Source organism: Balaenoptera borealis, assembly GCF_965194805.1.
Source record: "Balaenoptera borealis genome assembly, chromosome: 19".
Taxonomy (NCBI): Eukaryota; Metazoa; Chordata; class Mammalia; order Artiodactyla; family Balaenopteridae; genus Balaenoptera; species Balaenoptera borealis.
Genome location: NC_138878.1, coordinates 17,882 through 89,169, shown reverse-complemented (window position 1 = coordinate 89,169; position 71,288 = coordinate 17,882).

The window sequence follows — 71,288 nt, the reverse complement described above, 5'->3', positions numbered from 1 at the left end:
AGGTCCTGGATCATCTTCACTGTCATTATTCTGTATTCTTTTTCTGGATGGTTGCTTATCTGCAGCTCATTTAGTTGTTTTCTGGGGTTTTATCTTGTCCCTTCATCTGGTACATAATCCTGTGCCTTTTCATTTTGTCTATCTTTCTGTGAATGTGGTTTTTGTTCCACAGGCTGCAGGATTGTAGTTCTTCTTGCTTCTACTGTCTGCCCTCTGGAGGATGAGGCTATCTAAGAGGCTTGTGCAAGCTTCCTGATGGGAGGGACTGGTGGTGGGTAGAGCTGGGTGTTGCTCAGGTGGGCAGAGCTTAGTAAAACTTTAATCCACTTGTCTGCTGCTGCATGGGGCTGGGTTCCCTCCCTGTTGTTTGTTTGGCCTGAGGCAACCCAGCACTGGAGCCTACCTGGCTCTTTGGTGGGACTAATGGCGGACTCTGGGAGGGCTCATGCCAAGGAGTACTTCCCAGAACTTCTGCCAGTGTCCTTGTCCCCACGGTGAGCCACAGCCACCCCCTGCCTCTGCAGGAGGCCCTCTAACACTAGCAGGTAGGTCTGGTTCAGTCTCCTATGGGGTCACTGCTGCTTCCCCTGGGTCCCAATGTGCACACTACTTTGTGTGTGCCCTCCAAGAGTAGAGTCACTGTTTCCCCCAGTCCTGTTGAAGTCCTGCAATCAAATCCCGCTAGCCTTCAAAGTCTGATTCTCTAGGTATTCCTCCTCCCATTGCCAGACCCCCAGGTTGGGAAGCCTGACGTGGGGCTCAGAACCTTCACTCCAGTGGGTGGACTTCTGTGGTATAAGTGTTCTCCAGTTTGTGAGTCACCCACCCAGCAGTTATGGGATTTGATTTGATTGTGATTGCGCCCCTCCTACCGTCTCATTGAAGCTTCTCCTTTGTCTTTGGATGCGGGTATCTTTTTTGGTGAGTTCCAGTGTCTTCCTGTCGATGACTGTTCAGCAGTTAGTTGTGATTCTGGTGTTCTCGCAAGAGGGAGTGAGCACACGTCCTTCTACTCCGCCATCTTGAACCAATCTCCACTGGTGGGTTCTTAATTAGCAATGTGAATGGTAATGTTAAAGGTCCTGAATCAGGATTGAAATACTTACTCCCCACATGGACAGGTGTAAGAACCTGGGGAGGCCACGTGAAGACAGCACCCTTAGGGCTTCTCACTTAACCCCTCAACATTCTGGTGTCCAACCACTGCTTTAGGATTTCTGGGGGCCAATGCTGGCTCTAACGGTTCCATAATCTAGCCTCTGTCTGCCTTTAGTGAGACCCACATCTCCAGGATCTTACAGAGCAGGGTCTGTGTGACTGTTCTGTGGCTTCTCTAACAAGTGACCACAAGCTGGGTGGTTTAAAACAACAGGAATTCATCCTCCCCCAGTCCTGGAGATCAGACATCTGAGATCAAGGTGTTGTAGGACTGAAGTCCCTCCAGAGGCTCCAGGATACGGTTCTCCCTGCCTTTTCCAGATTCTGGGGGCTCCAGGCTTCCCCAGGCTTGCGGCTGTATCCCTCCTGTCTCTGCCTCTGTCTTCACGTGTCTTCTCCTGGGTCTGGGTCTCTCCTCTTTTGTCTCTTACAAGGACGCTGTCATTAGATAGGGGGCCACCGTAACCCAAGATGACCTCACCTCGAGATCCTTAACTACATGTACGAAGACCCTTTTCCCAGATATCGTCCTGTTCACGTGTTCTGGGGGGACACATCTTTTGGGGCCACCATTCAACCCATTTTCTGTGTATAAAATAACCCTCATTTTAGGAGATTACCAAGGTCTCATATAGATTGGCACAGACAACAGCCATGTGGGTGGGGGTCTGGTGATGATGAGGATCCTAGAATCACCAGGAAAGGATCAAGGCCTGGCTTCATCAGAAAGTGAGCTCGTCCACCATGGGGTCCGTGGAAACAGCCACTCCACTCGGTCCATGGAAAGGGACCCAGTGCAAAGTCCAGAAGTGGTTACCTTGCAAAGCTGGCTCTTCTGGGATTTCATCATCAATAGCATCATGTAACCAGTGACTACGGGCTTGGAGGAATCTCTTTCTGATACGTGATGACAGCACTGTCATTTTAGGCACAGCAAGCCTAGAATAGGAATGTTTGAAGGAGAAGAGTTTGGGAGATTGCGAAGCTTGGTTGTCAAGGAAACTGAGCAGGTTTTTCAAGGTTGTCAAAGAAACTTCTCTCTTAAACTGAAGGCAGGGCTGGGAGAGCTGAACTCCAGGGATCTTTTAAAGGGGCTGCTCTGAAGCACCGTCACCTGAGTGGTGGTCTCAGCATGAGCTGGGTTTTGCGAAGTGTGAAGAGATTAAGCCTGACTTTCTGTGACAGCTGGGGAGGGGTTTGTAAAGCACCTTGGCTTTTAGGGCAAAGGTTTGTTGCTGGAGCAAAGTGTCTCCTAAAACTGGGCTGAAGCTCAAGATGTCTCTGTCCCTTTCATGTGAGAGTCCAGGGCAGGTGGGTGGCAGGTCCCAGGCTCTGTCCCCCTTGTTTCTCCTCCCTGCTTCCAGGTGAGGGCTCCAACCAGCAGGGTGGGGTGACCAGGTGGGCATCATGCCCTCCGTCCTAGGATGCAGGCTGGCCAAGCTCCTCACCACCTCCACCCCTTCCCCTTGGTAACATGAGACACTGGGTCCCAGCTGCAAGGGATGGGAAGGCTGGGAGGTGCAGGGTAGCTGTGAACAGGAAAAAGGGAAATGGGTTCTGATGGGCAGCTGGGCGGCTGTCCTGTGAGGGTCGCCCAGACGCTAGCACACAGACTCTGGGTCCTGTGAAGCTTCGATGCTTTGTGGTTCTGGAAATCCTATAGGAGACGGTCCACAGCAGGTGAAGCTAATGCCCTCAGTGGAGGTGGTGAAGCCAAAGATCTCAGTTCAGACTGAAGGTGCCGATGTGGGCATACATACAGGACAAGACCATCTCGTGTGGATGGACTTCAGGCACGTTTAACGTGAATGCAGTCACGTTAATGCCTAGCACCTTCTATCTTGTGCCTCTCCTCAGGGACCCCCTCCTCAGTTCCTGAGGATCCTGTAACTCCCGTACAGGGGGATGGAGAGTGGGCTCTGTCCAGTCTGAGCCCTGAGTTACCCTGCGTGTGAGTCTGCTCAGGACCGCCGTAACAAATACCACAGACTGGGCCGCTTGAATAACAGACCGATCTCCCAGTCCTGGATGCTGTCTGAGATCAAGGTGTGTGCAGGCTGGCTTCTCCTGAGGCCTCTCTACTTGGTACTTAGACAGCCGTCTTCTCCCCAGGTCCTCATGTGGTCTCCCCCTTTGCCTATCTGTGTCCTAATCTCTTCTTGTAGGACATCAATCCTATTGGATTAGGATCCACCCTAGTGACCTCATTTTTACGTTGATCTCCTCTTTAAAAGTCCCATCTCCAAATACAGCCACATCCTGGGGTCCTGGGGGTTAGGGATTCAGCATGTGAATTTGGGGGGACATGGCTGAGCCTATCCCATCCTCCTTAGGAGCCAAGCGTGCCTCGGTCCTTCCTTCCCTCAAGTCACACGAGGTGATGTAGTGGCTCAGGGAGAGGCCACTCGTGCAGAGTCTGTGTCCCAGCTGGGGAGACCTTCTCTGTTCTCTCTGATCAGGCCGTGGCCGTGCCAGCCCCCTCCTGAGGTGAGCGGTTCTGGGGTTTCCTGCCGTGTCGCCTGGCCGGCTGAGGTGCTCATTGTCAGGGAACCCAGGAGCCAGCAGCCTCGTGGGGATCCCGGGGACTCTCAGGGCCTTGGCAGATGTCTCTCCCAGCAGATACCCTAGCGAAAGTGGGGAAACATTTGGGGGATTACAGGTGGGGGAGAGTCACAGTCTCGTTTATGCTTCAGAAAGACCACGTTGGGGTGGGATGTGAGGTGCACCGTGTGGGCAGGGAGTTTTGTCAGGGCCTGATGGAGGAACCAGGCACAAGATCGGGCTTGGGCCAGGGCTGTGGGCGAAGAGGTGAATTAGTGTGGGAACTGGCCACAGACTGTTGTCAAAATCTCGGCTTCCCTGTGCACCGAGGCCAAACAGAAATACGGAGACAGGGATTTTGGAGGAAGAGAGAGATGGCTTTATTCTTCTGCCAGGCAGAAGGGAAGACACAGCCAGCTAGCGCCTCAAGAACTGGGCCCGCCCTCCTTGAGAATCAGGGAAGGTTTTATACGTGTGACTCTCGCAGTCCGGGGTATAGGATGAGGATCAAAGTAGTGAAGGTCTTGCATTCCTCCTTTTCTTTGCATTATTTCAAAACAGTCATAGTTGGCATCAGGCCGCCCGGTAATTGGGGTCCGGCGGTCTGGTAATTGCGTCCGTTTGCCTCTGGTTTATCGGCCGGTGACCTTGTTTCTGAAATGCAAAGACTATAGGGGGTGATTTGTTATGAGGGGCATATAGAATGTAAGTGCTGGACATAATAAGGTTAGGGAGTGAGAGGCAGGGGATGTAACTCACACAGAGTTCGGGGTGATGGGTGCCAGAGGTAAATTACATAGTGTCAGGGAGTGAGGTTCGCTTTGTAAAGTACAAATCTAGTTACTACAAATTAGTGACAAAGTAAAACAAGGAGTGATGAACTCTTTCAGGCCAGGTTATGTTTCTTCTCTAACCTGTTCGCTGTTCCCTTTGTTTTCCTTGTTCTCAGGGGAGGGAAAACTTCATTTCTATTTTTGCTGCAACAAGACTCTGGAGGAGCAGATGACAGTCAGTGGGGCACAAGGAGAGTGGGAGCCTGGGAGACCCCAGTGTTACCGAACCAAACTTGGGTCCGCTTGCCCGAGTGCAGTAAAGCCAGTCTACTGACACCGGGTGTGGTGAAGGGAAGTGCAGCTTTAATTGTAAAAGTGCCAATACAAGGAGAACAGGCGGCTTGTGCTCTGAATCCCCGAACCCCCTGAAGGATTTCAGCACAGCAATGTTGAAGGCCAGGTGAAGGAGGGGGGTCGCAGGGTATGCGATGAGCTGGTGCACAGTTCTCTGGTTGATGGTGAGGTAACAGGCGGTTAACACTCTAAATTCTCAGGCACCAGAAGTTCCGGGGCTGTTCAAGATCATCAGGTAGTTAATTTTTTCCGTTTGGTGGTGGTTTCAGCATCTGTAAAACAACTCAGGAAGCGTGTGTCAGATGCTGTTATCCAGGTACTTCAGAGAGGAGCTACAGCAGAGGATATGGGGGGGGGGGGTCTGTCCTGGGAAGGCCCCGTAGGGTCCTGCTCGGTTACATCCGGTGCCTGGGCTCAGCAACCTGGGAAGGTGGGGCTGCTCCCGGGTGTGGGGAGCTGCAGGATCCCGGTCCCCTGAGGGCCCTGTTAGCCCCCAAGGTGAGATGGGGGTGCAGTGACTGGACAGAGGCGTCTGGCCTGGGAGAGGGGTCCGGGCTGGAAATGTCACGGGAATCATCGCAGGGAGGGAGAGGAAAGGCCAATGGGGGCAGGTAAGTCACAGCAGACTATGTGCAGGTGACTGCGGTCCTGTTGGAAGCAACTCAGAGCCAGAAAGGAGTGGCCGTCAGGGGCTCAGCTCCATTCTCTTGTTCCTTTGTAAAACCGCTGTGTCAGAGCTTGAGACACTGCCAGGAGACGTCTGGGCCCAGTGGTGCCATGGCTTCATCAAAGGGGCCCAGGGGGAGCACAGAACCACTGCAGACACTGCCCATGTCCTCACTGGGAATGAATCCCATCGGGGCTCCTGGGCTAACAGACTTGAGGGAACCTCTGTCCTCAGGACTGGTCCTCCTCTTTCCTCTCACCTGCTGGTCAGAGGCCCAGGAAGCCCCAACCTGGCTCCACCCCCAGGGCCTGGATTCTGGGACAGCTTAGGGGTAAGCAAGACCCTCATGCTCCTTTATCTGCTTGGGGGCGAGAATGTCTTAAACGCTTCAATTGACTGATGATGGAGGGCTGAGTGTTTCCAGCAGGTATGGGTGGAAAGATGGGGCGTGAAGTTCCTATGTCTGCAGGGTCTTCCCAGCGTGAAGATCTGTGTGTTTCCCCCGGCCAGTCAACATCCTCCCAGGAAGCCCAGATCCAGGATTATGAGGGCAGAGGCTCTCCCCTTGCTTATCTGTAACTTCCCGCTCCCACAGCAAGGAGCCTGGCTCCCACCATCTGCCGTTTATGTATGCATTGCTCCTTTCCAGGTTACATGTGCAGAGGTTTCAGAATTGTTAGCTACTACACCCTGGAAAGAACTTCGTAAAATAAAGCCCACTGTATATGTACGGTCCAGTTTGCCTTTAGTCTACAGATTCCATTCATTTCCAAAGGTAACTTAGGTCAGCACCTTTTATCCCTTCCCCTACAGTGAGTTGTTTCCATATATTTCTAATACATTTAGACTCTGTCACATTATGTATTCCATCCTGCAACACTCCTACATCCCAAATAACTAAATTTGAATAGATTATGATTGGTCCCTTGGGCTACACACATCTGTGGGCTTAGACAAATGCACAGTGACAGGTATCCATCCTAGAGTGTCACATGGAACGCTTCAAACCCCCCACCGCATGATCTGCTTATCATCTGTGTAGCTTTGCCTTTCCCAGAGTGTCACCAATGGGGTCATACTGTGTGCAGCCTCCTCAGCCTGGATGCTTTCACGTAGCAGTACATACTGAGGATTTATCCATGTCTTTCCATGGGCTGATGGTGCATTCCTTCCTGCTGAGTAGTAGTCCACTGCATGTGTATGGGTGGAAAAACAATTTCCCCTCTACTTTTCTAGGTTCTTGGTTGAGGCCCCCCTGCCCCTGAAATAAAAGACAGATTACCAGGAGAAAAGCAGAAGTTTAATTACATGTATACCTTCTGAATACAGGGGGGATAGCAAGGAAAACTGAGTCGCTCCCTGAAATGACCAAAACCATCCCCTTAAATACCGTCTTCAGCTAAAAACAGAAGAAAGATGCTGGGGAAGGGGGGAAGGCCAGTTTTGGCAGGTTATCCTGCAAAGCACAGTAAACAAGCGTATGAGTGTTTGCACATTTAAGTCAGGACTTCTCCAGTGAAAAGAGTTACTTAAGATTTAATTATCCTTCTATTTTTGGTGCAAAGAGGGACATACCCTTATAAATGGAGACTTCTCTATTGTAAATGTCCTTCATAAAACGGCAATCTCAGTTTTCTGAGACTTTTTTTTTGAATAAATTTATTATTTTATTTTTGGCTGCATTGGGTCTTCGTTGCTGCATGCAGGCTTTTCTCTGGTTGTGGCGAGCAGGGGCTACTCTTCATTGCGGTGCGCAGGCTTCTCATTGTGGTGGCCTTTCTTGTCATGGAGCACAGGCTCTAGGTGTGCAGGCTTCAGTAGTTGTGGCACACGGGCTCAGTAGTTGTGGCACACGGGCTCAGTAGTTGTGGCTCGCGGGCTCTAGAGCGCAGGCTCAGTAGTTGTGGCGCACGGGCTTAGTTGCTCTGCGGCATGTGTGATCTTCCCGGACCAGGGCTTGAACCCGTGTTCCCTGCATTGGCAGGCGGACTCTTAACCACTGAGCCGCCAGGGAGGCCTTTTTTTTTTTTTTTTAAAGCAGACCAATAATCCTTATGCCAGAGAGACATATTTTGGGGTGGCATATTCTACTCGCCTTGACATGGATGTACCCCAATTTGCTTATGCATTCATCTTTTGAAGGATATCCTGATTTCTTCAAGTTTTTAGCCATTATGAAAGTGCTGTTGTTCATAATTGCATCCTCGTTTGCATTTGGACATAGGTTTTCAAAGCAGTTGCCTAAATGCTGGAAGCATGATTGTTGGATCCCAACGTGAGACTTGTTTAGCTTTGGAAAAAACTGCCAAATTGTCTTACAAAGTGGCTGCACATGCCTCCCCCCAGCTATGAGGGAGAGCTCCTTTTGTTCCTCACCCTCTAGCCATTGGTATTGTCATATTTTTTGAGCTTAGCAGTGCTAATAGGTGTGCTGTGATATCTCACGATTTTAATTTGTAATTCCCTAATGGTATATGATGTTGAGCTTGTTCCTGTATGACTTTTACTCTCTGTATATCTTTTTTGGTGGGATGTCTGTTCAGATCATGCTGTTCACGTTCACGCTGAGAGGAGCCCTGTCTCCTCAGGACCCGCTGGGGCTTTGGCTTCTGGGACACGCGGGGCTGAGTCCACGCTGATGGCCGGGCTTCGGGACAAGCCGGGGTCGAGTCCACACGAATGGAAGCCGGGTCTCCTCAGGACCCCCTGGGGCTTCAGCTTTGGGACACTGTGGGGTCCAGTTCATGCTGAGAGGAGCCTGGTCTCCTCAGGACCTGCCGGGAGGTGACGCCGCTGAGGGAAAAGGTGAGGAAAAGTGGGCAGAAGCTTCCTGTACGTGGCTGACCGCTGAGGGTGTCAGTCTTCAGAGGAGGGGCTTGATGTGGAAAACTGGGTTTTTGGCCCCTTTTGTGTGTGGTGTAGACAGAGTTCAGTGTTGTTCTTTGGCGTGTGGCGTCCGGTTTTCCCAGCACCGTTTATTGAGGGGACTGTCCTTTCCCTGGTGTATGTTCTTGGCTCCTTTCTTGTGAATTAACTGATCACATACCTGTAGGTTGATTCCTGGGCTCTCTGCTCTGTTCCTCTGGTCTGTGTGCCTGTTTTTGTGCCAATTCCACACTTTTTTGGGACTGTAGCTTCGTAATGAAGTGTGAAGTCAGGGAGCGAGATGCCTCCAGCCCGTTCTCCTTCCTCAGGGTCGCTTTAGCTCTTCTGGGTCCTTTGTGGTTCCAAACACATCTTAAGATTGTTTGTTCTGTTTCTATGGAAAATGTCATTGCACTTTTGGTAGGGATTGCATTGAATGTGTACATTAATTTGGCTAGGATGCATATTTTTTTTAAATTAAAAAAAAATTTTGGGCCACACCGTGTGGCATGCAGGATGCGGGATCTTATTTCCCCAACCAGGGATCGAACCTGTGCCCCCTGCAGTGGGAGCACAGAGTCCCAACCCCTGGACGGCCAGGGAAGTCCCACCTTAGAATGCATATTTTCACACTATTCTTTTTACCCATGAGCACGGGGTATCTTTCCATTTATTTTTGTCTGTTCAGTTTCCTTTATCAGTGTCTTCCAGTTTTCAGTGTGCAGGTCCTTCACGTCCTTGGTTAAATTTACTCCTGCTTATCTTTTTGGATGCAATTGTAAGTGGGATTTTTTTTTAAAAATTCTTTTTCTGATGGTTCATTATCAGTGTATAGAATCACAAATGATTTTTGTGCATTGATTTTTCTTTTTTTGTATCCTGCAGCTTTACTGAATTCATTTTTTAGTTGTAACAGTTTTTTGGTGGTTGAATGTGGAAAACTAGAATTCAGAAATCCCACTGTTTCAGCTACATCCAGGTCACCCACAGCACCCAGGACATAGTGGCTCCCAATGTAATCTTCCCACGGTGCCTCTCATAGTATGTGGACTCCTACGAGGGTGATTGGCATCCCCACTGCGGGTGAGCTGGATCTGGGTAGGGCTTGGCCTCTGTAACAGAGTTTGATGTCTGTATTTCTGGCGTGGTACGACATGGTTGTTTGATAAGTACTTTATTTTCTAGTAAATTTCCAGTGTATAAAAAACTTTAAATAGCAGTATCAAGTTTTCCACATTCACAGAATACTCCAGTTTGTTTTACCCTGTGAGAGTGGGAGGGCCACTCTCCCAGGGAACCAGCACATAACCCCAAAGTGAGGAATAATTATGGTTTCCACATTATAATCCTATCCACAGACCTGCTTCAACTTTCACCAGCTGCCCCAGCTTTGTGGAAATGTATTTTCCTTCGAATACAGTTTTCTTTTCCTGGAACCATCACTGGGGCTTTTCCTCACTTTAAAAACCTTGCTGGATTTAAAGTGTACAAGATGAGCATGATCTGGGTGGTTTTTCTGTATGGCTTCTTTCACTTAGGATGTTTTCAGTGTTTATCCACATTGTAACATTGATCATTATTTCATTCATTTTTTTCCATCGTGATTAAAAACACATAACATTTACCATTTAAACCATTTTTTTAAAGCTTTTTTAAAAAATTTATTTTATTTTTTATTTTTTGGCTGTGTCGGGTCTTTGTTGCTGTGTGCAGGCTTTCTCTAGTTGCGGCGAGAGGGGGCTACTCTTCATTGCCATGTGCAGGCTTCTCTTGTTGTGGAGCACGGGCTCTAGGAGCATGGGCTTCAGTAGTTGTGGCACGAGGGCTCAGTAGCTGTGGCTCGTGGGCTTAGTTGCTCTGCGGCATGCGGGATCTTCCAGGACCAGCGCTTGAACCCATGTCCCCTGCATTGGCAGGCGGATTCTTAACCACTGTGCCATGAGGGAAGCCCCATTTAAACCATTTTTAAGTATACAGTTCAGTGGCATTAACTACATTCACATTGTTGTAAAAATATCCTCACCATCCATCTCCAGAACTTTATTTTCCCCATGTGAAACCGTAGCCATTAAACACTAACTCACCTCAACCCCTGGCAACCTTATTCTACTTTGTCTTTGAATTTGACTTATCTGGATACCTCATACTAGTGGAATCATAGAACGTTTGTCCTTTTTGTGTCTGGCTTGTTTCACTTAGCATAATGATGTCAAGGTTCATCCACATTGTAGCAAGTGTGAGAATTACCTTAGTTTTAAAGGTTGAATCATATCCCATTGTGTATATAATACACTGTACTTATCCATTCATCTGTTGAAGGATGTGTTGTGTTGCTTCCACCTTTTGGCTATTGTGAATAATGTTGCTATGAATATGGGGTACAAATATCTGTTCTAGTCCTTGCTTTCTAATATTTTGGGTGTACACCCTGGAGTGGAATCAAGGGATCATACATTTTCCATGTTTTTGAGGAGCCACCATACAGTTTTCCACAGTGACTGTATAATTTTACTTTATTCCTTTATATGACAGAATAATGCAGCTTATGGATCTACCTTATTTTGCTTATCCATTTACCTGCTGATGGACATTTAAATCTTTTCTACCTTGAGCTATTGTGAACAGTGCTGCTATGAATAATTGGTGTACAAGTTTTTGTTTGAACACCTGTTTTCCATTTTTTGGGTATATATCTAGGAGTGGAGTTGTTGAACCACATGGTAATTATATTTTATATTTTTGAGTAAATGCTAAAGTTTTGTACACATAGACTGCACCATTGTACATCTCCATAAGTAACTTTTAAGGGTTTCAATTTCTCTACACTGTTGCCAACATTTGTTATTTTTATTTATATATTTTAAAATTTATTTTAAAATTTATTTTTATTCTAGTGTGTGTGAAGGGGCATCACACTGTGGCTTTAATTTGCATTTTCATCATGACTACTGATGTTTGACATCTTTTCATGTCCTTGTTGACCATTTGTATGTCTTGCCTGGAGAGCAGTCCATGCAAGCCATTTGTCTGTTTCATAAATTTTATTGTTGGTCTTTTTGTTGATGAGTTGTAAAAGCCCTGGGTATATTCTAGGTAAAGAGTCTTATCAGATATATAATGTGCCAATATTGTCTTCCATTCTGTGGGCTGTCTTTTTACTTTCTGGATAACCTCTTTTGATGCACAAAGGTTTGTAATTTTGAGGAAATCCAATTTATCTATTTTTTTCTTTCATTTCTTATGCTTTACTGTCAAATCTAAGAAACCATTGCTAAATTCATGGTCAGGAAGATTTAATTCCTTGGTTTATTTGAGAGTTCATACAGTCATCCCTCGGTACCCACTAGGCCAGGCTTTAGGCCTGGGGTTGAGTCAGTGTGAGGGTTCAGGGGTCACAGTTTAGGGTTATGGGTCATTGTTGGAGAGTCATGGTTCGAGAGTTATGGTAGAGGGTTGTGGTTAAAGGGTCAGGGGCGAGGGTCTGGGGCTAGGGTTGTTAGGGGGTTAAGGTTAGAGGTTAGGGTTCTTAGGGTAAAGGTTAGAGTTAGGTTTAAGCACAGTTGACCCTCATTGCCCTCCCCTCTCCTTCTCTCTGAAGCCTCCAGAATGGATAGGACTTGCCCAGGGTCAAACAGGAGTCAGGGAGCTGAGGTCAGTAGCTGTTTTTCTGGCCTCCCTTCCCCCAGTCCTGGGCTCTGAGAGAAGAATGAAATGTCTGTTCTTGTCTCGGACTGTTTCTCATCCAACTCAACCTCTGTCAAGGATTAGGGAGGGTGTCAGAAGTCATGCATTGTTTCCTTCTGCCTTCCTACCTGGGAAGGGTGACGCTGGCCCTACTCTGCCTGGGCAGCCCCAGGTTCCAGCACAGCCCAGACAGGAGGGCACTCAGTGGGCATGTGTGGATTTATACAGGACTGGGTGCAGTGACCTGCCAGCCCCCAGATGCTGCCTTCTTAAGGGCTGGTGGGGCCCTCCTGGCACTGGAGGCATCCTTTGTCCCATCTGAGTGGGCATGAATAGATGATCAAGTCTCAGGCAGGACAGCCCTTGACCTCTGACTATCCAGGTAGGCATCTGTGGTCCTCTAGCTCAGTCTAGCCTGGGCATTGTCAGGCCCTCATGTACAGTTACGGAGCTGACCGTGATGCTGGGCAATTCAAGAGCTACCTGGTCAGTGTAGACATTCCTTTGAGAAGTTTCAACTACCAACATGCATGTGGTTGAGAAAAAGGCCTCCTGCTCACAGCCTCATAGGCTGCCAAGAGAAGTAATAATCCTCTAAACATTGGAGTGCGTCCCTGACACAACAACCATACAGCAGACCACGGCCCTGCAATCCTTTGTCCTTTCAGTCGTTAGAAACTTTTGACATTCATAGTCATTAAGAATCAAAGATATGGGGGCAACTGGACCTCCCAATGGAAGGTTCACACTGACACTGCATTGTCTTGGAGAGCCACATGCATCCATGTGGCCTCTGGAAAGCCTGCCAATTATGGGTTCCATGGCTTGGAATAATTCTTGAGCCTCCCATTACTTCATTGCACAAGAGTTTCCTTACCACCCTAGCATTTGGTTTCTTCCTCTTAGTAAAGGAGAGAGAAGAAACTGGAAAAGGAGCAGTTTTGTTTTTCAGGGATGGGCAATTAATATGGCCAGGGAGATGGCATAGCTCAAGGGCTCCCACCTCTCAGGGGCAGGAATGAGGTCTGTGTGTCTTCTGAGGGCACATGGGCTGTTCTGGGCCCGCCTCTGAGATGTGAGGACCTGATGCCCAAGGAAAGAGACTTGAGTTTACCACCACCAACGATCCTGACTTTTCAGTAAGTGAAAGAACTTCTTGCAGTCTTGGGAGGGCAGTAAGAGCACTGGATGTGTAGCTGCAGCCCCTGAACCTGAGTGAACCCCTTTCTTCCTTTTGTGTCAGATTCTGTGCTGTGCAGTGAGCTGTCATTGACTTAGAATCTGCTGCTTTCTGCCAGCCAACATCTGTTCTCAGGCCCAAGTGCCTCAGTTTTCCTTTGGGAATTACATCTCACCTGCTTCCAGTCCAAACGGTTGCAGAAGGATGAGCCCATGTTCCACCCAGCTCGAAGATGGGTTTACAGCCCACATCTAGCCAGTCCCATTTTCCATCTTCTGGTGATGGGCCAAGGATGAGAATGCAACCCAAGCCAGATCAAAGGCATTTAAAACCATGACTTCCTTGGAATCCAAGAAAAGGAGAAACTCTTTCTCGGAAAATGGATGGTGAGTGGTTGTCAGCCTAGAATTGCTGTTGGCCCAAGGGCAGTGAGAGAGCCTGTGCCTGTGAATGGGGTCCCCCAAAGGCACTGAGCAGGACAAAGTTTTGGAGAGAAGCAAGGTCACACTGAGACAGTGTGAGCCACTGGACCTGCCAGGTCCAAACCCATTCTTCAACTTGCCACTTGCAAGTATTAATTTATTTCTACCCTTAAAACAAATACTAATTTATTTTACTTCAGTAAGTGTGTCCAGTCGCTGGGAAAAGAAAAAGTCCTGGTTGATACATCTGAAACAATAATCCCTGATCCTTCCTCAGGTGTCCTCACTGGGTAGGCGTGGCTGGGGGAGATGAAGACACTGGGTGGGGTCAGATACTAGGGGAGCTGCCAAACATCTCTGTCCCTGTTCCTTCCCTGTCCCAGGAGAGGGAAACCCTGGAACAGTGATAGGATAACCAGTATGGGGAAGAGGTTCCTCAGTGATTAATTGGTCTTTTTGTATTTTCCTTAATTTAGGGTGCATTTTGGTAATGTGTTTTTACAAAGAAATCCCCCTTTTCCTCTAGATTTCCAGTTTGTCACAGTAGGTTTCTCTTATTTGAGGTTTAATCTTTCCTGTCTAATTTTCTACAGAATCATGACAAATAATGAACAAATATTGATACTTTATTATTAAGTGAAGCCCCTATTCATGTTCCCTTTGTTATACCTTTCCTTGTTCCAGGATCTCAAAGGACATGGGGCCATCATGTCTGTTTAGTCTCTTCTGGGCTTTGACAGTTGCTCAGACTCTCCTTGTTTCCATGACCTTGACAGTGTGGAGGAGGACTGGTCAGGTATTTTATAGACTGCTGGGCACTGGGATTTGCTTGGTGGTTTTGTCATGGTTAGACTTGGCTTTGAAAAAGCAGACCACAGAGGTGAAGTGCTTCCTCTTCACTATATATCAAGAGGACAGGCTCTTAAGGAAACTTCTCACTTATATTCTTAACTTTGGTCACCTAGCTGAAGTAGTGTGTGTCAAGTTTTCCCACAGTGAGGTTAATTTTTCCCATGTCCATCCTGTGTGCCTTATTTAGGAGGAAGTCATAATGCAGAACCCACACTTGAGGAGAGAGGGGTTAGCTTCACGTCCTTGATGGACAGCTGAGTGGCTATATACATTGCTTAGAAGCTTTCTGCATAGGAGATTTCTATTTAACACCGTTCATCAAAAACTATGTAATTTATTTTACCAGTTTGGACACGTGAATAATTACTGTAAACTTTTGGTTATAATCCAGCACTACATTATTAGACTGCTTACTTAATTCTTGCTCTGGCTGTTGAGAGCTTTTTCCATTTGCTCCTGTTTCCATTTTACATAATTTTCCTTTTGTGGGTTTTTAAAATTTTTGGTACTTCTTTACTTTCTGATATTTTAAGATTATCCTGCTTCATAGATTTACTGTCTCAGTCCTAGCATCAGCCCTTTCTTCAAAGAGCCCTTGTTCCTTTTATTAGAGAATGGTATTAAAAACTTACACATGGGAGCTAAATATGCTCAGCTGACAGTGCATGGAAATATGTGCATGTATCCCAGCCTATGCATATACCCATAATTATAAAGATTTCCATGTGGAACTATGTGTATCTCTATTAGGCTAAAGATAGTTTACACTGATGTCTCCAACTGGATCTGTTATGACATTGTTATGATATTGTAACCTTCTCCCTTTGTTTGACTGTAACATCCCACTCCAGTGGTAAGAAACCTGGCTTCCACCATTTTTCATTTATTAAATTCAGTGCTTGTTCCATTCGATTACTGATATAGTAGTTTCGGTACCGTTAGCTACTACCCCTCATGGAAAGAACATAGAGTCCACTGTGTATGTATGGCACATTTTGTCTTTGGCCTACAGAGTCTGTACATTTCCAGAGTTAACTTAGGTCAGCCCATTTGTCCCACTACCAACAGTGAGTTTTTTCATACATTTCTGAATCAGTTAGATTCTTTGTTACGTTCTGTATTCCAGTCTTTGACACTCCCATATCCTAAGTAGCTAAGTTTGAATAGATTGTAAATTACTTGTTGGGTTGTAAAAATCTGTGGGTGTAGACAAATGCATAGTGACAGGTATTCACCACTAAAGTATCATATGGACTATTTCAACCACATATTCCGTAAACTGTTTACCATTGTCAGTTTTGCCTTTTCTAGAATGTCATATAAATGAGGTCATACAGTGTGTAGCACTCCAGACTGGATTCTTTCACTTAGCAATGCAAGTGTTAGATGCATCTATGTTTTTTTTTTTTTTTTTTTGCACGGGTTGATGGTCCATTCCTTTATATCTCTGAATACTATTGCATTGCATGTATATGAGAGGAAAAATAGTTTTCCCTCTACACTTCTATGTTCTTTATTGAGATCCCCCTTGTAATGAAAAAGAGACAAACTGGAGAAAACAATCAGAAGTTTAATATATACCATGCGTACCTCCTGTATACTTGAAAGATACCCAGGAAAACTGAGTCACTCCCTGAAATGGCCCAAGCCATTACCTTAAATGCTATCTTCTGCTGAGAACAAAAGAAAGATGTTAGGGAATGGAGGAAGCCATTTAAGGGATGTTATTAGTCAAAGCCCAGTAAACAAGGGTATGGTTGTTACACAGATTTACATCCAGGCCTATTTCATTGACAAGCTTTTTTTTTTTAAAACATTTATTTATTTGGCTGTGCCGGGTCTCAGTTGCAGCCTGTGGAATCTTTAGTTGCGGCATGCGGGCTCTTTTTTTTTTTTTTTTTAAACATCTTTATTGAAGTATAATTGCCTTACAATGGTGTGTTAGCTTCTGCTTTATAACAAAGTGAATCAGTTATACATATGCAATATGTTCCCATTTCTCTTCCCTCTTGCATCTCCCTCCCTCCCACCCCTCTAGGTGGTCACAAAGCACCAAGCTGATCTCCCTGTGCTATGCAGCTGCTTCCCACTAGCTATCTGTTTTACATTTGGTAGTGTATATATGTCCATGACACTCTCTTACCCTGTCACATCTCACCCCACCCCCTCCCCATATCCTCAAGTCCATTCTCTGGTAGGTCTGTGTCTTTATTCCCGTCTTGCCACTAGGTTCTTCGTGGCCTTTTTTTTTTTTTTTTTTCCTTAGATTCCGTATATATGTGTTAGCATACTGTATTTGTTTTTCTCTTTCTGACTTACTTCACTCTGTATGACAGACTCTAACTCCATCCACCTCATTACAAATACCTCCATTTCATTTCTTTTTATGGCTGAGTAATATTCCATTGTATATATGTGCCACATCTTCTTTATCCATTCATCTGTCGATGGACATTTAGGTTGCTTCCATGTCCTGGCTATTGTAAATAGAGCTGCAATGAACATTTTGGTACATGACTCTTTTTGACCTATGGTTTTCTCAGGGTATATGCCCAGTAGTGGGATTGCTGGGTCGTATGGTAGTTCTATTTGTAGTTTTTTAAGGAACCTCCATACTGTTCTCCATAGTGGCTGTATCAATTTACATTCCCACCAACAGTGCAAGAGTGTTCCCTTTCCTCCACACCCTCTCCAGCATTTATTGTTTGTAGATTTTTTGATGATGGCCATTCTGACCGGTGTGAGATGATATCTCATTGTAGTTTTGATTTGCATTTCTCTAATGATTAATGATGTTGAGCATTCTTTCATGTGTCTGTAGGCCATCTGTATATCTTCTTTGGAGAAATGTCTATTTAGGTCTTCTGCCCATTTTTGGATTGGGTTGTTCGTTTTTTTGTTATTGAGCTGCATGAGCTGCTTGTAAATCTTGGAGATTAATCCTTTGTCAGTTGCTTCATTTGCCAATATTTTCTCCCATTCTGATGGTTGTCTTTTGGTCTTGTTTATGGTTTCCTTTGTTGTGCAAAAGCTTTTAAGTTTCATTAGGTCCCATTTGTTTATTTGTGTTCTTATTTCCATTTCTCTGGGAGCTGGGTCAAAAAGAATCTTGCTGTGATGTATGTCATAGAGTGTTCTGCCTATGTTTTCCTCTAAGAGTTTGATAGTGTCTGGTCTTACACTTAGGTCTTTAATCCATTTTGAGTTTATTTTTGTGCATGGTGTCAGGGAGTGTTCTAATTTCATACTTTTACATGTAGCTGTCCAATTTTCCCAGCACCACTTATTGAAGAGGCTGTCTTTTCTCCACTGTATATGCTTGCCTCCTTTATCAAAGATAAGGTGACCATATGTGTGTGGGTTTATCTCTGGGCTTTCTATCCTGTTCCATTGATCTATATTTCTGTTTTTGTGCCAGTACCAAACTGTCTTGATTACTGAAGCTTTGTAATATAGTCTGAAGTCAGGGAGCCTGATTCCCCCAGCTCCATTTTTCGTTCTCAAGATTGCTTTGGCTATTCGGGGTCTTTTGTGTTTCCATACAAATTGTGAAATTTTTTGTTCTAGTTCTGTGAAAAATGCCAGTGGTAGTTTGATAGGGATTGCATTGAATCTGTAGATTGCTTTGGGTAGTAGAGTCATTTTCACAATGTTGATTCTTCCAATCCAGGAACATGGTATATCTCTCCATCTATTTGTATCATCTTTAATTTCTTTCATCAGTGTCTTATAATTTTCTGTATACAGGTCTTTTGTCTCCTTAGGTAGGTTTATTCCTAGCGGGCTCTTAATTGCAGCATGCGGGATCTAGTTCCCTGACCAGGGATTGAACCCTGGTCCCCTGCATTGGGAGCATGGAGTCTTAACCACTGGACCAGCAGGGAAGTCCCAACAAGCTTTTCTTGATATTTAGTCATCATTCAATTCCTGGTCCAGAGAGGGACATACCCTTATAAATGGAGAGATCCTTAATAAATGTAAATTTACCTCCTAAAAGGGCATTTTCTACTTGGTTTTGAAAGATTCTCCTGGGTCTGCTGTTTCTTAAATTATTCAGTCCAAAATAATCCTTTTGTCAAATGGGCATATTTTGGGGTGGTGTATTCTTCTCCCCTTGACATGTATGTGCCCTAATTTGCTTATGAATTCATCTACAGAAGGACATCCTGATATCTTTAAGTTTTTAGCCATTATGAATAGAGCTGCTGTGCATTACTTGATGCTAGTTTTGGCTTGAACACAGTTTTTCAAAGCAGTTGTCTAAATACAAGAGGTACACTTCTTGGATCCTAAGGTGAGACTTTTTAGATTTGGAAAAAACTGCCAAACTGTCTTCCAAAGTTGGTTGTACATGCATTCCACCAGCATCTTGAGTATATTCTTGTATGCTTATTTACTGCCTGTTTATCTTCTTGGGCCAGGTGTGTGTTTCAATCTTTACCAAATTTTAATGGCGTTGTTGGCATAATTTGAGTACAAATCCTTTATCAGATATGTGTTTTGGAAGTAGTTTCTTGCAGTTTGTGGTTTGTCTTCCGGTTTTCTGAATAAGGTCACCAGACCCAAAGTCATGTAAATTATCTTTTTTTTTTCTAGGACTTTTATAGTTTGGTAATTTAAATTTGTCTATGGGCAATTTTGAGTGAATTTTGGTTTAAGTTGTAAAGTTTGTGTCTACATTCATTTCATTACATATGGTTTGTAATTAATTGCTCCTTAACCATCTTTTGAGAAGATACAGTGAGATACTTGGCTCCATTTCAGTTTGGATTTCCAAACTTAGTATATACAGCAGAACTGCCTTCCGGATGAGGCCTCTGGGTTTGTGAGTGCGGCGCTCCCGGCACTTCTCTGACGTCCCACAGGGGGCGCCGAACCCACCTGTCTGACCCTGGGGGCACAGGTGCACCCTGCCCACAGACTTTGCTCCATGACAAGCAGACAGGAGCTTTGTCTCCTGTCAGGGCTGAGGCTTCTGGACCATGAGGCATTGTCCACACTGACAGCAGCTGGGTTTTCTCAGGAGCCACTGGTGAGGAGACTCCACAAGAGGAAAAAATGAGCAAGTGTGGAGAATCTTCCTGTGCAGCTGACTGCTGGGTGGGTGGGGTGCATCTTCAGGGGCCTCAGGAGAGAAAGGGTTTAATGTGGAATACTGTGCACTTTAGTTAGTTTTATGTGCCATGTAGATGGTGACCAGTGTCGTTCTTTGGAGTCTGGTGTCTAGTTTTCCTGGCACTGTTTGTTGATGGCTTTGGGTAGAATAAACATTTTAATAATTGTAATTTTTCTGATGCATGAGCATGGAATATTGTTTTCTATTGTGTGCTCAGTTTCTTTATCAATGCTTTATAGTTTTCTGAGTATAGGTCTTTCATGTCCTTGGTTAAATTTATTGCTAAATAGTTTGTTCTTTTTGATGGAATTGTAAATGGGATTGTTTTCTTAATTTTTCTTGCTGGTGGTTCATTATTAGTGTATAGAAACAAAACTGATTTGTGTATATTGATTCCATATTTTGCAACTTTACTGAATTTATTTTTTAACATATTTTTTGAAGTAATGTGAAAAATTGCAATACTAAAATCTCAGTTTCTACTGCACCCCAGGTAATCCACAGGACCCACGACATGGTAGCTACTAATATACTCTTCCCACGGTGCCTCTTAATACCATGCGGACTCCTACAAGGGAAATAAGTATCACAACTTTGGTTGAACTTGGTCTGGGTGAGTCTTGGCCTCTATAACAAAATTTGATGTCTGTCTTATCCGATTTTCTGGCATGATACTGACATGGTTGTCTAGAAAAGTAATTTACTTTCCAGTAATTTAAAATGTACAGAAAAGTTGCAATAATGGCAAAAAGTACTCACATTTGCCACTTCACACAAAATGCTCTGTGTGTTTTGCCCAAGGAACCAGCACATAACCCCTAAATGAGGAAATCCTGATGTCCACATTATAATTTAATACTCAGCCCCACTTCAACTTTCACCTGCTGTCCCAATTGTATGAAAATGTCTTTTTCCATCCTGATCCAGTTTTCTTTTTCTGGAACCATTACTGAGTTTCCCCCTCATTTGCACAACCTTGATGGATTTGAAGCAGACAAGATGAGTATGGGATCTAGGTGGGCTTTTCTGTATGGCTTTTTTCACTAAGAATGTTTTTAATGTTCATTTTTGTAACAGATATCAGCGCTACACTTTTTTTTTCTCTGTCATTAGAAATACAAAACATGACTTTAGTATTTAATTCACTTTACGTATACAGTTTTGTGGTATTAACTACCTTCATATAGTTGCACAAACAAGTTAACTAACATGTGTACCTCCTGTGTGCATGGCAGATACCCAGGAAATTGAGTAACACCCTGAAACGGCCCAAGACATCACCTTAAATACCGTCTTTATCTAAAACGAAAAAAAAGGAAGGCTATAGTTGTTTCTGTCTGCATTCATTTGATTGTATATGGTTTCCAATTGATGTTGTATAACTAGTTGTGGAGAAGTCATGGGATAGGTGGCTTCATTTCAGTTTGAATTTCCAAATTTAGTGGATTCTGCAGGCTGGATACAAGGTATACAAACTTCATATTGGATCAGGACATCCCATGGTGTAACTGATATTCATGGTTTGTTCAACAATTAAAGTTCTGTGTGATATGAGTTCATCCCGGAGTAATCCAGGTTAGTTTCTGTTATACATTTGTCCCAGGATGAAAGGACAAGAGAAATAAGGCCTAATTTATAAAAGTGCCTTCAAACTAATTGATACTGAAGTATAGTTGACCTACAATGTGGTGTTAATTTCTACTGTACAGCAAAGTGATTCATATATACATACATACATATATACATATTTTTCATATTCTTTTCCATTATGGTCTATTACAGGTTATTGAATACAGTTCCCTGTGCTGTACAGTAAGACCTTGTTTATCCATCCTATATATAATAATTTGCATCTACTAATCCCAAACTCCCAATCTATCCCTCTCCCCTGTCTTCCCCTTGACAACCACAAGTCTGTTTTCTATATTTGAGAGTCTGTTTTTGTTCTGTAGATAGGTTCATTTGGGTCTCATTTTATAATCCACATATAAGTGATATCATATGGTATTTGTTGTTCTCTGTCTGACTTACTTCACTTTGTATGATAATCTCTAGGTCCATCCATGTAGCTGCAGATGGCATTATTTCATTCTGTTTTATGGCTGAGTAATATTCCATTGTATATATGTATCACATCTTCTATATCCATTCATCTGTTGAGGGACATTCAGGTTGCTTCCATGTCTTGGCTATTGTGAATAGTGCTGCTGTGAATGCTGGGGTGCGTGTATCTTTTCAAATTATAGTTTTGTCTGGATGTGTGCCCAGGAGTGGGATTGCTGGTTCATACGGTAATTCTAGTTTTAGTTTTTGAGGAACCTCCATACTGTTTTCCATAGTGGCTGCATCAATTTACATTCCCACCAGTAGTGTAGGAGGGTTCCCTTTTCTCCACACCCCCTCGAGCATTTATTTCTAGACATTTTAATGATGGCCATTCTGACCACTATGAGGTGATAACTCACTGTAGTTTTGATTTGCATTCTCTAATAATTAGCGACGTGGAGCATCTTTTCATGTGCCTATTGGCCAGCTGTATGTCTTTGCAGAAATGTCTATTTAGACCTTCTGCCTATTTTTTGATTTTTTTTCTTTTTTGAGTTGTATGAGCTGTTTGTATATTTTAGAATGAGGCCCTTGTTGGTCACATCGTTTGCGCGTTATTTTCTCCCAAATAGTTAGCACAGGTTCTGGAACGACTGGATACCCACATGCAGAAGAATAAACTTGGACCCTTACCTCCCCTCACCCCGTATACAAAAATCAACGCAAAATGGACCAAAGGCCTAGATGCAAGAACCAAAATTATAAAACTCGTAGAAGAAAACATGAGAGTAAATCTTCATGACCTTGGATTTAGTCATGATTTCTTAGACCTGCTACCAAAAGCACAAGCAACAAAAGACAAAATAGATGAATTGGACTTCCTCAAAATGAAAAACAGTTGTGTATAAAAGGAGCAAGGAATAAGATAATCCACCATCCAAAATGGCACAAGATATTTGCAAACCATGTATCTGATAAAGGACTGTAGCCCACCAGTCAAGCCCCCGGTGGTCCAGTGGAGTGTCTGTGTGGTCCCTCCCGTCCTTGGTGATCAGGGGATCTCAGGCCCCACAGCACCTGAGGGGTGGACACTGGTCATCCTCAGCACCCTCAAGGAGTGAGCGCTGGATGGTCTTGAGCCCAGATGCACTCCCATTACTGCCCTCAAAGGCTGACGGCTTCAGCATGCCTCCAGAAGGACACAGAGTATTTGCAAGTCTTTGAGAACCAAGAGAACCGTCTTCACTTTTCTGAAAAGGGCATCTTATTATTTCACAGCATGACCATTTTCAACCTGGCTCTCAGGGGTGCCCTCCCACCTTCTTTATTTCTCTGAGAGTGGCCATGGTGGTTTGGCTGTCCCCAATCCCCACACCAGGTGACAAGGCCGGTGGGGCCAGATCCTGGTAGTCCTTAGCTTCATTGGAGACTAACCCAGACTCTCAGCATCCTGCTTCTCCCCATCACCAATCCTCATCTCCTCCCCTCTCTCTTTTCCTCTTGCTTTTCAGTCTCAGATTTACCTGATGGTCACCACTCACAGTTCCCGCAGAGCCCAGAGATTTCTCCTTGAAGGAAAGGTTCTGGAAAATCAGAGGGATAAATAAAGAATGCAGCTGATTCCCGCCTTGTGCTGACGCCCAAGAGGGTGAGGAGAGTGAGTGTTTTCTCATTAGAATTTTAAATCCTCCAAGTAATAGATCATTTGGCGGGGGGGGCATCCGATATCTTCCTGCTCATTCTAATAATGTCATTCCTGTATTTTAATGTGGTAAATAATTTAAATCATAAATGTGCTGAGGGGGAGATCCATTTAAAAAATGTTAGAGGTAACTCCAAGGGATTTACAACAAACAAGGACACAGAACCCTGTGTCCAGACACTGGCTGAGAGATTCCTACCCTGAGCCGCAGTCCCCTGGAGGGCGGAGTGGCCATGACTCTCCTCCCGCAGGTGAGCCTACACAGGCACATCCCACGTGGGACCACTGCATCACAGAATCTTAGAGTGGCCAATGGCAGGCAGCTGGCTAGAGATGCGGACAAAAGAAAACTGCCCAGCAGCCTGGGACAACCCCGGGGTGAGGCCTTAGGAAGGGCCAGTGTCAGAGCGTCAGAGATAACTTGAAGAGAGTTCAGGCTGTTAGGGACATCATCAGAGATGTACTTAGGGACATATTCAGGGCCTTAGTTATGGACAGGATCAGGGCATTATTTAGTGACAGCTTAGACTATAAGGGACAGCGTCAGGGCCTAAGTTAGGGACAGTGTCAGTGCTTCAGTTAGAGATAACGTGAGAGCCTTAGTTAGACACAGTTCAGGCTGTTACTTAGGGATATCTTCAGGGCCTTCAAGCCAGCATCATGGCCATAATTAGAACCAGTGTCAGGGCGTTAGTCAGGGCCAAAACTAGGGTGTTAGTTAGGGAAAGAGTCAGGTCATTAGTTACAGACAGTGTCAGGGTTTTAGGTAGGGACAGCGGCAAGTCCTTAGTTAAGAAGAGTGTCGGGGCCTCACTTAGGGGCAACGTCAGGATGTTAGTTAGGGAGAGTCAGGACATTAGAATGTCAGGTTCTGAGATAGAAACAGCATCAGGGCCTTAGTTAGGGACAGCGTCAGAGACTTACCTAGGGACATATTCGGGCCTTAGTTATGGACAGGATCAGGGTGATACAGAGGAATACCTAAGGGTAATAGGGACATCTTCAGGGCCTCAATTAGGGATAGCATCAGGGTGTTAGTTAGGGAAAGAGTCAGGCCATTATTATAGATAGTGTCAGTGCCTTAGGTAGAGAGAGCATCAGGGCCTTAGTTAAGGACACCGTCAGAGACATACTTAGGGACATATTCAGGGCCTTAGTTATGAACAGGATCAGGGCGTTATTGAGAGATACATGAGGCTATTAGGGACAGCATCAGGGTGTTAGGGAAAGAGTCGGCCGTTATTATAGACAGTATCAGTGCCTCAGGTAGAGACGTCATCACAGCCAGCCTTAGTTAGGAAGAGGTCAGGGCCTTGGTGAGGGACAGGGTCAGGCCAACAGTGAGGGAAATCTAAGGCTATTAGGGACATCGTCAAGGCCTTAGATTGGGTCAGCATCAGGGCTGTAGTGTCGACCAGTGTCAGGGCATTAATGAGGGACAAAATTAGGGTGTTAGTTAGGGAAAGAGTCAGGTCATTAGTTACAGACAGTTTTAGGGCTTTAGTTAGGAAGAGCATCAGGGCCTCAGTTAGGTTCAGCATCAGGACACTAGTTAGGGCCAGCAACAGGGCCTTAGGGACAGCGTTGTCAGGCCCTCAGAGATAACGTGAGGGCCTTAGTAAGAGACAGTTTAGGCCGTTAGGGACACTTCAGAGACTTTCTTAGGGATATATTCAGGGCCTTAGTAATAGAATCAGGGTGTTATTTTGTCACCGCTTAGGCACTAAGGGGCAGCATCAAAGCCTAAGTTAGGAAGGGTGTCAGCATCTTGGGGATAGTGTTAGGGACTTTGTAAGTTATAGCTTAGGCCATTAGCTAGGGACAGTGTCGGGGGCTTATTAAGGGCAGTGTCAGAGACTTAATGAGGGACATCTTCAGGGGCTTAGTTATGGACAGGATCAGGTCCATACTTGGGACCAGTGTCAGGCCGTTATTTAGGGGCAGTGTCAGGGCCTTCTGTAGAGACAGCGTCAAGGCCCTTAGTTAGGAAGAGGGTCAGGGCCTTAGGACAGGGTCAGAGACGTACTTAGGCACATCTTCAGGACCTTAGTAATGGACAGGATCAGGACCACAGTGAGGGACATCTAAGTCTATTAGGGGCATCGTCAGGGCCTTAGATAGGTTCAGCATCAGGGCCGTAGTTAGGACCAGTGTCAGGGTGTTATTTAGGGGCAAAATTAGGATGTTAGTTAAGGAAAAAGTCAGGAAATCAGTTACAGACAGTGTCAGCTTCTCAGGTAGAGACTTCAGGGTCTTAGTGAGAGCATCAACATCTCAGGTAGGAACTGCATCAGGCCATTACTTAAAGACAGTGTCAAGGCCTTAATTAGGGAGAGTGTCAGGGCCTCAGAGAAAACTTGAGGACCTTAGTAAGAGACACTTCAGGCTATTCATTAGGGACATCATCAGGGCGTTAGTTATGGACAGGGTCAGGGTATTAGTGAAAGACAGCTCAGGCAATTAGGCACGCCGTCAGGGCCTTGGTTAGGGGCAGCGTCAGGGAGTAGTTGGGGAAAGAGTGAGGCCGTTAGGTAAAGACAGACTCAGGGCCTTAGTTAGAGACAGTGTCAAGTTCTTTGTTAGGGACACTGTCATGGCCTCAGTTAAAGATAACTTGAGGGTCTTAGTTAGAGATTGTGTCAGGGACTTAGTTATGGACATCTTTAGGGCCTCAGAGGTAATTTGAGGGCCTTAGTAAGAGACATTTTGGGTCATTAGTGACATTGTCTGGACCTTAGTGCCGTCTTCAGTACATCATTTATGGGCCGCATCAGGGCATTAATGAGGGACAGCTCATGTTATTAGGGACCGTGTCAGGGCCTTAGTTAGGGACTGTGTCAGGGCCTTTGTTAGGGAAAGAATGAGGCCATTAATTAAAGACAGACTCAGAGCCTTAGATAGAGACAGCCTCAATCCTTAGTGAGGGAGAGTGTCAGGGCCTCAGTTAAAGATAAGTTGAGGGCCTTTGTTAAGGACAGCCTCCAGGCCTCAATTAGGGACAGGGTCATGGCCTCGGGACTAATTTCAGGGCCTTAGTTAGGGACAGCATCAGGGATTTAGTTAGCATAAGAGGCAAGACATTAGCTAGGGACAGGGTTAGGTTAAGGTCTAGGGATAGTGTCAGGAAATGAGCTAGGGATAGTGTCAAGACCTTAGTTACTGAGAGTATCAGGGCCTTATTTAGAACCAGTGTCAGGGCTTCAGGTAGGGCCAGCATCAGAGGCTGACTTAGGGAGAGCGACAGGTACTGAGTGAGGCCTAGCGTCAGGGCCTTAGCTGGGGACCCTGTCAGGTCATGACTTAGTAGCAGCATCAGGGCCTTGGCTGGATAAGCATTAGGGTATCTTTAGATATGATCAGGGCCTGAGTTAGTCACAGTGTCAAGGCCTCAGTTAGGGATAGTTTGAGGGCCTGAGTTAGGGACAGCGACAGGGCTTTCTTAGGGACGGTGTCAGGACCTTGGTTAGAGATGGGTCAGGATATTAGCTCAGGATAGTGTCAGGGTTTTAGTTATTGCCGGCAGTAGGGCCTATATTAGCGATAGATTCCGGGCCTTAGTTAGGGACAGTGTCAGGGCCTTAGTTAGGACTAGTCAGGGCCTTAGTTATCGAGAGCATTAGGGTTTCAGTTAGGATAAGAAGCAGGACATTAGCTCCAGACACAGTCAGGTTCAAGGCCAGGGAAAGTGTCAGGAAATGAGCTAGGGATAGCGTGAAGGCCTTAGTTATTGAGAGCATCAGGGCCTTAGTTAGGACCAGCGTCAGGGCCTTAATCAGGACCAGTGTCAGGGCTTCACGTACGGACAGCGTCAGAGCCTAACTAAGGGACAGCAACAGGGCCTAAGTGAGGCCTATCTTTAGGGCCTGAGTTAGGGACAGTGTCAGGGCATGACTTAGGAGCAGTATAAGGGCCTCTGTAGGATCAGCATTAGGGTATTCGTTAAAGACATCAGGGCCTCTGTTAGGAACAGCCTCAGGGCCTCACTTAGGGACAGCATCAGGGCTTACTTTGGGCCAGTTTCAGGACCTTGGTAAGACATGGGTGAGGATATTAGCTCAGGATAATGTCAGGAGTTTAGATATTGACGGCAGCAGGGCCTTAGTTAGAGACAGTGCCAGGGCCTGAGTTAGGACTAACATCAGAGCCTTTGTTAGGTACAGTGTCAGAGACTGAGTGAGGAGTAGTGTCAGGACCTTAGGGACAGTGTCAGGGACTGAGTTAGGTGTAGTGTCAGGGCCTTAGTTAGGCACAGCGTCAGGGATTTAGTTAGCATAGGAGGCTCGACATTACCTAAAGACAAGGTTAGGTTAAGGTCTAGGGATCGTGTCAGGAAATGACCTAGGGATAGTGTCAAGACCTTAGTTACTTAGGGCATCAGGGCCTAATTTAGGACCAGTGTCAGGGCTTCAGGTAGGGATAGCGTCAGAGCCTGACGTAGGGAGAGCGACAGGGCCTGAGTGAGGCCTAGCGTCAGGACCTTACCTAGGGACAGTGTCAGGGCATGACTTAGGAGCAGCATAAGGGCCTCTGTAGGATCAGCTTTCGGGTCTTCGTTAAAGACATTCTCAGGGCCTCTTTTAGGGACAGCCTCAGGGCCTCACTTAGGGACAGCGTCAGGGCTTACTTTGGGACAGTTTCAGGACCTTCGTAAGACATGGGTGAGGATATTATCTCAGGATAATGTCAGGACTTTAGATATTGACGGCAGCAGGGCCTTAGTTAGACACAGTGTCAGGGCCTGCGTTAGGACTAGCATCAGAGCCTCTGTTAGGTACCGTGTCAGGGCCTGAGTTAGGAATAGTGTTAGGGCATTAGTTAGGGACAATTCTGGGCCAGATTTAGGACGAGCATCTAGGCCTTAGTTAGGGACAGTGTCACGGCCTTGGGACTAAATTCAGGGCCTGAGTTAGGCACAGCATATGGGCTTCAGTTAGCATAAGAGGCAGGACATTTGCTAGGGACAGGGTTAAGGTAAAGTTTAGGGATCGTGTCAGGAAATGACCTAGGGATAGTGTCAAGAGCTTAGTTACAGTATCAGGGCCTTATTTAGCACCAGTGTCAGGGCTTCAGGTAGGGACAGCGTCAGTGCCTGACTCTGGGAGAGCGACAGGGCCTGAGTGAGGCCTAGCGTCAGGCCCTTAGCTGGGGACACTGTCAGGGCATGATGTAGGAGCAGCATCAGGGCCTTTGTTGCATCAGCATTAGGGTCTTAGTTACAGACATGATCAGGGCCTGAGTTAGTCACAGCGTCAAGGCCTCAGTTAGGCATAGCTTCAGGGCCTGAGTTAGGCACAGCCTCAGTCAGGTCTTCACTTAGGAACAGCAACAGGGCTTTCTTAGGGACGGTGTCAGGACCTTGGTTAGAAATGGGTCAGGATATTAGCTCAGGATAGTGTCCGGATTTTAGTTATTGCCGGCAGCAGGGCCTATATTAGGGACAGTTTCCGGGCCTTAGTTAGAGACAGTGTCAGGGCCTTAGTTAGGACTAGTCTGGGCCTTAGTTAGGGAGAGCATTAGGGCTTCAGTGAGGATAAGGGGCAGGACATTAGCTCGGGACAGAGTCAGGTTCCAGGCCAGTGGTAGTGTCAGGATGTGAGCTAGGGATAGCGTGAAGACCTTAGTTATTGAGAGCATCAGGGCCTTAGTTAGGACCAGCGTCAAGGTTTTATGTAGGGACAGCGTCAAAGCCTAACTAAGGTACGGCAACAGGGCCTAAGTGAGGCCTATCTTTAGGGCCTGAGTTAGGGACAGTGTCAGGGCATGACTTAGGAGCAGTATAAGGGCTTCTGTAGGATCAGCATTAGGGTCTTCGTTAAAGACATTCTCAGGGCCTCTGTTAGGGACCGCCTCAGGACCTCACTTAGGGACAGCGTCAGGGCTTACTTCGGGACAGTTTCAGGACCTTGGTAAGACATGGGTCAGGATATTAGCTCAGGATAATGTCAGGACTTTAGATATTGACTGCAGCAGGGCCTTGGAGACAGTGTCTCAGCATGACTTAGGACTAGCATCAGAGCCTTTGTTAGGCACAGTGTCAGGGACTGAGTCAGGTGTAGTGTCAGGGCCTTAGTTAGGGACAGTGTCAGGGCCTGAGTTAGGATGAGCCTCCAGGCCTCAGTTAGGGCCAGGGTCACGGCCTCGGGACTAATTTTAGGGCCTTAGTTAGGAACAGCATCAGGGATTTATTTAGCATAAGAAGCTCAACATTAGTTAAAGACAAGGTTAGGTTAAGGTCTAGGGATTGTGTCAGGACATGACCTAGGTACAGTGTCAAGACCTTAGTTACTTAGGGCATCAGGGCCTAATTTAGGACCAGTGTCAGGGCTTCAGGTAGGGACAGCGTCAGAGCCTGACTTAGGGAGAGCGACAGGGCTTGAGTGAGGACTAGCATCAGGGCCTTAGCTAGGGACAGTGTCAGGGCATGACTTAGGAGCAGCATAAGGGCCTCGGTAGGATCAGCCTCAGGGGCTTTGTTAAAGACATTATCAGGGCCTCTGTTAGGGACAGCCTCAGGGCCTCACTTAGGGACAGCGTCAGGGCTTACTTAGGGATAGTTTCAGGACCTTGGTAAGAGATGGGTCCGGAAATTAACTCAGGATAATGTCAGGACGTTAGATATTGACGGCAGCAGGGCCTTAGTTAGGGACAGTGTCAAGGCCTTAGTTAGTACTAGCATCTGGGCCTCTGTTAGGTACAGTGTCAGGGCCTGAGTTAGGAATAGTGTTAGGGCCTTAGTTAGGGACAGTGTCACGGCCTTGGGACTAAATTCAGGGCCTGAGGTAGTCACAGCATAAGGGCTTTAGTTAGCATAAGAGGCAGGACATTTGCTAGGGACAGGGTTAGGGTAAAGTTTAGGGATCGTGTCAGGAAATGACCTAGGGATAGTGTCAAGAGCTTAGTTACAGTATCAGGGCCTTATTTAGGACCAGTGTCAGGGCTTCAGGTAGGGACAGCGTCAGTGCCTGACTCTGGGAGAGCGACAGGGCCTGAGTGAGGCCTAGCGTCAGGCCCTTAGCTGGGGACACTGTCAGGGCATGATGTAGGAGCAGCATCAGGGCCTTTGTTGCATCAGCATTAGGGTCTCAGTTACAGACATGATCAGGGCCTGAGTTAGTCACAGCGTCAAGGCCTCAGTTAGGCATAGCTTCAGGGCCTGAGTTAGGCACAGCCTCAGGTCTTCACTTAGGAACAGCAACAGGGCTTTCTTAGGGACGGTGTCAGGACCTTGGTTAGAAATGGGTCAGGATATTAGCTCAGGATAGTGTCCGGATTTTAGTTATTGCCGGCAGCAGGGCCTATATTAGGGACAGATTCCGGACCTTAGTTAGAGATAGTGTCAGGGCCTTAGTTAGGACTAGTCTGGGCCTTAGTTAGGGAGAGCATTAGGGCTTCAGTGAGGATAAGGGGCAGGACATTAGCTCGGGACAGAGTCAGATTCGAGGCCAGTGGTAGTGTCAGGATATGAGCTAGGGATAGCGTGAAGACCTTAGTTATTGAGAGTATCAGGGCCTTAGTTAGGACCAGCGTCAGGGCCTTCATCAGGACCAGTGTCAAGGTTTTATGTAGGGACAGCGTCAGAGCCTAACTAAGGTAAGGCAACAGGGCCTAAGTGAGGCCTATCTTTAGGGCCTGAGTGAGTGACAGTGTCAGGGCATGACCTAGGAGCAGCATAAGGGCCTCTGTAGGATCAGCCTTAGGGTCTTCGTTAAAGACATTCTCAGGGCCTCTGTTAGGGACAGCCTCAGGGTCTCACTTAGGGACAGCACCAGGGGCTTAGTTTGGGACAGTTTCAGACCTTGGTAAGATCAGGGTCAGGGTATTAGCTCAGGATAATGTCAGGTCTTAAATTTTGATGGCAGCAGGGCCTTAGTTAGAGACAGTGTCAGGGCCTGAGTTAGGATTTGCATCAGAGCCTTTGTTAGGTACAGTGTCAGGGACTGAGTTAGGAGTAGTGTAAGGGCTTTAGTTAGGCTTGAGACTCCAGGACCTTCCCTGAGTTCCAAAGGGCAGATTCGAATAGTTGCTAATCAGGGAAGGGAGGGGATGCAGAGACAAGGGAGGAAGAGTCAAGAAACAATAGTGCAGCCTTGGGGCAGGATCCTGGTTTTGCCTCAAGGGATACACTTAAGAGTATCTTTGGGCGCTTTACCAACCTAAAACCCCCACAAAATAGAAGATTTTCGTGTTCTTCATTCCAGAGAAGCTCATCAAGAGACCATCTGAGGCCAGATTAAAGTGAGTTAAGGCCCTGTGCACACACTAATCCTTAGGATCAACTGTGCCCTTAAACCATTTCTGTAAAACTCCTCACCAGATCCTCCTGCATTGGGACACACGGTTTTTGAGGGCACGAGTTTTCTGTGTCCCCCTTTGGGTGCCAAAGCAGTAAAGCTATTCTTTTCTACTTCCTCCAAACCTCTCTCTCTGAGATTCGATTTGGCACTGGTGCACGGAGGTTGAGTTTTCGACATCAAATTTAGTACCCAGTGTGGGACTGACTTGGTGATGGCCCCTGTGGGTCCCCTGACTTGATTGGACACTGAGATTTTCTCCACGCCAGCCTCTTTCGAGAGAGTGTAGGGTTGGAGAATTCCTTTAGAGGCCAGACCACGTGGGACCATTGCCTGGAAAGGCCGAGCCCCAGTCATCCCAGCAGTTAGAACTGTGGGGCAGGAGTCGATGGTGGAAGAGGGACCACCCTAGCAGCTGCCGTGGCCATCTTTGCCTGAGGACATTCCTCTCTTCCTCCTGCCTGGACTGCCCCGAATGTCCTACTCCAAGGGATTATTTTGGGGAACCAGAAAAATAGCATTTGGGATGTTGCAGCACCTCAGCCAGCATGTGGTAACTCCCCTGGCAGGCACTCTGAGGTCCTTTTAGCCCTGTACATTTGGGGGAACCTTGGTTCCCATTTGGGTGACTTTTCATTCCAGGAAATCTCATTTGGAAGGTGCACCACTTGGACAGAGGTCACAGGCTAAGTTGAGACTTGGAAGCTGATTTGAGTCTTGTGCTGTTTGGTTTTTGGTTTCTGTTTGGTTTCTGGTTCCTTTGGTTTGAGGCTTCCATTGGTGGTTAGGATTTTGTTTTGTTCTTAGCCCGCATTTGAGTGTTCTATGGTTCAGACATAAGAAGTGCTTCTTCTTCAGTTCCATCTGATAGCCAGTGGGCAAAATCCTGGCAGACTGGTCAACCTATAGTTGTAAACCTAACACTAAGAAAAGAATGAAATTCTATTGTAATTTTGTCTGGCCAGTGTATGGATACATTCTTGAAAAATGTGGAAAGGTGGTCTTTGAATGGTAGCCTAAATGACTATACTATCCTTCAGCTAGTTATTTTGTCACAGGAAGAGAAAGACAGAAGAAGTTCTGTATGTTCAAGCATTTATGAAGCTACATAATAAAGAAAGTGAGCAGCTAGGTAACAGGCTGATGGTACAAAGAGAAAAGAAAGTCACTTTGTACTAGAGCTGGTTGTGTCTGAATGTGGAAAAAAATAAGGGGCAACATAAGATGGATACAGAAGTGATGAACATTTGTGAAAAGGGAACACTGAGGAAAGAGTTGTGCATGACCGGGATTTTCTAAGATGGATTTTGTTGGAAGTGGGTTAGGGCAAGCCTGGATTTGGTTTCTCCCTCCAAAGTTTTCTTGGAATGCTGTTTTTGATTGTGGACAGCTTGTGAGTTTCTTTGCCTGTGTCTGTGATCTGTATTTTTGTTTGAAATCTCTTTAATTTGGTTCAGTGAATGAGTGTTGTTTGGCCAATTCTAACGGTTCTTTTGATCTCCAGCTAACTTGGAGATGCTTTAGAAGGCCCTTGAGCCATCTCAGAGAGAAATGTTTGATTAGTATGTTAAATTACATGGAATTCCTAAAAATCTAGTATGTCCTGGTAAAATTTTATCAGTCATAATTCTAGTTATTTTTAAATGTTGTATGTCACAGCAATAATGGTTTCTTTTGTCATTTACATTGTGATCAAATGTTTAACCATGACCTTTTAAGTCTTTATGTGATTTATAGATAGTTACTGTTGTGCTCTAACACTTTGCAAAACTGCTCCATCTTCAAGAAGATCTATGTGAAGGACCTTTTGGCAAGCACAGGTCTCTGATAAATTTCATATCATAATGCCAAACTGGGTAAGAAATGAAAAATCTTAATGGAGAATCGGATGGCTTCATAAAAAGTTAACAAAAGGATTGGTTACTGAGTGAACTGGTGAATATGGTTATAATGTTTTTGTTTTTTTGTTACTGGCTTTGATCTGTGTTTCCCAGACACAGGGAAGTCCTTCACCTGAAGCTACTTAGGACTTGGAGCAATTGGGTAAATGACACCTCTGTACTGAAGTGTGTATTTATGAAAGTTACTGTGTTGGCTTCATTTTGCCCTGATGTTTAAGAGGAAAGGAAAATTACCTAGTGAAGTTATCAGAGTGTAATTACTCATGATGTATCACTGTTTGCTTTAGGTCTACTGCTAAAAGCACATGTACAATGCTTGTGTGACAATTGGGTATGAATAATAAAATGTATGGCCTATATAAAGCGTTTTCTCATTAACATACCTCTGAGCATGTTCACGATACCTGATCAGTATTCCCCCAATGTGGATTAACTAGGCAAATATAAAGGAGGCCTAGTGCTGAGGGCCATGATCTGCACCTGGGCCAAACAGCTGAATCATTCTGGCACTGACGGATTGACATTTTGATCATCAATGCTTTCTATTTATTGAAAGACTTGTAATCAAAAGGGAAAAAAACTCTTCACGTATTGAGGTGTGAGGAAGTCACTCTGGCTTCTACATGGTTTAACTTAAATTTTACTGACCAAAGTGGCCTGTTTTTTGGCCTTTTGAATTGTACATCTGCTTTGGCATTGAGGAGGGGAATGCATTTGACAGTCAAAAAGTAACTATGGTTCAGACATCCAAGATAAACCTAAGTGACCATTGTAGATGTGATTTAGATGCATTCCTGTATTTTTTTTTTTGTTTTTAAGTTTTTTTTTTTGGATGTGGACCATTTTTTAAGTCTATTGAATTTGTTACAATATTGTTTCTGTTTCATGTTTTGGTTTTTAGGCCACAAGGCATGTGGGATCTTAGCTTCCTGCCCAGGGATCAAACCGGCACCCCCTGCGTTGGAAGGCGAAGTCTTAACCACTGAACCACCAGGTAAGTCCCCGTGTTCCTGTATTGTTGAAATTGAATTTCTGAGCTATATCAGACTCAGGATGCCACTAGCCATTCTCAAAACAATGTCTGCTGGTAGCTGCAACTGTACGTTTTCAAGGACTCCTCTCTTAACGATTAAATTTCAAACAATGACGTTAGATCAGATACTAATAGAAAGATGAGACATATGTGTAGTGGTCAATAGCTCCTGTTATGGATACATCAATAATACATCAGAAATTAAAACCTACTTAGGTAGAATTAGACAACTGGCTGCGAAGCCTCTCTGAAGTGCCAGTTCCAGACCAGGTTTCAGACTTATTCTCCTGAATTCCTAAGGGAATGAGATCTATTTTTACTATTAAAATTTCAGTTGTTACCCCTCCTATTTTAACTGGATTGGTTGCACCAAAATGGGGGACCAAGGGACTGAGATCTTAATCATACGAGTCTCAGGTACAGGACTTGGAACTCAAATATTTCTAACTTGGTATCCATTCCCCTAGATTTAGGCAGGACTGCGCCCCATTTACGCGAGAAGTAGCCAGAGCGGTCATCACCCTGTTCCTTGAAGGATGTGGGGAAAGATAAAAGTGAAGTGGGGATTAAAACCGAGTCCCCTTAAAACCGAGTTCCTGTGCCAAGTTTATGATTAATGTCTCAATCTGAAATGATAATTCCTTTTCTTGTCAAAAATCTGTTCTCCTCAAGATTGAGGAGTATCCAGAAGAGGAGGAGTGATACTGAGAGGGACTCTGTGGTCTCCTGGGCACAGAAGCCTTTCTGTGTGCCTCCTAACTTGTTTGTAGGGAATAGACTAGAGACTCCAGGACCTTCCCTGAGTTTCAAAGGGCAAATTCGAACAGTTGCTAATCAGGGAAGTGAGGGGATGCAGAGACAGGGAGGAAGAGTCAAGAAACAATAGTGCAGCCTTGTGGCAGGATCCTGGTTCTGCCTCAAGGGATACACATAACAATATCTTTGAGCTCCTTAAAGAACTAAAACCCCCAACAAGTGGAAGATGTTAGCATTCTTCATTCCAGAGAAGCTCATCAAGAAACTATCTGAGACCAGATTAAAGGAGTGCAGGCCCTGCATTCACACTGATCCTTCTGAGCAACCACACCCTTGAACCATCGCTCTAAAACACCAAATCCTCCCGCATTGGGACACACAGCTGTTGAGGGCACAAGACTGCTGTGTCCTCCATTGGCTGGCAGAGTGATAAAACTAATCTTTTCTATTTTTCCAAAACACTGTTCTCAAGATTTGATTCAGAACCGGTGCAGAGAGGCTGATTATTCAGTATCAGTTAGGTCCAGAGTCAGGCAGTTAGTTAGAAACAGTGTCAGGTCTATAGTTATGGAAAGCCTCAGGGAATTAGGGAGGGAGAGACCAAGATATAACAGACAGCATCAGATCCTGAGCTGGGGAGAGTGTCAGGGCATGACGTAGGACCGGCATCAGGACTGTAGTTAGGATCAGCATCATGGTCTTAGTTAAAGTTATTGCCAGGACCTGAGTTAGGCAAAGTGTCAGGGCCTGAGTTAGGCGAAGTGTCAGGACCTGAGTTAGGCAAAGTGTCAGGGCCTGAGTTAGGGACAGCTTCAGGGCCTGAGTTAGGGACAGCTTCAGGGCCTGAGTTAGGGACAGAGTCATGACCTGAATTAGGGACAATGTCAGGGACTGAGTGAGGCCTAGCGTCAGGATCTTAGCTAGGATCAGCATCAGGGCCTTAGTTAAAGACATTATCAGGGCCTGAGTTAGGTATAGCAACAGGGCTTCAAAGGGACAGCCTCAGGGCCACACTTTGGGACGGCATCAGGACTTTTGTCAGGACAGTGTCAGGACCACGGTAAGAGATGGATCAAGGTACTAGCTTAGGATAGTGTCAGCACATTGGTTATTGACGGCAGCAAGGCTGATGTTAGGGACAGCTTCAGGGCCTTAGTTAGGGACAGCGTCAGAACCTGAGTTAGACCAAACATCAGGGCCTAAGGTAAGACTAGGGTCAGGGCCTTTGTTAGGGACAATGTCAGGGCCAGGGTTAGGCCTAGCATGAGGGCCTGAGTTAGGCTGGGCGTCAGGGCCTTAGTTAGGGACAGCCTCAGGGCCTCACTTAGGGACAGTGTCAGGGCTTACTTAGGGACAGTGTCAGTACATTGGTAAGAGATAGGTCAGGATATTAGCTCAGGATAGAGTCAGGACTTTAGTTATCGACAGCAGCAGGGCCTTAGTTAGGGACAGTGTCAGGAGCTTAGTTAGGACTAGCATCAGAGCCTTTGCTAGGTACAGTGTGAGGGACTGAGTTAGGACAAGCATCCAGGCCGTAGTTAGGGACAGTGTCAGGGCCTTGGGACTAATTTCAGGGCCTTAGTTAGGGAGAGCATCAGGGCTTTAGTTAGCATAAGAGGCAAGACATTAGCTAGGGACAGGGTTAGGTTAAGGTCTAGGAATAGTGTCAGGAAATGAGCTAGGGATAGTGTCAAGACCTTACTTACAGAGAGTATCAGGGCCTTACTTAGGGCTAGTGTCAGGGCTTCAGGTAGGGACAGCGTCAGAGCCTGACTTAGGGAGAGCGATGGAGCCTGAGTAAGACCTAGCGTCAGGGCCTTAGCTAGGGACAGTGTCAGGACATGACTTAGGAAGAGCATCAGGGTCTCAAAGACATTTTGAGGGTCTGAGTTAGGTACTGCATCTGGGCCTGAGTTAGGGACAGACTCAGGGCTTCACTTAGGGACAGTATTAGGGCTTACATAGGGACAGTGTCAGGACCTTGGTAAGAGATGGGTCAGGATGTTAGCTCAGGATGGTGTCAGGCCTTTAGTTATTGCCGGCCACAGGGTCTGTATTAGGGACAGCTTCCGGGCCTTAGTTAGAGACAGTGTCACGGCCTTAGTTAGGACTAGTCAGGGCCTTAGTTAGGCAGAGCAATAGGGCTTCAGTTAGGATGGGAGGCAGGACATTAGCTAGGGACAGGATGAGGTTAAGGTCTAGGGATAGTGTCAGGAAATGACCTAGGGATAGTATCAAGACCTTACTGACAGTATCAGGGCCTTATTTAGGACCAACATCAGGGCTTCGGGTAGGGACAATGTCAGAGCCTGACTTAGGGAGAGCGACAGGGCCTGAGTGAGGCCGAGCGTCAGGGACTTAGCTAGGGACAGTATCGGCATGACTTACGAGTAGCATCAGGGCCTTCGTAGGATCAGCATTAGGTTCTTAGTTAGGATACGAGGCAGGACACTAGCTAGGAACAGAGCCAAGTTACGGGCTAGGGATAGTGTGAAGACCTTAGTTATTGAGAGCATCAGGGCCTTATATAGGAACAGCGTCATGGCCTTATTCAGGACCAGTGTCAGGGCTTGATGTAGGGACAGCTTCAGAGACTGACTAAGGTACAGTGACAGGGAATACCTGAGGACTCTCTCAGTTAGCACCTGAGTTAGGGACTGTGTCAGGGCAGGACTTAGGAGGAGCATAACAGCCTCGTTAGGATCAGCATCAGGGTCTTTGTTAAAGACATTATTAGGGCTTCTGTTAGAGACAACCTCAGGGCTTCACTTAGGGAGAGCGTCAGGGCTTATTTAGGGACAATTTCAGGAACTTGGTAAGAGACGGGTGCAGAAATTAGCTCAGGATAGTGTCAGGACTTTAGATATTGACAGCAGCAGGGCCTTAGTTAGGGACAGTGTCAAGAGCTTAGTTAGGACTAGCATCAGAGCCTTTGCTAGGTACAGTGTGAGGGACTGAGTTAGGAGTAGTGTCAGGGCCTTAGTTAGGGACAGTGTCAGGGCCTTAGTTAGGACTAGTCAGGGCCTTAGTTAGGGAGAGCATTAGGGATTCAGGGAGGATAAGGGGCAGGACATTCGCTCGGGACAGAGTTAGGTTCCAGGCCAGGGATAGTGTCAGGAAATGAGCTAGGGATTGCGTGAAGACCTTAGTTATTGAGAGCATCAGGGACATAGTTAGAACCAGCGTCAGGGGCTTAATCAGGACCAGTGTCAAGGCTAGATGTAGGGATAGCATCAGAGCCTAACTAAGGTACAGCAACAGGGCCTAAGTGAGGCCTATCTTTAGGGCCTGAGTTAGGGACAGTGTCAGGGCATGACTTAGGAGCAGCATAAAGGCCTCTGTAGGATCAGCATTTGGGTCTTCGGAAAAGACATTATCAGGGTCTCTGTTATGGACAGCCTCAGGGCCTCACTTAGGGACAGCGTCAAGGCTCACTTAGGGACAGTTTCAGGACCTTAGTACGAGATGGGTCAGGATATAAGCTCAGGATAGTGTCAGAACTTTAGATATTGACGGCAGCAGGGCCTTTGTTAGGGACAGTGTCAGGACCTGAGCTAGGTGGAGTGTCACGGCCTTAGTTAGGGCTAGCATCAGAGCCTTTGTTAGGTATCATGTCAGGGCCTGAGTTAGGAGTAATGTCAAGAACTTAGTTCGGGACAGTGTCAGGGCCTTAGTTACGCCTAGCATCAGAGCCTTCATTAGGTATCCTGTCAGTGCCTGGGATAGGAGTAGTGTCAGGGCCTTAGTTAGGGCCAGTGTCAGGGCCTGAGTTAGGAGTAATGTCAGGGCCTTAGTTAGGACCAGTGTCAGGGCCTGAGTTAGGTGTAGAGTCAAGGCCTTAGTTATGAGAGTGTCAGGGCCATAGTTAGAACTAGCATCATAGCCTTTGTTATATATTGTATCACGGCCTGAGTTAGGAGTAGTGTCAGAGCCTTAGTAAGGAACAGTGTCAGGGCCTTAGTTAGGACCAGCATCAGAGTCTATGTCAGGAATCGTGTCAGAGCCTCAGTTAGGAGTAGTGTCAGGGCCTTAGTTAGGGACAGTGTCGGGGCCTGAGTTAGGTGTAGTGTCAGGGCCTTTGTTAGGGACAGTGTCAGTGCCTGAGCTAGGTGGAGTGTCAGGGCCTTAGTTAGGGATAGTGTCAGGGCCTTGGGTAGGACTAGCGTCAGAGCCTTTGTTAGGAACAGTGTTAGGGTCTTAGTTAGGATTAGTGTCAGGTCCTTCTGTTAGGTACAGTGTCAGGTCCTGAGTTAGGAATAGGGGTAGGGCCATAGTTAGGGACAGTATCAGGCACTGACTTAGGACGAGTATCTAGACCTTAGTTAGAGACAGTATCACGTCCTTGGGACTAAATTCAGGGCCTGAGTTAGGCACAGCATAAAGGCTTTAGTTAGCATAAGAGGCAGGAGGTTAGCTAGGGACAGGGTCAGGTTAACATGTAGGGATAGTGTCAGGGAATAACCTAGGGATAGTGTCAAGACTTCAGTTACTGAGAGGATCAGGGCCTTCTTTAGAACCAGTGTCAGGGCTTCAGGTAGGGACAGCATCAGAGGCTGACTTAGGGAGACTGACAGGGCCTGAGTGAAGCATAACGTCAGGGCATTAGCTAGGGACATTTTCAGGGCATGACTTAGGAGCAGCATCAGGGCCTTTGTAGAATCAGCATTAGGGTCTTAGTTAAAGACATGATTAGGTCCTGAGTTAGGAGTAGTTTCAAGGCCTTAGTTAAGAACAGTGTCAGGGCCTTAGTTAGGACTAGCATCAGAACCTTTGTTAGCTATTGTGTCAGGGACTGAGTTAGGCACAGGTTCGTGGCCTTTGTTAGGACTACGTTTAGGGTTAGGGTTAGAGTTAGGGTTTTAGGGTTGGGGCTAGGGTTAGGGTTAAGGGTTAGGGGTTAGGGTTTAGGGTTTAGGGTTTAAGGTTAAGGGGAGGGTGAGGGTTAGTGTTAGAGGGTTAGGGTTACATTTCCAGAGCACTCGAACAGCATCAAGACCACATTTCTAGAGAGTCCAACGTGCTCTAGAAATCTTCGTCATGGCCCTCGTCAGAGGTGACATGAGAAAACACTCTGCTTAGAATTCCTCAATGACCGCATACCTGAAGTCACCTTACTCAAGGAGAAAGTCAGCATCCTACCATGTTCTGTCGCTCACGGGAAACCCAACGTGAGCAATTGCCTTCAGGTAAGGCCATGAATTGCCATGCAGAAGCGGAGGCGTGCAGCAGTTTCCATGAGGCCGTAGCCACTGCTCTGCATTATTTTAACGTCAGTACGCTTTGCAGAACACCTAGGAGCCTCACGTGGGCACCCTATTACCTGCAAGGACACTGAGTACCCTCAAGCCCCCATGGGCCTGCTAAGCCACATCCAGGCCCGTAGCCCTTCGGAGCCACTCTGTGTATGCCGAGTGTAGGGCAACAGACTGCACTCTTTCTTGGGACAGCTTGATTTCGCCAGCACTCCCACAGGTCCACGAACAGCGTTCTAGCAGGTCCAACGTGCCGTGCAAGTCTGACTCATTGCCCTAGTCTGAGCTGCACTGGGAAAAACACTCGGCTTCGTATTCCATCTGGGACCCCCTGTCTGAAGTCACCCTGCCTCCAGGAGAATGTCGGCTTGCGTTCCGACTGCAAGTAAAGCCCGGTTCCTCGGGTAACACTGCAGGCTTTTGAAGAGCCACGGGCCAGAGGCCTAGCTGGGGCTTTCCTTGGTTGAGGCATTTCGCTAGATGCAGAACACCCTGCTTCGAGGAGTTGATTCAGGGAAGTAACCACTGGGTAACCTGTGTCTCTTTGGACTTGTTAGAAAGCACAGGGATGTATGCTGCGTGTGCCCGTGGAAATGGGGGCCTGATGGAACTAGGCTTGCTTTCCCATTTTGAAAGCTCCATTCATGCTGCCTTGAAGCTCCTTGAAATTGACTGCTGTTGACAGGCCACTAGCCACTGTAGGCATGGCTCTGGGAAGACAATGAGTTTTGTCTAGCTAAGCCGGGTGCTTCGATGGCCGGGGTGGAGCTCATCCTGCCACGCTCTAGAGCTAAAGGGAAACTCAACGTGAGTACTGGCCTCGAGGTAAGTCCCTGAGTAACCGCGCAGAAAGGGCGGCATGCAGCTGTTTCCATGAGGTATTAGTCGCTGTTCTGCTTTATTTTATTGTATTTTTTTAAATTTTTTATTGTTGTTTTAAGATTGATTGATTGATTGATTGATTGCTATGCTGGGTCTTCGTTTCCGTGCTAGGGCTCTCTCCAGTTGCGGTAAGTGGGGGCCACTCTTCATCGCGGTGCATAGGCCTCTCAGTATCGCGGCCTCTCTTGTTGCGGAGCACAGGCTCCAGAGGCGCAGGCTCAGTAGTTGTGGCTCACGGGCCCAGTTGCTCCGCGGCAGGTGGAATCCTCCCAGACCAGGGCTCGAACCCGTGTCCCCTGCATTGGCAGGCAGATTCTCAACCACCGCGCCATCAGGGAAGCCCCTGTTCTGCTTTATTTTAAAGGAAGTACCCTTTTCAGGACTCCTAGGCCCCTCGGGTGTGCATCATTTTCCCTCCAAGATCAGTGAGTACCTCCAGACCCCTGTGGGCCTGCTGAGCAACATCGAGGCCCAAAGGTCGGTCCCTCGGAGGCCCTCTGTGTATGCCGAGTTATGGGCAACACACTGCTCGTTCCTTAAGGAGAGCTACATTTCCAAAGCACTGGAACAGCCTCAGGAGCACATTTCTAGCCAGTGTGACGTGCCATGGAAGTGTTCGTCACGGCCCCCGTCGGAGCTGCCATGAGAAAACACTCTGCTTAGGAGTCTTCGAGGACCTCGTACCTGAAGTCACTCTGCTCGAGGAGAAAGTCAGCATCCTACCATGCTGTGTCGCTAACGGGACACTCAGCGTGAGCAGTTGTCTCGAGGTAAGGCCCTGAATTGCCATGCAGAAGCGGAGGCGTGCAGCAGTTTCCAGGAGGCCATAGCCGTTGCTCTGCATTATTTTAACGTCAGTACGCTTTGCAGGACATCTAGGAGCCTCGCTTGGGCACCCTATTCCCTGCAAGGACACTGAGTACCCTCAAGCCCCCATGGACCTGCTAAGCCAGATCCAGGCCCGTAGCCCTTCGGAGCCACTCTGTGTATGCCGAGTGTAGGGCAACAGACTGCACTCTTTCTTGGGACAGCTTGATTTCGCCAGCACTCCCACAGGTCCACGAACAGCTTTCTAGCAGGTCCAACGTGCCGTGCAAGTCTGACTCATTGCCCTAGTCTGAGGTGCACTGGGAAAAACACTCGGCTTCGTATTCCATCTGGGACCCCCTGTCTGAAGTCACCCTGCCTCCAGGAGAATGTCGGCTTGCGTTCCGACTGCAACTAAAGCCCGGTTCCTCGGGTAACACTGCAGGCTTTTGAAGAGCCACGGGCCAGAGGCCTAGCTGGGGCTTTCCTTGGTTGAGGCAGTTCGCTAGATGCAGAACACCCTGCTTCGAGGAGTTGATTCAGGGAAGTAACCACTGGGTAACCTGTGTCTCTTTGGACTTGTTAGAAAGCACAGGGATGTATGCTGCGTGTGCCCGTGGAAATGGGGCCTGATGGAACTAGCCTTGCTTTCCCATTTTGAAAGCTCCATTCATGCTGCCTTGAAGCTCCTTGAAATTGACTGCTGTTGACAGGCCACTAGCCACTGTAGGCATGGCTCTGGGAAGACAATGAGTTTTGTCTAGCTAAGCCGGGTGCTTCGATGGCCGGGGTAGAGCTCATCCTGCCACGCTCTAGAGCTAAAGGGAAACTCAACGTAAGTACTGGCCTCGAGGTAAGTCCCTGAGTAACCGCGCAGAAAGGGCGGCATGCAGCTGTTTCCATGAGGTATTAGTCGCTGTTCTGCTTTATTTTATTGTATTTTTTTAAATTTTTTATTGTTGTTTTAAGATTGATTGATTGATTGATTGATTGCTAGGCTGGGTCTTCGTTTCTGTGCTAGGGCTCTCTCCAGTTGCGGTAAGTGGGGGCCACTCTTCATCGCGGTGCATAGGCCTCTCAGTATCGCGGCCTCTCTTGTTGCGGAGCACAGGCTCCAGAGGCGCAGGCTCAGTAGTTGTGGCTCACGGGCCCAGTTGCTCCGCGGCATGTGGAATCCTCCCAGACCAGGGCTCGAACCCGTGTCCCCTGCATTGGCAGGCAGATTCTCAACCACTGCGCCACCAGAGAAGCCCCTGTTCTGCTTTATTTTAAAGAAAGTACCCTTTCCAGGACTCCTAGGCCTCTCGGGTGTGCATCAATTTCCCTCCAGGATCCCTGAGTGCCTCCAGACCCCTGTGGGCCTGCTGAGCAACATCGAGGCCCAAAGGTCGGTCCCTCGGAGTCCCTCTGTGTATGCCGAGTGATGGGCAACACGCTGCACATTCCTTAAGGAGAGCTACATTTCCAGAACACTGGAGCAGCCTCAGGAGCACATTTCTAGCCAGTGCGACGTGCCATGGAAGTGTTCGTCACGGCCCCCGTCTGAGCTGCCATGAGAAAATACTCTGCTTAGAATTCTTCGAGGACCTCGTACCTGAAGTCACTCTGCTTGAGGAGGAAGCATCCTACCATGCTGTGTCGCTAACGGGACACTCAGCGTGAGCAGTTGTCTCGAGGTAAGGCCCTGAATTGCCATGCAGAAGCGGAGGCGTGCAGCAGTTTCCAGGAGGCCGTAGTCACTGCTCTGCATTATTTTAACGTCAGTACGCTTTGCAGAACACCTAGGAGCCTCGCGTGGGCACCCTATTCCCTGCAAGGACACTGAGTACCCTCAGGCCCCCATGGGCCTGCTAAGCCACATCCAGGCCCGTAGCCCTTCGGAGCCAGTCTGTGTATGCCGAGTGTAGGGCAACAGACTGCAGTCTTTCTTGGGACAGCTTGATTTCGCCAGCACTCCCACAGGTCCACGAACAGCGTTCTAGCAGGTCCAACGTGCCGTGCAAGTCTGACTCATTGCCCTAGTCTGAGCTGCACTGGGAAAAACACTCGGCTTCGTATTCCATCTGGGACCCCCTGTCTGAAGTCACCCTGCCTCCAGGAGAATGTCGGCTTGCGTTCTGACGGCTACTAAAGCCCGGTTCCTCGGGTAACACTGCAGGCTTTTGAAGAGCCACGGGCCAGAGGCCTAGCTGGCGCTTTCCTTGATTGAGGCAGTTCGCTAGATGCAGAACACCCTGCTTCGAGGAGTTGATTCAGGGAAGTAACCACTGGGTAACCTGTGTCTCTTTGGACTTGTTAGAAAGCACAGGGATGTATGCTGCGTGTGCCCGTGGAAATGGGGGCCTGATGGAACTAGCGCCTTGCTTTCCCATTTTGAAAGCTCCATTCATGCTGCCTTGAAGCTCCTTTAAATTGACTGCTGTTGACAGGCCACTAGCCACTGTAGGCATGGCTCTGGGAAGACAATGAGTTTTGTCTAGCTAAGCCGGGTGCTTCGATGGCCGGGGTGGAGCTCATCCTGCCACGCTCTAGCGCTAAAGGGAAACTCAACGTGAGTACTGGCCTCGAGGTAAGTCCCTGAGTAACCACGCAGAAAGGGCGGCATGCAACTGTTTCCATGAGGTATTAGTCGCTGTTCCGCTTTATTTTATTGTATTTTTTTAAATTTTTTATTGTTGTTTTAAGATTGATTGATTGATTGATTGATTGCTATGCTGGGTCTTCGTTTCTGTGCTAGGGCTCTCTCCAGTTGCGGTAAGTGGGGGCCACTCTTCATCGCGGTGCATAGGCCTCTCAGTATCGCGGCCTCTCTTGTTGCGGAGCACAGGCTCCAGAGGCGCAGGCTCAGTAGTTGTGGCTCACGGGCCCAATTGCTCCGCGGCATGTGGAATCCTCCCAGACCAGGGCTCGAACCCGTGTCCCCTGCATTGGCAGGCAGATTCTCAACCACTGCGCCACCAGGGAAGCCCCTGTTCTGCTTTATTTTAAAGAAAGTACCCTTTCCAGGACTCCTAGGCCTCTCGGGTGTGCATCAATTTCCCTCCAGGATCCCTGAGTGCCTCCAGACCCCTGTGGGCCTGATGAGCAACATCGAGGCCCAAAGGTCGGTCCCTCGGAGTCCCTCTGTGTATGCCGAGTGATGGGCAACACGCTGCACATTCCTTAAGGAGAGCTACATTTCCAGAACACTGGAGCAGCCTCAGGAGCACATTTTTAGCCAGTGCGACGTGCCATGGAAGTGTTCGTCACGGCCCCCGTCTGAGCTGCCATGAGAAAACACTCTGCTTAGGAGTCTTCGAGGACCTCGTACCTGAAGTCACTCTGCTTGAGGAGAAAGCATCCTACCATGCTGTGGCGCTAACGGGACACTCAGCGTGAGCAGTTGTCTCGAGGTAAGGCCCTGAATTGCCATGCAGAAGCGGAGGCGTGCAGCAGTTTCCAGGAGGCCATAGCCGTTGCTCTGCATTATTTTAACGTCAGTACGCTTTGCAGAACACCTAGGAGCCTCGCGTGGGCACCCTATTCCCTGCAAGGACACTGAGTACCCTCAGGCCCCCATGGGCCTGCTAAGCCACATCCAGGCCCGTAGCCCTTCGGAGCCACTCTGTGTATGCCGAGTGTAGGGCAACAGACTGCACTCTTTCTTGGGACAGCTTGATTTCGCCAGCACTCCCACAGGTCCACGAACAGCGTTCTAGCAGGTCCAACGTGCCGTGCAAGTCTGACTCATTGCCCTAGTCTGAGCTGCACTGGGAAAAACACTCGGCTTCGTATTCCATCTGGGACCCCCTGTCTGAAGTCACCCTGCCTCCAGGAGAATGTCGGCTTGCGTTCCGACTGCAACTAAAGCCCGGTTCCTCGGGTAACACTGCAGGCTTTTGAAGAGCCACGGGCCAGAGGCCTAGCTGGGGCTTTCCTTGATTGAGGCAGTTCGCTAGATGCAGAACACCCTGCTTCGAGGAGTTGATTCAGGGAAGTAACCACTGGGTAACCTGTGTCTCTTTGGACTTGTTAGAAAGCACAGGGATGTATGGTGCGTGTGCCCGTGGAAATGGGGCCTGATGGAACTAGCGCCTTGCTTTCCCATTTTGAAAGCTCCATTCATGCTGCCTTGAAGCTCCTTGAAATTGACTGCTGTTGACAGGCCACTAGCCACTGTAGGCATGGCTCTGGGAAGACAATGAGTTTTGTCTAGCTAAGCCGTGTGCTTCGATGGCCGGGGTAGAGCTCATCCTACCACGCTCTAGAGCTAAAGGGAAACTCAACGTGAGTACTGGCCTCGAGGTAAGTCCCTGAGTAACCGCGCAGAAAGGGCGGCATGCAGCTGTTTCCATGAGGTATTAGTCGCTGTTCTGCTTTATTTTATTGTATTTTTTTAAATTTTTTATTGTTGTTTTAAGATTGATTGATTGATTGATTGATTGCTATGCTGGGTCTTCGTTTCTGTGCTCAGGCTCTCTCCAGTTGCGGTAAGTGGGGGCCACTCTTCATCGCGGTGCATAGGCCTCTCAGTATCGCGGCCTCTCTTGTTGCGGAGCACAGGCTCCAGAGGCACAGGCTCAGTAGTTGTGGCTCACGGGCCCAGTTGCTCCGCGGCAGGTGGAATCCTCCCAGACCAGGGCTCGAACCCGTGTCCCCTGCATTGGCAGGCAGATTGTGAACCAGTGCTCCACCAGGGAAGCCCCTGTTCTGCTTTATTTTAAAGAAAGTACCCTTTCCAGGACTCCTAGGCCTCTCGGGTGTGCATCAATTTCTCTCCAGGATCCCTGAGTGCCTCCAGACCCCTGTGGGCCTGCTGAGCAACATCGAGGCCCAAAGGTCGGTCCCTCGGAGGCCCTCTGTGTATGCCGAGTGATGGGCAACACGCTGCACATTCCTTAAGGAGAGCTACATTTCCAGAACACTGGAGCAGCCTCAGGAGCACATTTCTAGCCAGTGCGACGTGCCATGGAAGTGTTCGTCACGGCCCCCGTCTGAGCTGCCATTAGAAAATACTCTGCTTAGAATTCTTCGAGGACCTCGTACCTGAAGTCACTCTGCTTGAGGAGAAAGCATCCTACCATGCTGTGGCACTAACGGGACACTCAGCGTGAGCAGTTGTCTCGAGGTAAGGCCCTGAATTGCCATGCAGAAGCGGAGGCGTGCAGCAGTTTCCATGAGGCCGTAGTCACTGCTCTGCATTATTTTCATGTCAGTACGCTTTGCAGGACATCGAGGAGCCTCGCTTGGGCACCCTATTCCCTGCAAGGACACTGAGTACCCTCAAGCCCCCATGGGCCTGCGAAGCCACATCCAGGCCCGTAGCCCTTCGGAGCCACTCTGTGTATGCCGAGTGTAGGGCAACAGACTGCACTCTTTCTTGGGACAGCTTGATTTCGCCAGCACTCCCACAGGTCCACGAACAGCGTTCTAGCAGGTCCAACGTGCCGTGCAAGTCTGACTCATTGCCCTAGTCTGAGGTGCACTGAGAAAAACACTCGGCTTCGTATTCCTTCTGGGACCCCCTGTCTGAAGTCACCCTGCCTCCAGGAGAATGTCGGCTTGCGTTCCGACTGCAACTAAAGCCCGGTTCCTCGGGTAACCCTGCAGGCTTTTGAAGAGCCACGGGCCAGAGGCCTAGCTGGGGCTTTCCTTGATTGAGGCAGTTCGCTAGATGCAGAACACCCTGCTTCGAGGAGTTGATTCAGGGAAGAAACCACTGGGTAACCTGTGTCTCTTTGGACTTGTTAGAAAGCACAGGGATGTATGCTGCGTGTGCCCGTGGAAATGGGGGCCTGATGGAACTAGGCTTGCTTTCCCATTTTGAAAGCTCCATTCATGCTGCCTTGAAGCTCCTTGAAATTGACTGCTGTTGACAGGCCACTAGCCACTGTAGGCATGGCTCTGGGAAGACAATGAGTTTTGTCTAGCTAAGCCGGGTGCTTCGATGGCCGGGGTGGAGCTCATCCTGCCACGCTCTAGAGCTAAAAGGAAACTCAACGTGAGTACTGGCCTTGAGGTAAGTCCCTGAGTAACCACGCAGAAAGGGCGGCATGCAGCTGTTTCCATGAGGTATTAGTCGCTGTTCTGCTTTATTTTATTGTATTTTGTTAAATTTTTTATTGTTGTTTTAAGATTGATTGATTGATTGATTGATTGCTATGCTGGGTCTTCGTTTCTGTGCTAGGGCTCTCTCCAGTTGCGGTAAGTGGGGGCCACTCTTCATCGCGGTGCATAGGCCTCTCAGTATCGCGGCCTCTCTTGTTGCGGAGCACAGGCTCCAGAGGCACAGGCTCAGTAGTTGTGGCTCACGGGCCCAGTTGCTCCGCGGCAGGTGGAATCCTCCCAGACCAGGGCTCGAACCCGTGTCCCCTGCATTGGCAGGCAGATTGTGAACCAGTGCTCCACCAGGGAAGCCCCTGTTCTGCTTTATTTTAAAGGAAGTACCCTTTTCAGGACTCCTAGGCCCCTCGGGTGTGCATCATTTTCCCTCCAAGATCAGTGAGTACCTCCAGACCCCTGTGGGCCTGCTGAGCAACATCGAGGCCCAAAGGTCGGTCCCTCGGAGGCCCTCTGTGTATGCCGAGTGATGGGCAACACACTGCTCGTTCCTTAAGGAGAGCTACATTTCCAGAACACTGGAACAGCCTCAGGAGCACATTTCTAGCCAGTGCGACGTGCCATGGAAGTGTTCGTCACGGCCCCCGTCTGAGCTGCCATGAGAAAACACTCTGCTTAGGAGTCTTCGAGGACCTCGTACCTGAAGTCACTCTGCTCGAGGAGAAAGTCAGCATCCTACCATGCTGTGTCGCTAACGGGACACTCAGCGTGAGCAGTTGTCTCGAGGTAAGGCCCTGAATTGCCATGCAGAAGCGGAGGCGTGCAGCAGTTTCCAGGAGGCCATAGCCGTTGCTCTGCATTATTTTAACGTCAGTACGCTTTGCAGAACACCTAGGAGCCTCGCGTGGGCACCCTATTCCCTGCAAGGACACTGAGTACCCTCAGGCCCCCATGGGCCTGCTAAGCCACATCCAGGCCCGTAGCCCTTCGGAGCCACTCTGTGTATGCCGAGTGTAGGGCAACAGACTGCACTCTTTCTTGGGACAGCTTGATTTCGCCAGCACTCCCACAGGTCCACGAACAGCGTTCTAGCAGGTCCAACGTGCCGTGCAAGTCTGACTCATTGCCCTAGTCTGAGCTGCACTGGGAAAAACACTCGGCTTCGTATTCCATCTGGGACCCCCTGTCTGAAGTCACCCTGCCTCCAGGAGAATGTCGGCTTGCGTTCTGACTGCAACTAAAGCCCGGTTCCTCGGGTAACACTGCAGGCTTTTGAAGAGCCACGGGCCAGAGGCCTAGCTGGGGCTTTCCTTGATTGAGGCAGTTCGCTAGATGCAGAACACCCTGCTTCGAGGAGTTGATTCAGGGAAGTAACCACTGGGTAACCTGTGTCTCTTTGGACTTGTTAGAAAGCACAGGGATGTATGCTGCGTGTGCCCGTGGAAATGGGGGCCTGATGGAACTAGCGCCTTGCTTTCCCATTTTGAAAGCTCCATTCATGCTGCCTTGAAGCTCCTTGAAATTGACTGCTGTTGACAGGCCACTAGCCACTGTAGGCATGGCTCTGGGAAGACAATGAGTTTTGTCTAGCTAAGCCGGGTGCTTCGATGGCCGGGGTGGAGCTCATCCTGCCACGCTCTAGCGCTAAAGGGAAACTCAACGTGAGTACTGGCCTCGAGGTAAGTCCCTGAGTAACCACGCAGAAAGGGCGGCATGCAACTGTTTCCATGAGGTATTAGTCGCTGTTCCGCTTTATTTTATTGTATTTTTTTAAATTTTTTATTGTTGTTTTAAGATTGATTGATTGATTGATTGATTGCTATGCTGGGTCTTCGTTTCTGTGCTAGGGCTCTCTCCAGTTGCGGTAAGTGGGGGCCACTCTTCATCGCGGTGCATAGGCCTCTCAGTATCGCGGCCTCTCTTGTTGCGGAGCACAGGCTCCAGAGGCTCAGGCTCAGTAGTTGTGGCTCACGGGCCCAGTTGCTCCGCGGCAGGTGGAATCCTCCCAGACCAGGGCTCGAACCCGTGTCCCCTGCATTGGCAGGCAGATTCTCAACCACTGCGCCACCAGGGAAGCCCCTGTTCTGCTTTATTTTAAAGAAAGTACCCTTTCCAGGACTCCTAGGCCTCTCGGGTGTGCATCAATTTCCCTCCAGGATCCCTGAGTGCCTCCAGACCCCTGTGGGCCTGCTGAGCAACATCGAGGCCCAAAGGTCGGTCCCTCGGAGTCCCTCTGTGTATGCCGAGTGATGGGCAACACGCTGCACATTCCTTAAGGAGAGCTACATTTCCAGAACACTGGAGCAGCCTCAGGAGCACATTTTTAGCCAGTGCGACGTGCCATGGAAGTGTTCGTCACGGCCCCCGTCTGAGCTGCCATGAGAAAATACTCTGCTTAGAATTCTTCGAGGACCTCGTACCTGAAGTCACTCTGCTTGAGGAGAAAGCATCCTACCATGCTGTGGCGCTAACGGGACACTCAGCGTGAGCAGTTGTCTCGAGGTAAGGCCCTGAATTGCCATGCAGAAGCGGAGGCGTGCAGCAGTTTCCATGAGGCCGTAGTCACTGCTCTGCATTATTTTAACGTCAGTACGCTTTGCAGAACACCTAGGAGCCTCGCGTGGGAACCCTATTCCCTGCAAGGACACTGAGTACCCTCAAGCCCCCATGGGCCTGCTAAGCCACATCCAGGCCCGTAGCCCTTCGGAGCCACTCTGTGTATGCCGAGTGTAGGGCAACAGACTGCAGTCTTTCTTGGGACAGCTTGATTTCGCCAGCACTCCCACAGGTCCACGAACAGCGTTCTAGCAGGTCCAACGTGCCGTGCAAGTCTGACTCATTGCCCTAGTCTGAGCTGCACTGGGAAAAACACTCGGCTTCGTATTCCATCTGGGACCCCCTGTCTGAAGTCACCCTGCCTCCAGGAGAATGTCGGCTTGCGTTCCGACTGCAACTAAAGCCCGGTTCCTCGGGTAACACTGCAGGCTTTTGAAGAGCCACGGGCCAGAGGCCTAGCTGGGGCTTTCCTTGATTGAGGCAGTTCGCTAGATGCAGAACACCCTGCTTCGAGGAGTTGATTCAGGGAAGTAACCACTGGGTAACCTGTGTCTCTTTGGACTTGTTAGAAAGCACAGGGATGTATGCTGCGTGTGCCCGTGGAAATGGGGGCCTGATGGAACTAGGCTTGCTTTCCCATTTTGAAAGCTCCATTCATGCTGCCTTGAAGCTCCTTGAAATTGACTGCTGTTGACAGGCCACTAGCCACTGTAGGCATGGCTCTGGGAAGACAATGAGTTTTGTCTAGCTAAGCCGGGTGCTTCGATGGCCGGGGTGGAGCTCATCCTGCCACGCTCTAGAGCTAAAGGGAAACTCAACGTGAGTACTGGCCTCGAGGTAAGTCCCTGAGTAACCACGCAGAAAGGGCGGCATGCAGCTGTTTCCATGAGGTATTAGTCGCTGTTCTGCTTTATTTTATTGTATTTTTTTAAATTTTTTATTGTTGTTTTAAGATTGATTGATTGATTGATTGATTGATTGCTATGCTGGGTCTTCGTTTCTGTGCTAGGGCTCTCTCCAGTTGCGGTAAGTGGGGGCCACTCTTCATCGCAGTGCATAGGCCTCTCAGTATCGCGGCCTCTCTTGTTGCGGAGCACAGGCTCCAGAGGCGCAGGCTCAGTAGTTGAGGCTCACGGGCCCAGTTGCTCCGCGGCACGTGGAATCCTCCCAGACCAGGGCTCGAACCCGTCTCCCCTGCATTGGCAGGCAGATTCTCAACCACTGCGCCACCAGGGAAGCCCCTGTTCTGCTTTATTTTAAAGGAAGTACCCTTTTCAGGACTCCTAGGCCCCTCGGGTGTGCATCATTTTCCCTCCAAGATCAGTGAGTACCTCCAGACCCCTGTGGGCCTGCTGAGCAACATCGAGGCCCAAAGGTCGGTCCCTCGGAGTCCCTCTGTGTATGGCGAGTGATGGGCAACACACTGCTCGTTCCTTAAGGAGAGCTACATTTCCAAAGCACTGGAGCAGCCTCAGGACCACATTTCTAGCCAGTGCGACGTGCCATGGAAGTGTTCGTCACGGCCCCCGTCTGAGCTGCCATGAGAAAACACTCTGCTTAGGAGTCTTCGAGGACCTCGTACCTGAAGTCACTCTGCTCGAGGAGAAAGTCAGCATCCTAGCATGCTGTGTCGCTAACGGGACACTCAGCGTGAGCAGTTGTCTCGAGGTAAGGCCCTGAATTGCCATGCAGAAGCGGAGGCGTGCAGCAGTTTCCAGGAGGCCGTAGTCACTGCTCTGCATTATTTTCATGTCAGTACGCTTTGCAAGACATCTAGGAGCCTCGCTTGGGCACCCTATTCCCTGCAAGGACACTGAGTACCCTCAGGCCCCCATGGGCCTGCTAAGCCACATCCAGGCCCGTAGCCCTTCGGAGCCACTCTGTGTATGCCGAGTGTAGGGCAACAGACTGCACTCTTTCTTGGGACAGCTTGATTTCGCCAGCACTCCCACAGGTCCACGAACAGCGTTCTAGCAGGTCCAACGTGCCATGCAAGTCTGACTCATTGCCCTAGTCTGAGGTGCACTGAGAAAAACACTCGGCTTCGTATTCCTTCTGGGACCCCCTGTCTGAAGTCACCCTGCCTCCAGGAGAATGTCGGCTTGCGTTCCGACTGCAACTAAAGCCCGGTTCCTCGGGTAACCCTGCAGGCTTTTGAAGAGCCACGGGCCAGAGGCCTAGCTGGGGCTTTCCTTGATTGAGGCAGTTCGCTAGATGCAGAACACCCTGCTTCGAGGAGTTGATTCAGGGAAGAAACCACTGGGTAACCTGTGTCTCTTTGGACTTGTTAGAAAGCACAGGGATGTATGCTGCGTGTGCCCGTGGAAATGGGGGCCTGATGGAACTAGGCTTGCTTTCCCATTTTGAAAGCTCCATTCATGCTGCCTTGAAGCTCCTTGAAATTGACTGCTGTTGACAGGCCACTAGCCACTGTAGGCATGGCTCTGGGAAGACAATGAGTTTTGTCTAGCTAAGCCGGGTGCTTCGATGGCCGGGGTGGAGCTCATCCTGCCACGCTCTAGAGCTAAAAGGAAACTCAACGTGAGTACTGGCCTTGAGGTAAGTCCCTGAGTAACCACGCAGAAAGGGCGGCATGCAGCTGTTTCCATGAGGTATTAGTCGCTGTTCTGCTTTATTTTATTGTATTTTGTTAAATTTTTTATTGTTGTTTTAAGATTGATTGATTGATTGATTGATTGCTATGCTGGGTCTTCGTTTCTGTGCTAGGGCTCTCTCCAGTTGCGGTAAGTGGGGGCCACTCTTCATCGCGGTGCATAGGCCTCTCAGTATCGCGGCCTCTCTTGTTGCGGAGCACAGGCTCCAGAGGCACAGGCTCAGTAGTTGTGGCTCACGGGCCCAGTTGCTCCGCGGCAGGTGGAATCCTCCCAGACCAGGGCTCGAACCCGTGTCCCCTGCATTGGCAGGCAGATTGTGAACCAGTGCTCCACCAGGGAAGCCCCTGTTCTGCTTTATTTTAAAGGAAGTACCCTTTTCAGGACTCCTAGGCCTCTCGGGTGTGCATCATTTTCCCTCCAAGATCAGTGAGTACCTCCAGACCCCTGTGGGCCTGATGAGCAACATCGAGGCCCAAAGGTCGGTCCCTCGGAGGCCCTCTGTGTATGGCGAGTGATGTGCAACACACTGCTCGTTCCTTAAGGAGAGCTACATTTCCAAAGCACTGGAGCAGCCTCAGGACCACATTTCTAGCCAGTGCGACGTGCCATGGAAGTGTTCGTCACGGCCCCCGTCTGAGCTGCCATGAGAAAACACTCTGCTTAGGAGTCTTCGAGGACCTCGTACCTGAAGTCACTCTACTCGAGGAGAAAGTCAGCATCCTACCATGCTGTGTCGCTAACGGGACACTCAGCGTGAGCAGTTGTCTCGAGGTAAGGCCCTGAATTGCCATGCAGAAGCGGAGGCGTGCAGCAGTTTCCAGGAGGCCATAGCCGTTGCTCTGCATTATTTTAACGTCAGTACGCTTTGCAGAACACCTAGGAGCCTCGCGTGGGCACCCTATTCCCTGCAAGGACACTGAGTACCCTCAGGCCCCCATGGGCCTGCTAAGCCACATCCAGGCCCGTAGCCCTTCGGAGCCACTCTGTGTATGCCGAGTGTAGGGCAACAGACTGCACTCTTTCTTGGGACAGCTTGATTTCGCCAGCACTCCCACAGGTCCACGAACAGCGTTCTAGCAGGTCCAACGTGCCGTGCAAGTCTGACTCATTGCCCTAGTCTGAGCTGCACTGGGAAAAACACTCGGCTTCGTATTCCATCTGGGACCCCCTGTCTGAAGTCACCCTGCCTCCAGGAGAATGTCGGCTTGCGTTCTGACTGCAACTAAAGCCCGGTTCCTCGGGTAACACTGCAGGCTTTTGAAGAGCCACGGGCCAGAGGCCTAGCTGGGGCTTTCCTTGATTGAGGCAGTTCGCTAGATGCAGAACACCCTGCTTCGATGAGTTGATTCAGGGAAGTAACCACTGGGTAACCTGTGTCTCTTTGGACTTGTTAGAAAGCACAGGGATGTATGCTGCGTGTGCCCGTGGAAATGGGGGCCTGATGGAACTAGCGCCTTGCTTTCCCATTTTGAAAGCTCCATTCATGCTGCCTTGAAGCTCCTTGAAATTGACTGCTGTTGACAGGCCACTAGCCACTGTAGGCATGGCTCTGGGAAGACAATGAGTTTTGTCTAGCTAAGCCGGGTGCTTCGATGGCCGGGGTGGAGCTCATCCTGCCACGCTCTAGCGCTAAAGGGAAACTCAACGTGAGTACTGGCCTCGAGGTAAGTCCCTGAGTAACCGCGCAGAAAGGGCGGCATGCAGCTGTTTCCATGAGGTATTAGTCGCTGTTCTGCTTTATTTTATTGTATTTTTTTAAATTTTTTATTGTTGTTTTAAGATTGATTGATTGATTGATTGCTATGCTGGGTCTTCGTTTCTGTGCTCAGGCACTCTCCAGTTGCGGTAAGTGGGGGCCACTCTTCATCGCGGTGCATAGGCCTCTCAGTATCGCGGCCTCTCTTGTTGCGGAGCACAGGCTCCAGAGGCGCAGGCTCAGTAGTTGTGGCTCACGGGCCCAGTTGCTCCGCGGCATGTGGAATCCTCCCAGACCAGGGCTCGAACCCGTGTCCCCTGCATTGGCAGGCAGATTGTGAACCAGTGCTCCACCAGGGAAGCCCCTGTTCTGCTTTATTTTAAAGAAAGTACCCTTTCCAGGACTCCTAGGCCTCTCGGGTGTGCATCAATTTCTCTCCAGGATCCCTGAGTGCCTCCAGACCCCTGTGGGCCTGCTGAGCAACATCGAGGCCCAAAGGTCGGTCCCTCGGAGGCCCTCTGTGTATGCCGAGTGATGGGCAACACGCTGCACATTCCTTAAGGAGAGCTACATTTCCAGAACACTGGAGCAGCCTCAGGAGCACATTTTTAGCCAGTGCGATGTGCCATGGAAGTGTTCGTCACGGCCCCCATCTGAGCTGCCATGAGAAAATACTCTGCTTAGAATTCTTCGAGGACCTCGTACCTGAAGTCACTCTGCTTGAGGAGAAAGCATCCTACCATGCTGTGTCGCTAACGGGACACTCAGCGTGAGCAGTTGTCTCGAGGTAAGGCCCTGAATTGCCATGCAGAAGCGGAGGCGTGCAGCAGTTTCCATGAGGCCGTAGTCACTGCTCTGCAGTATTTTCATGTCAGTACGCTTTGCAAGACATCTAGGAGCCTCGCTTGGGCACCCTATTCCCTGCAAGGACACTGAGTACCCTCAGGCCCCCATGGGCCTGCTAAGCCACATCCAGGCCCGTAGCCCTTCGGAGCCACTCTGTGTATGCCGAGTGTAGGGCAACAGACTGCAGTCTTTCTTGGGACAACTTGATTTCGCCAGCACTCCCACAGGTCCACGAACAGCGTTCTAGCAGGTCCAACGTGCCGTGCAAGTCTGACTCATTGCCCTAGTCTGAGCTGCACTGGGAAAAACACTCGGCTTCGTATTCCATCTGGGACCCCCTGTCTGAAGTCACCCTGCCTCCAGGAGAATGTCGGCTTGCGTTCCGACTGCAACTAAAGCCCGGTTCCTCGGGTAACCCTGCAGGCTTTTGAAGAGCCACGGGCCAGAGGCCTAGCTGGGGCTTTCCTTGATTGAGGCAGTTCGCTAGATGCAGAACACCCTGCTTCGAGGAGTTGATTCAGGGAAGTAACCACTGGGTAACCTGTGTCTCTTTGGACTTGTTAGAAAGCACAGGGATGTATGGTGCGTGTGCCCGTGGAAATGGGGCCTGATGGAACTAGCGCCTTGCTTTCCCATTTTGAAAGCTCCATTCATGCTGCCTTGAAGCTCCTTGAAATTGACTCCTGTTGACAGGCCACTAGCCACTGTAGGCATGGCTCTGGGAAGACAATGAGTTTTGTCTAGCTAAGCCGTGTGCTTCGATGGCCGGGGTAGAGCTCATCCTGCCACGCTCTAGAGCTAAAGGGAAACTCAACGTGAGTACTGGCCTCGAGGTAAGTCCCTGAGTAACCGCGCAGAAAGGGCGGCATGCAGCTGTTTCCATGAGGTATTAGTCGCTGTTCTGCTTTATTTTATTGTATTTTTTTAAATTTTTTATTGTTGTTTTAAGATTGATTGATTGATTGATTGATTGCTATGCTGGGTCTTCGTTTCTGTGCTCAGGCTCTCTCCAGTTGCGGTAAGTGGGGGCCACTCTTCATCGCGGTGCATAGGCCTCTCAGTATCGTGGCCTTTCTTGTTGCGGAGCACAGGCTCCAGAGGCGCAGGCTCAGTAGTTGTGGCTCACGGGCCCAGTTGCTCCGCGGCAGGTGGAATCCTCCCAGACCAGGGCTCGAACCCGTGTCCCCTGCATTGGCAGGCAGATTGTGAACCAGTGCTCCACCAGGGAAGCCCCTGTTCTGCTTTATTTTAAAGGAAGTACCCTTTTCAGGACTCCTAGGCCCCTCGGGTGTGCATCATTTTCCCTCCAAGATCAGTGAGTACCTCCAGACCCCTGTGGGCCTGATGAGCAACATCGAGGCCCAAAGGTCGGTCCCTCGGAGGCCCTCTGTGTATGCCGAGTGATGGGCAACACACTGCTCGTTCCTTAAGGAGAGCTACATTTCCAAAGCACTGGAACAGCCTCAGGAGCACATTTCTAGCCAGTGCGACGTGCCATGGAAGTGTTCGTCACGGCCCCCGTCTGAGCTGCCATGAGAAAACACTCTGCTTAGGAGTCTTCGAGGACCTCGTACCTGAAGTCACTCTGCTCGAGGAGAAAGTCAGCATCCTACCATGCTGTGTCGCTAACGGGACACTCAGCGTGAGCAGTTGTCTCGAGGTAAGGCCCTGAATTGCCATGCAGAAGCGGAGGCGTGCAGCAGTTTCCAGGAGGCCATAGCCGTTGCTCTGCATTATTTTAACGTCAGTACGCTTTGCAGAACACCTAGGAGCCTCGCGTGGGCACCCTATTCCCTGCAAGGACACTGAGTACCCTCAGGCCCCCATGGGCCTGCTAAGCCACATCCAGGCCCGTAGCCCTTCGGAGCCACTCTGTGTATGCCGAGTGTAGGGCAACAGACTGCACTCTTTCTTGGGACAGCTTGATTTCGCCAGCACTCCCACAGGTCCACGAACAGCGTTCTAGCAGGTCCAACGTGCCGTGCAAGTCTGACTCATTGCCCTAGTCTGAGCTGCACTGGGAAAAACACTCGGCTTCGTATTCCATCTGGGACCCCCTGTCTGAAGTCACCCTGCCTCCAGGAGAATGTCGGCTTGCGTTCTGACTGCAACTAAAGCCCGGTTCCTCGGGTAACACTGCAGGCTTTTGAAGAGCCACGGGCCAGAGGCCTAGCTGGGGCTTTCCTTGATTGAGGCAGTTCGCTAGATGCAGAACACCCTGCTTCGAGGAGTTGATTCAGGGAAGTAACCACTGGGTAACCTGTGTCTCTTTGGACTTGTTAGAAAGCACAGGGATGTATGCTGCGTGTGCCCGTGGAAATGGGGGCCTGATGGAACTAGCGCCTTGCTTTCCCATTTTGAAAGCTCCATTCATGCTGCCTTGAAGCTCCTTTAAATTGACTGCTGTTGACAGGCCACTAGCCACTGTAGGCATGGCTCTGGGAAGACAATGAGTTTTGTCTAGCTAAGCCGGGTGCTTCGATGGCCGGGGTGGAGCTCATCCTGCCACGCTCTAGCGATAAAGGGAAACTCAACGTGAGTACTGGCCTCGAGGTAAGTCCCTGAGTAACCGCGCAGAAAGGGCGGCATGCAGCTGTTTCCATGAGGTATTAGTCGCTGTTCTGCTTTATTTTATTGTATTTTTTTAAATTTTTTATTGTTGTTTTAAGATTGATTGATTGATTGATTGATTGCTATGCTGGGTCTTCGTTTCTGTGCTCAGGCACTCTCCAGTTGCGGTAAGTGGGGGCCACTCTTCATCGCGGTGCATAGGCCTCTCAGTATCGTGGCCTCTCTTGTTGCGGAGCACAGGCTCCAGAGGCGCAGGCTCAGTAGTTGTGGCTCACGGGCCCAGTTGCTCCGCGGCATGTGGAATCCTCCCAGACCAGGGCTCGAACCCGTGTCCCCTGCATTGGCAGGCAGATTCTCAACCACTGCGCCACCAGGGAAGCCCCTGTTCTGCTTTATTTTAAAGGAAGTACCCTTTCCAGGACTCCTAGGCCTCTCGGGTGTGCATCAATTTCCCTCCAGGATCCCTGAGTGCCTCCAGACCCCTGTGGGCCTGCTGAGCAACATCGAGGCCCAAAGGTCGGTCCCTCGGAGGCCGTCTGTGTATGGCGAGTGATGGGCAACACACTGCTCGTTCCTTAAGGAGAGCTACATTTCCAAAGCACTGGAGCAGCCTCAGGACCACATTTCTAGCCAGTGCGACGTGCCATGGAAGTGTTCGTCACGGCCCCCGTCTGAGCTGCCATGAGAAAACACTCTGCTTAGGAGTCTTCGAGGACCTCGTACCTGAAATCACTCTGCTCGAGGAGAAAGTCAGCATCCTACCATGCTGTGTCGCTAACGGGACACTCAGCGTGAGCAGTTGTCTCGAGGTAAGGCCCTGAATTGCCATGCAGAAGCGGAGGCGTGCAGCAGTTTCCAGGAGGCCATAGCCGTTGCTCTGCATTATTTTAACGTCAGTACGCTTTGCAGAACACCTAGGAGCCTCGCGTGGGCACCCTATTCCCTGCAAGGACACTGAGTACCCTCAGGCCCCCATGGGCCTGCTAAGCCACATCCAGGCCCGTAGCCCTTCGGAGCCACTCTGTGTATGCCGAGTGTAGGGCAACAGACTGCACTCTTTCTTGGGACAGCTTGATTTCGCCAGCACTCCCACAGGTCCACGAACAGCGTTCTAGCAGGTCCAACGTGCCGTGCAAGTCTGACTCATTGCCCTAGTCTGAGCTGCACTGGGAAAAACACTCGGCTTCGTATTCCATCTGGGACCCCCTGTCTGAAGTCACCCTGCCTCCAGGAGAATGTCGGCTTGCGTTCCGACTGCAACTAAAGCCCGGTTCCTCGGGTAACACTGCAGGCTTTTGAAGAGCCACGGGCCAGAGGCCTAGCTGGGGCTTTCCTTGGTTGAGGCAGTTCGCTAGATGCAGAACACCCTGCTTCGAGGAGTTGATTCAGGGAAGTAACCACTGGGTAACCTGTGTCTCTTTGGACTTGTTAGAAAGCACAGGGATGTATGCTGCGTGTGCCCGTGGAAATGGGGGCCTGATGGAACTAGGCTTGCTTTCCCATTTTGAAAGCTCCATTCATGCTGCCTTGAAGCTCCTTGAAATTGACTGCTGTTGACAGGCCACTAGCCACTGTAGGCATGGCTCTGGGAAGACAATGAGTTTTGTCTAGCTAAGCCGGGTGCTTCGATGGCCGGGGTGGAGCTCATCCTGCCACGCTCTAGAGCTAAAGGGAAACTCAACGTGAGTACTGGCCTCGAGGTAAGTCCCTGAGTAACCGCGCAGAAAGGGCGGCATGCAGCTGTTTCCATGAGGTATTAGTCGCTGTTCTGCTTTATTTTATTGTATTTTTTTAAATTTTTTATTGTTGTTTTAAGATTGATTGATTGATTGATTGATTGCTATGCTGGGTCTTCGTTTCTGTGCTAGGGCTCTCTCCAGTTGCGGTAAGTGGGGGCCACTCTTCATCGCGGTGCATAGGCCTCTCAGTATCGCGGCCTCTCTTGTTGCGGAGCACAGGCTCCAGAGGCGCAGGCTCAGTAGTTGTGGCTCACGGGCCCAGTTGCTCCGCGGCATGTGGAATCCTCCCAGACCAGGGCTCGAACCCGTGTCCCCTGCATTGGCAGGCAGATTGTGAACCAGTGCTCCACCAGGGAAGCCCCTGTTCTGCTTTATTTTAAAGAAAGTACCCTTTCCAGGACTCCTAGGCCTCTCGGGTGTGCATCAATTTCTCTCCAGGATCCCTGAGTGCCTCCAGACCCCTGTGGGCCTGCTGAGCAACATCGAGGCCCAAAGGTCGGTCCCTCGGAGGCCCTCTGTGTATGCCGAGTGATGGGCAACACGCTGCACATTCCTTAAGGAGAGCTACATTTCCAGAACACTGGAGCAGCCTCAGGAGCACATTTTTAGCCAGTGCGATGTGCCATGGAAGTGTTCGTCACGGCCCCCGTCTGAGCTGCCATGAGAAAATACTCTGCTTAGAATTCTTCGAGGACCTCGTACCTGAAGTCACTCTGCTTGAGGAGAAAGCATCCTACCATGCTGTGGCGCTAACGGGACACTCAGCGTGAGCAGTTGTCTCGAGGTAAGGCCCTGAATTGCCATGCAGAAGCGGAGGCGTGCAGCGGTTTCCATGAGGCCGTAGTCACTGCTCTGAATTATTTTCATGTCAGTACGCTTTGCAAGACATCTAGGAGCCTCGCTTGGGCACCCTATTCCCTGCAAGGACACTGAGTACCCTCAGGCCCCCATGGGCCTGCTAAGCCACATCCAGGCCCGTAGCCCTTCGGAGCCACTCTGTGTATGCCGAGTGTAGGGCAACAGACTGCAGTCTTTCTTGGGACAGCTTGATTTCGCCAGCACTCCCACAGGTCCACGAACAGCGTTCTAGCAGGTCCAACGTGCCGTGCAAGTCTGACTCATTGCCCTAGTCTGAGCTGCACTGGGAAAAACACTCGGCTTCGTATTCCATCTGGGACCCCCTGTCTGAAGTCACCCTGCCTCCAGGAGAATGTCGGCTTGCGTTCCGACTGCAACTAAAGCCCGGTTCCTCGGGTAACCCTGCAGGCTTTTGAAGAGCCACGGGCCAGAGGCCTAGCTGGGGCTTTCCTTGATTGAGGCAGTTCGCTAGATGCAGAACACCCTGCTTCGAGGAGTTGATTCAGGGAAGTAACCACTGGGTAACCTGTGTCTCTTTGGACTTGTTAGAAAGCACAGGGATGTATGGTGCGTGTGCCCGTGGAAATGGGGCCTGATGGAACTAGCGCCTTGCTTTCCCATTTTGAAAGCTCCATTCATGCTGCCTTGAAGCTCCTTGAAATTGACTGCTGTTGACAGGCCACTAGCCACTGTAGGCATGGCTCTGGGAAGACAATGAGTTTTGTCTAGCTAAGCCGGGTGCTTCGATGGCCGGGGTAGAGCTCATCCTGCCACGCTCTAGAGCTAAAGGGAAACTCAACGTGAGTACTGGCCTCGAGGTAAGTCCCTGAGTAACCGCGCAGAAAGGGCGGCATGCAGCTGTTTCCATGAGGTATTAGTCGCTGTTCTGCTTTATTTTATTGTATTTTTTTAAATTTTTTATTGTTGTTTTAAGATTGATTGATTGATTGATTGATTGCTATGCTGGGTCTTCGTTTCTGTGCTCAGGCTCTCTCCAGTTGCGGTAAGTGGGGGCCACTCTTCATCGCGGTGCATAGGCCTCTCAGTATCGCGGCCTCTCTTGTTGCGGAGCACAGGCTCCAGAGGCGCAGGCTCAGTAGTTGTGGCTCACGGGCCCAGTTGCTCCGCGGCAGGTGGAATCCTCCCAGACCAGGGCTCGAACCCGTGTCCCCTGCATTGGCAGGCAGATTGTGAACCAGTGCTCCACCAGGGAAGCCCCTGTTCTGCTTTATTTTAAAGGAAGTACCCTTTTCAGGACTCCTAGGCCCCTCGGGTGTGCATCATTTTCCCTCCAAGATCAGTGAGTACCTCCAGACCCCTGTGGGCCTGATGAGCAACATCGAGGCCCAAAGGTCGGTCCCTCGGAGGCCCTCTGTGTATGGCGAGTGATGGGCAACACACTGCTCGTTCCTTAAGGAGAGCTACATTTCCAAAGCACTGGAACAGCCTCAGGAGCACATTTCTAGCCAGTGCGACGTGCCATGGAAGTGTTCGTCACGGCCCCCGTCTGAGCTGCCATGAGAAAACACTCTGCTTAGGAGTCTTCGAGGACCTCGTACCTGAAGTCACTCTGCTCGAGGAGAAAGTCAGCATCCTACCATGCTGTGTCGCTAACGGGACACTCAGCGTGAGCAGTTGTCTCGAGGTAAGGCCCTGAATTGCCATGCAGAAGCGGAGGCGTGCAGCAGTTTCCAGGAGGCCATAGCCGTTGCTCTGCATTATTTTAACGTCAGTACGCTTTGCAGAACACCTAGGAGCCTCGCGTGGGCACCCTATTCCCTGCAAGGACACTGAGTACCCTCAGGCCCCCATGGGCCTGCTAAGCCACATCCAGGCCCGTAGCCCTTCGGAGCCACTCTGTGTATGCCGAGTGTAGGGCAACAGACTGCACTCTTTCTTGGGACAGCTTGATTTCGCCAGCACTCCCACAGGTCCACGAACAGCGTTCTAGCAGGTCCAACGTGCCGTGCAAGTCTGACTCATTGCCCTAGTCTGAGCTGCACTGGGAAAAACACTCGGCTTCGTATTCCATCTGGGACCCCCTGTCTGAAGTCACCCTGCCTCCAGGAGAATGTCGGCTTGCGTTCTGACTGCAACTAAAGCCCGGTTCCTCGGGTAACCCTGCAGGCTTTTGAAGAGCCACGGGCCAGAGGCCTAGCTGGGGCTTTCCTTGATTGAGGCAGTTCGCTAGATGCAGAACACCCTGCTTCGAGGAGTTGATTCAGGGAAGTAACCACTGGGTAACCTGTGTCTCTTTGGACTTGTTAGAAAGCACAGGGATGTATGCTGCGTGTGCCCGTGGAAATGGGGGCCTGATGGAACTAGCGCCTTGCTTTCCCATTTTGAAAGCTCCATTCATGCTGCCTTGAAGCTCCTTGAAATTGACTGCTGTTGACAGGCCACTAGCCACTGTAGGCATGGCTCTGGGAAGACAATGAGTTTTGTCTAGCTAAGCCGGGTGCTTCGATGGCCGGGGTGGAGCTCATCCTGCCACGCTCTAGCGCTAAAGGGAAACTCAACGTGAGTACTGGCCTCGAGGTAAGTCCCTGAGTAACCGCGCAGAAAGGGCGGCATGCAGCTGTTTCCATGAGGTATTAGTCGCTGTTCTGCTTTATTTTATTGTATTTTTTTAAATTTTTTATTGTTGTTTTATGATTGATTGATTGATTGATTGATTGCTATGCTGGGTCTTCGTTTCTGTGCTAGGGCTCTCTCCAGTTGCGGTAAGTGGGGGCCACTCTTCATCGCGGTGCATAGGCCTCTCAGTATCGTGGCCTCTCTTGTTGCGGAGCACAGGCTCCAGAGGCGCAGGCTCAGTAGTTGTGGCTCACGGGCCCAGTTGCTCCGCGGCATGTGGAATCCTCCCAGACCAGGGCTCGAACCCGTGTCCCCTGCATTGGCAGGCAGATTCTCAACCACTGCGCCACCAGGGAAGCCCCTGTTCTGCTTTATTTTAAAGAAAGTACCCTTTCCAGGACTCCTAGGCCTCTCGGGTGTGCATCAATTTCCCTCCAGGATCCCTGAGTGCCTCCAGACCCCTGTGGGCCTGCTGAGCAACATCGAGGCCCAAAGGTCGGTCCCTCGGAGTCCCTCTGTGTATGCCGAGTGATGGGCAACACGCTGCACATTCCTTAAGGAGAGCTACATTTCCAGAACACTGGAGCAGCCTCAGGAGCACATTTCTAGCCAGTGCGACGTGCCATGGAAGTGTTCGTCACGGCCCCCGTCTGAGCTGCCATGAGAAAATACTCTGCTTAGAATTCTTCGAGGACCTCGTACCTGAAGTCACTCTGCTTGAGGAGAAAGCATCCTACCATGCTGTGGCGCTAACGGGACACTCAGCGTGAGCAGTTGTCTCGAGGTAAGGCCCTGAATTGCCATGCAGAAGCGGAGGCGTGCAGCAGTTTCCATGAGGCCGTAGTCACTGCTCTGCATTATTTTAACGTCAGTACGCTTTGCAGAACACCTAGGAGCCTCGCGTGGGCACCCTATTCCCTGCAAGGACACTGAGTACCCTCAAGCCCCCATGGGCCTGCTAAGCCACATCCAGGCCCGTAGCCCTTCGGAGCCACTCTGTGTATGCCGAGTGTAGGGCAACAGACTGCACTCTTTCTTGGGACAGCTTGATTTCGCCAGCACTCCCACAGGTCCACGAACAGCGTTCTAGCAGGTCCAACGTGCCGTGCAAGTCTGACTCATTGCCCTAGTCTGAGCTGCACTGGGAAAAACACTCGGCTTCGTATTCCATCTGGGACCCCCTGTCTGAAGTCACCCTGCCTCCAGGAGAATGTCGGCTTGCGTTCCGACTGCAACTAAAGCCCGGTTCCTCGGGTAACCCTGCAGGCTTTTGAAGAGCCACGGGCCAGAGGCCTAGCTGGGGCTTTCCTTGATTGAGGCAGTTCGCTAGATGCAGAACACCCTGCTTCGAGGAGTTGATTCAGGGAAGTAACCACTGGGTAACCTGTGTCTCTTTGGACTTGTTAGAAAGCACAGGGATGTATGCTGCGTGTGCCCGTGGAAATGGGGGCCTGATGGAACTAGGCTTCCTTTCTCATTTTGAAAGCTCCATTCATGCTGCCTTGAAGCTCCTTGAAATTGACTGCTGTTGACAGGCCACTAGCCACTGTAGGCATGGCTCTGGGAAGACAATGAGTTTTGTCTAGCTAAGCCGGGTGCTTCGATGGCCGGGGTGGAGCTCATCCTGCCACGCTCTAGAGCTAAAGGGAAACTCAACGTGAGTACTGGCCTCGAGGTAAGTCCCTGAGTAACCACGCAGAAAGGGCGGCATGCAGCTGTTTCCATGAGGTATTAGTCGCTGTTCTGCTTTATTTTATTGTATTTTTTTAAATTTTTTATTGTTGTTTTAAGATTGATTGATTGATTGATTGATTGATTGCTATGCTGGGTCTTCGTTTCTGTGCTAGGGCTCTCTCCAGTTGCGGTAAGTGGGGGCCACTCTTCATCGCGGTGCATAGGCCTCTCAGTATCGCGGCCTCTCTTGTTGCGGAGCATAGGCTCCAGAGGCGCAGGCTCAGTAGTTGTGGCTCACGGGCCCAGTTGCTCCGCGGCAGGTGGAATCCTCCCAGACCAGGGCTCGAACCCGTCTCCCCTGCATTGGCAGGCAGATTCTCAACCACTGCGCCACCAGGGAAGCCCCTGTTCTGCTTTATTTTAAAGGAAGTACCCTTTTCAGGACTCCTAGGCCCCTCGGGTGTGCATCATTTTCCCTCCAAGATCAGTGAGTACCTCCAGACCCCTGTGGGCCTGCTGAGCAACATCGAGGCCCAAAGGTCGGTCCCTCGGAGGCCCTCTGTGTATGCCGAGTGATGGGCAACACGCTGCACATTCCTTAAGGAGAGCTACATTTCCAGAACACTGGAGCAGCCTCAGGAGCACATTTTTAGCCAGTGCGATGTGCCATGGAAGTGTTCGTCACGGCCCCCGTCTGAGCTGCCATGAGAAAATACTCTGCTTAGAATTCTTCGAGGACCTCGTACCTGAAGTCACTCTGCTTGAGGAGAAAGCATCCTACCATGCTGTGGCGCTAACGGGACACTCAGCGTGAGCAGTTGTCTCGAGGTAAGGCCCTGAATTGCCATGCAGAAGCGGAGGCGTGCAGCAGTTTCCATGAGGCCGTAGTCACTGCTCTGCATTATTTTCATGTCAGTACGCTTTGCAAGACATCTAGGAGCCTCGCTTCGGCACCCTATTCCCTGCAAGGACACTGAGTACCCTCAGGCCCCCATGGGCCTGCTAAGCCACATCCAGGCCCGTAGCCCTTCGGAGCCACTCTGTGTATGCCGAGTGTAGGGCAACAGACTGCAGTCTTTCTTGGGACAGCTTGATTTCGCCAGCACTCCCACAGGTCCACGAACAGCGTTCTAGCAGGTCCAACGTGCCGTGCAAGTCTGACTCATTGCCCTAGTCTGAGCTGCACTGGGAAAAACACTCGGCTTCGTATTCCATCTGGGACCCCCTGTTTGAAGTCACCCTGCCTCCAGGAGAATGTCGGCTTGCGTTCCGACTGCAACTAAAGCCCGGTTCCTCGGGTAACCCTGCAGGCTTTTGAAGAGCCACGGGCCAGAGGCCTAGCTGGGGCTTTCCTTGATTGAGGCAGTTAGCTAGATGCAGAACACCCTGCTTCGAGGAGTTGATTCAGGGAAGTAACCACTGGGTAACCTGTGTCTCTTTGGACTTGTTAGAAAGCACAGGGATGTATGGTGCGTGTGCCCGTGGAAATGGGGCCTGATGGAACTAGCGCCTTGCTTTCCCATTTTGAAAGCTCCATTCATGCTGCCTTGAAGCTCCTTGAAATTGACTGCTGTTGACAGGCCACTAGCCACTGTAGGCATGGCTCTGGGAAGACAATGAGTTTTGTCTAGCTAAGCCGTGTGCTTCGATGGCCGGGGTAGAGCTCATCCTGCCACGCTCTAGAGCTAAAGGGAAACTCAACGTGAGTACTGGCCTCGAGGTAAGTCCCTGAGTAACCGCGCAGAAAGGGCGGCATGCAGCTGTTTCCATGAGGTATTAGTCGCTGTTCTGCTTTATTTTATTGTATTTTTTTAAATTTTTTATTGTTGTTTTAAGATTGATTGATTGATTGATTGATTGCTATGCTGGGTCTTCGTTTCTGTGCTCAGGCTCTCTCCAGTTGCGGTAAGTGGGGGCCACTCTTCATCGCGGTGCATAGGCCTCTCAGTATCGCGGCCTCTCTTGTTGCGGAGCACAGGCTCCAGAGGCGCAGGCTCAGTAGTTGTGGCTCACGGGCCCAATTGCTCCGCGGCATGTGGAATCTTCCCAGACCAGGGCTCGAACCCGTGTCCCCTGCATTGGCAGGCAGATTGTGAACCAGTGCTCCACCAGGGAAGCCCCTGTTCTGCTTTATTTTAAAGAAAGTACCCTTTCCAGGACTCCTAGGCCTCTCGGGTGTGCATCAATTTCTCTCCAGGATCCCTGAGTGCCTCCAGACCCCTGTGGGCCTGCTGAGCAACATCGAGGCCCAAAGGTCGGTCCCTCGGAGTCCCTCTGTGTATGCCGAGTGATGGGCAACACGCTGCACATTCCTTAAGGAGAGCTACATTTCCAGAACACTGGAGCAGCCTCAGGAGCACATTTCTAGCCAGTGCGACGTGCCATGGAAGTGTTCGTCACGGCCCCCGTCTGAGCTGCCATTAGAAAATACTCTGCTTAGAAATCTTCGAGGACCTCGTACCTGAAGTCACTCTGCTTGAGGAGAAAGCATCCTACCATGCTGTGGCACTAACGGGACACTCAGCGTGAGCAGTTGTCTCGAGGTAAGGCCCTGAATTGCCATGCAGAAGCGGAGGCGTGCAGCAGTTTCCATGAGGCCGTAGTCACTGCTCTGCATTATTTTCATGTCAGTACGCTTTGCAGGACATCTAGGAGCCTCGCTTGGGCACCCTATTCCCTGCAAGGACACTGAGTACCCTCAAGCCCCCATGGGCCTGCTAAGCCACATCCAGGCCCGTAGCCCTTCGGAGCCACTCTGTGTATGCCGAGTGTAGGGCAACAGACTGCACTCTTTCTTGGGACAGCTTGATTTCGCCAGCACTCCCACAGGTCCACGAACAGCGTTCTAGCAGGTCCAACGTGCCGTGCAAGTCTGACTCATTGCCCTAGTCTGAGGTGCACTGAGAAAAACACTCGGCTTCGTATTCCTTCTGGGACCCCCTGTCTGAAGTCACCCTGCCTCCAGGAGAATGTCGGCTTGCGTTCCGACTGCAACTAAAGCCCGGTTCCTCGGGTAACCCTGCAGGCTTTTGAAGAGCCACGGGCCAGAGGCCTAGCTGGGGCTTTCCTTGATTGAGGCAGTTCGCTAGATGCAGAACACCCTGCTTCGAGGAGTTGATTCAGGGAAGAAACCACTGGGTAACCTGTGTCTCTTTGGACTTGTTAGAAAGCACAGGGATGTATGCTGCGTGTGCCCGTGGAAATGGGGGCCTGATGGAACTAGGCTTGCTTTCCCATTTTGAAAGCTCCATTCATGCTGCCTTGAAGCTCCTTGAAATTGACTGCTGTTGACAGGCCACTAGCCACTGTAGGCATGGCTCTGGGAAGACAATGAGTTTTGTCTAGCTAAGCCGGGTGCTTCGATGGCCGGGGTGGAGCTCATCCTGCCACGCTCTAGAGCTAAAAGGAAACTCAACGTGAGTACTGGCCTTGAGGTAAGTCCCTGAGTAACCACGGAGAAAGGGCGGCATGCAGCTGTTTCCATGAGGTATTAGTCGCTGTTCTGCTTTATTTTATTGTATTTTTTTAAATTTTTTATTGTTGTTTTAAGATTGATTGATTGATTGATTGATTGCTATGCTGGGTCTTCGTTTCTGTGCTAGGGCTCTCTCCAGTTGCGGTAAGTGGGGGCCACTCTTCATCGCGGTGCATAGGCCTCTCAGTATCGCGGCCTCTCTTGTTGCGGAGCACAGGCTCCAGAGGCGCAGGCTCAGTAGTTGTGGCTCACGGGCCCAGTTGCTCCGCGGCAGGTGGAATCCTCCCAGACCAGGGCTCGAACCCGTGTCCCCTGCATTGGCAGGCAGATTGTGAACCAGTGCTCCACCAGGGAAGCCCCTGTTCTGCTTTATTTTAAAGGAAGTATCCTTTTCAGGACTCCTAGGCCCCTCGGGTGTGCATCATTTTCCCTCCAAGATCAGTGAGTACCTCCAGACCCCTGTGGGCCTGCTGAGCAACATCGAGGCCCAAAGGTCGGTCCCTCGGAGGCCCTCTGTGTATGCCGAGTGATGGGCAACACGCTGCACATTCCTTAAGGAGAGCTACATTTCCAGAACACTGGAGCAGCCTCAGGAGCACATTTCTAGCCAGTGCGATGTGCCATGGAAGTGTTCGTCACGGCCCCCGTCTGAGCTGCCATGAGAAAATACTCTGCTTAGAATTCTTCGAGGACCTCGTACCTGAAGTCACTCTGCTTGAGGAGAAAGCATCCTACCATGCTGTGGCGCTAACGGGACACTCAGCGTGAGCAGTTGTCTCGAGGTAAGGCCCTGAATTGCCATGCAGAAGCGGAGGCGTGCAGCAGTTTCCATGAGGCCGTAGTCACTGCTCTGCATTATTTTGATGTCAGTACACTTTGCAGGACATCGAGGAGCCTCGCTTGGGCACCCTATTCCCTGCAAGGACACTGAGTACCCTCAAGCCCCCATGGGCCTGCTAAGCCACATCCAGGCCCGTAGCCCTTCGGAGCCACTCTGTGTATGCCGAGTGTAGGGCAACAGACTGCAGTCTTTCTTGGGACAGCTTGATTTCGCCAGCACTCCCACAGGTCCACGAACAGCGTTCTAGCAGGCCCAACGTGCCGTGCAAGTCTGACTCATTGCCCTAGTCTGAGGTGCACTGAGAAAAACACTCGGCTTCGTATTCCTTCTGGGACCCCCTGTCTGAAGTCACCCTGCCTCCAGGAGAATGTCGGCTTGCGTTCCGACTGCAACTAAAGCCCGGTTCCTCGGGTAACCCTGCAGGCTTTTGAAGAGCCACGGGCCAGAGGCCTAGCTGGGGCTTTCCTTGGTTGAGGCAGTTCGCTAGATGCAGAACACCCTGCTTCGAGGAGTTGATTCAGGGAAGTAACCACTGGGTAACCTGTGTCTCTTTGGACTTGTTAGAAAGCACAGGGATGTATGCTGCGTGTGCCCGTGGAAATGGGGGCCTGATGGAACTAGGCTTGCTTTCCCATTTTGAAAGCTCCATTCATGCTGCCTTGAAGCTCCTTGAAATTGACTGCTGTTGACAGGCCACTAGCCACTGTAGGCATGGCTCTGGGAAGACAATGAGTTTTGTCTAGCTAAGCCGGGTGCTTCGATGGCCGGGGTGGAGCTCATCCTGCCACGCTCTAGAGCTAAAGGGAAACTCAACGTGAGTACTGGCCTCGAGGTAAGTCCCTGAGTAACCACGCAGAAAGGGCGGCATGCAGCTGTTTCCATGAGGTATTAGTCGCTGTTCTGCTTTATTTTATTGTATTTTTTTAAATTTTTTATTGTTGTTTTAAGATTGATTGATTGATTGATTGATTGATTGCTATGCTGGGTCTTCGTTTCTGTGCTAGGGCTCTCTCCAGTTGCGGTATGTGGGGGCCACTCTTCATCGCGGTGCATAGGCCTCTCAGTATCGCGGCCTCTCTTGTTGCGGAGCATAGGCTCCAGAGGCGCAGGCTCAGTAGTTGTGGCTCACGGGCCCAGTTGCTCCGCGGCAGGTGGAATCCTCCCAGACCAGGGCTCGAACCCGTCTCCCCTGCATTGGCAGGCAGATTCTCAACCACTGCGCCACCAGGGAAGCCCCTGTTCTGCTTTATTTTAAAGGAAGTACCCTTTTCAGGACTCCTAGGCCCCTCGGGTGTGCATCATTTTCCCTCCAAGATCAGTGAGTACCTCCAGACCCCTGTGGGCCTGCTGAGCAACATCGAGGCCCAAAGGTCGGTCCCTCGGAGTCCCTCTGTGTATGGCGAGTGATGGGCAACACACTGCTCGTTCCTTAAGGAGAGCTACATTTCCAAAGCACTGGAGCAGCCTCAGGAGCACATTTCTAGCCAGTGCGACGTGCCATGGAAGTGTTCGTCACGGC